The following is a 72,089-nucleotide window of genomic DNA, read 5'->3' as shown; positions in this document are numbered from 1 at the left end:
GTTGAGAATAATAATTAATACCAACGATATTAAAATCTCTAATAAACAAATACTGATAAGCGGTGGTCCAAGAAGAGATCAAAAATCAGATCTCTTACAATTTTACTTTTTTTAATAAGTAGGTATTCCTTTTTCAACTCATCCAAGGTAACCTCTAAAACGATTGAATCATGGGTAGGTAATATTAACTATTATTATATTTTGACTTATAAAGACATAACATATAGGCACAGTATTACAATATTATGTAATACTGTGATATAGGAATAGGAGAGAATTGTTTAGATCTCTTGCAATCAAAAACCAATTAACAAATACAAATTTAAATATGTAATTAAGTATAGTAGGTACACAAAGAATTTACAAATATTAAACTGTAAGCAATTTAATTACCTATGTATCTATTTAAATTACTTCGATATCCCTTATCCCGATATTCCCACATTTTTATTTTCAAATAGGCTTAGATTACTAATTAAGTACTAAATAAAAGGCAAATAGGTATTTCCCATACAGTGAACAAAAACAAAGAAGTTACAATAATTATTATTATCAGCTAACCCCTGTCTGAATCATAATAAAATGTGAGAATCAAGAATGTTCGTTATTTCCTATCCGTTTGAGGCCATTCATTCGAGGTCGTTTTGCAACGTTCACAAAACACGCCAAGCTGCGCAGCTGTCGATGGCCGTTCGCAGGGTTGAGGGGACGGAAGGGTGACGTCATACAATGGCGTCAGCCGCCATATTGTTATTATTGACGCATTGAAGAATGAAGCGCACGTTTACTCAAATTTGAACCTTATTCTTACTAACCTTGTGGATAATAAAAATAAATACCACAAGCGATGGAAATATCTTGATTCAAAGATGCGTCATGTTATACTTGGAATTTTTCTGTAGTAGCATTAGCTACTTAATAGTAGCTAATGCTACTCTGTGGTAGTAGGTACATTTTACTAATGAGTATTATTAATATAGAATAGACATTACCAACAAACTGATAAATGTTCTAGTTAGGTAGGTAGGTAGTTGTTTGATTAATTAAGGTCCGCTTTGTTAATCATCAGGTGTAATTAGGGATTTCATTAAACTGATTAAACAATGAATGTTAGGATACGAACGAATTGTTATTATAACAATAATGTAAGTTCAATTTACATATCTAGTTTCATTAAGTACCTAGTAGGTACCTACCTAATGAACTAGATAGTAGATACCATGTAGATACCTACTTAGTTAAAGATCATTCACTATATATCAGCTATAGTTAGATACGAATTACATTTTATTATTATTATTTATTGAAATTATTCTTACAAATTATTACAATAACTAAATCCCATAATCCCATAAACTTAGGGGATGTTGGTGAAAACGGGCATAAGTCCCACAAAACATGATTGCTTACTTACCTACCTACTATCATCTTATCTATCAATAATAATTATTAAGTGTTGTCTCATTACCTACTTATATATCTAGTAATTAACTAATTAGGTACCTTCAGTGATTTAAGAATACCTAAGATATGTGTAGATTTCTAAGCTGAGATACGTATGAGTATTGAGTAGGTATTTACCTGTTTACCTACTAGGAACTGATTTTATTTGTAGGTACTACCATTCTATTAGTCCATGGTACTACCTAGCTAGGTACGTTGCTAAATATTTTTATGGAAAGGTATGATTTTTGCATTTCAGCAAATGAAATTTTGATGAAGTAGGTAGGAAGTATCTAAAGTGTCATTTCTTTTTATTTTTATCAACAGCGTGTAAAATGTAGTTCTCATCTACACTAAAATCTCTGCAATCAATACCTAAACTTATCTGTTTTGTTATTTTATTGCGCATGTCTGATCATCTATTAGAGGTCACCTCATACGTTGCAGGCCTCCCCTTCCCGCCCCCTCCCCATCGATTCTTTCCAAAACCTTCACCACTATTGATAATAAGTAATAATAATTGTAAACCTATATTTAATGCAAATTTATAATTAAAAAAAAACATTTTATATCAATAATTCAAGCTGAAATTTTGCGTTTTTGGTGTTAAAATAAAAAAAAGTTGTTCAACGTAATTTTTCTGGGTTGCCAGGTTAGGGGCTTTGCACAAATTTAAGCAATTTTATATTGTTGTTATTTTAATTGAACCATCTGTTGAAAACACATTGGGGTTTATACCAATTTAGGGAAAGTAAACCATAAATATTTTGGTATCAGTTTAGCTTTATATAATACTAGCGGTCCGCCCCGGCTTCGCCCGTGTTACATGTTTACGTTTTCTCTACATAAGAACCATCCTCGTACTTCAAGGAATATAATAAAAAAAGAATTATCGAAATCGGTTCAGCCGTTCTCGAGTTATGCGCTTACCAACACATTTTGCGATTCATTTTTATATATAAGAAGATAATTGTAAAACTCGTAATTGGCATATTGTACAGTGCGACACAAAAGAGATGAAAATAAATGAGGGCGCCACCGTCGCTCATATAGCAACACTGATACTGCGACGCAAGCGATCTTGATACTATAGAATAAAAATCCAAAAATCTATATAATATAATCTAAAATAAATACCGCGATTTAAACCGTTATAATTGTTTCATTGTAGCAATAGTGTAATTTAAGACAAAAATACATTAGTATTTTAATTGACCTACCTAGGTCAAATTTTACTTAAATGTATTTGGAATTAGTTATTTTATAAAAATCGGTCAAGTGTTTAGACTGCAGAGGCGCACATAGAATCAAACATACAAACAAACAAGCATACATGCAGCTCAAACACATTACCCTCTTTCTGGGTCCGTCGGGTAGAAAAAAACAAGGCGATTTGAAAACCACATATTTTTATTTTTTTTTTGTACATAAATTTTGTACATTAATATAATTCATCAAAATCTAAATATTCTACTCCTTCAAAGGACTGATCATCACTCTGTTTCGAAGTACTGGCAAGAGGGTACGGGGCATCTTCAGTATCTGTAAATATGATACAGTAAATATGATTTTTTTTCTTATGGTTTGATTGATTAATAGATAGATAGCTGTATGAAAACAGTTATCACTATACTATGTAGTAAAATCTAAACTAGGTACTTTATTTGAGGCTGGTTGGATTGGATATAACTTCTTGACTCAAATTGTGCTAGTCGCACTATAAAAACTAGTTTTTGTTTACATACAAATAACCTCAAATTAAATTGCGAAAACGTAATAATCGCCATACATACATACATTAAACACTCGTTACTAATGGAATATTCTATTTTACGTAGTACTGAGCAAAAATAAATGGAATCTCACCGGTATATTCTGCTGTACGTTTGTAAACGTTTTCCAAATCAGTCAATAAATTTCCAGCTTGAAATTCGGACAAACACCGAATAAAAACTTTATACACCACATCACGGACACCGCTACGTTTAACCTTTTTCATGATGTCTCCTTTTTTATTTAAATTTCTTGTTCTAAATAACAATTTTATCTCAATAATTCTCCACTTCACGAAAAAAACAACAAATTTTTATTCAACTTGACAGCTACATTGCCAATTCAGGGCTGCCAGGTAATGAAAAACGAATTAGTTCCAAAATAATTAATTTCATCTCTTTTATGTTGTACTATAAACATAATTAGATTATGTCAATCATATTGTAAGCTGTGAAGTTTTCATAAATAAATTGATTAATTAAACAGGGTGATAAATATGGACAAAATTAAGCATCAACACATATCTACAATTATTTTTAACGAAAATTTCCATGAAAACTGATGACGGCGGAAATTAATTTTAATAGTGAATCAATTTGAATTACAACTGACTTTATAGTCCATTGAATGAGTCCCTCCAAGGGGGGTCTAGAGTGCGTGAGTTAGTAACGTAAGATGTTTCTTCAGAAACATGTCAAGAGTCCCTAGGTAATAAACATACTAAAACCCCGGGACACTAGGAGGAGCCCCGGAGTGGGGGGAGGGGGGAAATGGGTCCATTTTTTCATTTTTCGCTTAAATCTCAAAAACGGTACATGTTAGAGAAAAACTTTCAAGGAAAAGTTGAAAGGCCATAAAATTATCTACAAGTTGTACCTGAATCATTTTTTCCTATATCCTACCGTTTCGCAGTAAAAAATGATTTTGGCTCAAACAATTTCCCCATACTACACATCAATCGATCAAAAAATATTTCTTTCTCCCAAAAAACTCAAATGTGCAACTTGTGACCGGTACTGATAGATTGCTCTTAATTAGGTCTATAATTGGTAAAATAAACACATTCCTCCATGGAAGCCTTTAGGAGGAATCGATTGTCAAAATATTATATTAGGGTAGTTTGAGTTACTGAACTTGATCTTTTTATTTTTTTCTTCCAAAAAACTCAAAAGTGCAACTTGTGACCGGTACAGATAGATTGCTCATAATTAGGTCTATCATTGATAAAAATACCAGATTCCACGACGGAGGCGTTTACGGGGAATTTAATTTTGATTAGGGTAGTTACTGAACTTGATCTTTTTATTTTTTTCTTCCAAAAAACTCAAAAGTGCAACTTGTGATCGATACTGATAGATTACTCTTAATTAGGTCTATAATTGGTAAAATAAACACATTCCTCCATGGAAGCCTTTAGGAGGAATCGATTGTTAAAATATTATATTAGGGTAGTTTGAGTTACTGAACTTGATCTTTTTATTTTTTTCTTCCAAAAAACTCAAAAGTGCAACTTGTGACCGGTACTGATAGATTGCTCCTAATTAGGTCTATAATTGGTAAAATAAACACATTCCTCCATGGAAGCCTTTAGGAGGAATCGATTGTCAAAATATTATATTAGGGCAGTTTGAGTTACTGAACTTGATCTTTTTATTTTTTTCTCCCAAAAAACTCAAAAGTGCAACTTGTAACCGTTACAGATAGATTGCTCATAATTAGGTCTATCAATGATAAAAATACTAGATTCCACCACGGAGGCGTTTACGGGGAATTGAATTTTATTAGGGTAGTTACGATACTTGAACTTTTTATTTTTTTTCTTCGAAAAAACTCAAAAGTGCAACTTGTGACCGACACCGATAGATTGCTCATAATGAGGTCTATCATTGATAAAAAAACTAGATTCCACCATGGAGGCGTTTAGGAGGTATTGAATTTTATTAGGGTAGTTACGATACTTGAACTTTTTAACTAACTACACTAATAAAATTCAATTCCCCGTAAACGCCTCCATGGTGGAATCTGGTTTTTTTATCAATGATAGACCTAATTATGAGCAATCTATCGGTACTGGTCACAAGTTGCACTTTTGAGTTTTTTGGAAGAAAAAAAATAAAAAGTTCAAGTATCGTAACTACCCTAATAAAATTCAATTCCCCGTAAACGCCTCCGTGGTGGAATCTAGTATTTTTATCAAGATGAGCAATCTATCTGTAACGGTTACAAGTTGCACTTTTGAGTTTTTTGGAAGAAAAAAATAAAAAGATCAAGTTCAGTAACTCAAACTGCCCTAATATAATATTTTGACAATCGATTCCTCCTAAAGGCTTCCATGGAGGAATGTGTTTATTTTACCAATTATAGACCTAATTAAGAGCAATCTATCAGTACCGGTCACAAGTTGCACTTTTGAGTTTTTTGGAAGAAAAAAATAAAAAGATCAAGTTCAGTAACGCAAACTACCCTAATATAATATTTTAACAATCGATTCCTCCTAAAGGCTTCCATGGAGGAATGTGTTTATTTTACCAATTATAGACCTAATTAAGAGTAATCTATCAGTATCGATCACAAGTTGCACTTTTGAGTTTTTTGGAAGAAAAAAATAAAAAGATCAAGTTCAGTAACTACCCTAATCAAAATTAAATTCCCCGTAAACGCCTCCGTCGTGGAATCTGGTATTTTTATCAATGATAGACCTAATTATGAGCAATCTATCTGTACCGGTCACAAGTTGCACTTTTGAGTTTTTTGGAAGAAAAAAATAAAAAGATCAAGTTCAGTAACTCAAACTACCCTAATATAATATTTTGACAATCGATTCCTCCTAAAGGCTTCCATGGAGGAATGTGTTTATTTTACCAATTATAGACCTAATTAAGAGCAATCTATCAGTATCGGTCACAAGTTGCACATTTGAGTTTTTTGGGAGAAAGAAATATTTTTTGATCGATTGATGTGTAGTATGGGGAAATTGTTTGAGCCAAAATCATTTTTTACTGCGAAACGGTAGGATATAGGAAAAAATGATTCAGGTACAACTTGTAGATAATTTTATGGCCTTTCAACTTTTCCTTGAAAGTTTTTCTCTAACATGTACCGTTTTTGAGATTTAAGCGAAAAATGAAAAAATGGACCCATTTCCCCCCTCCCCCCACTCCGGGGCTCCTCCTAGTGTCCCGGGGTTTTAGTATGTTTATTACCTAGGGACTCTTGACATGTTTCCGAAAAAACATCTTACGTTACTAACTCACGCACTCTAGAACTTTTTATTCAATGGACTATTAACTCATAATTTTGAACATATTAATAATTAAAGTAAATGCCAATAAAGGCCCTTCTTAAAAGTTTATAATTTTACTTATTATAAAATATGTATATATAAATAAACAAAACGGGGAGTTTTAACAATAATACAGGCAGCCCTGCAAACTGGTATGAATGCGTTGATCACAGAGCAAGTAATATAGGTAAGAGACGGCACTCAGTACTTCGATTTCGAGCTCACGCACACATATGCATGTATTCGCTATGGGAAATCTTTTATACCAACCTATGAGAAGTTCACGTCAAAAATGACCCACATTGCTGCCAACATTTAAAAGTTGATGTTGCTAGTGATGCCTATTTATGAGTGCTAATATCGATAAAACTTTTTATCGATATCGATAAAATTTTTGATGCTCGGTACAACCCTACTAATTCTCATACCTAATCAAATTTAGAGGAAATTAAAAATAAAACATCAACAATGTAGATCAATAAGTTTATTATAATATAATATTAATTATATAACATTTTTATATAATACCTATTAAAACACTATTACTTAACAGCAAAAATGGATAATTCCATTTGAATTTTACTGAATATCTTTATTTAGGCATTTAGTACTTAATTCGACTTGATTAGTATGTGAATACAACTAGATTCACATTTTATACTTTTCCTTGAAATATTTTGCGGGATTTCTGTTTTAAAATCTCGTTATAAATTTCGATACCAATATTGAAGCCGTTGTTTTCTTTGTTATAACAATATCTCCTCTCCAATTGATTCTACAGCTAGAACATGTGTTAGAGAATACATTGTTATGTAATTATTATGTTTTATCTTCCATATAGAACAGTCATTGGGTACAAATTGCAAATATTTAGTCACAAATTACAATTATTATTTACACACAAGATTACATTGTTTACACATAACACTTTCTTCTTTTTTCACTTTTGGCATAAATATTACAAATTTGAAGAGCAGGCTTAGTTCAATGTATTTGGGATAATTCAATGTACTGTACATTAAGTATTAACTGAGTAAATAACATTATCTACGATGAAGAACAAATTTTAACTCTATCCACCAAAACAAACAATAAAATAAAACGCCATTTTGAATTCAAATCATCAAGACGTTGTCTATGCTTAAGTCTTAACCATTGACAAGAAATCGAAGAAAGAAAGAAATAATTTATTAATGTACTAGCTTAAAATTAAAATGTACAAAAATAAGGTTTTAAAAAAAAGAAGAAATAATAATAAATAACTAAAACTAAAATACCTATTAAATCTAATATTATACGATTACATCGGAGAGGCCAACATAAGAAATATTTTTATTTTTTCTAAATGTTGGCAAGCTAAACTTAACATAGGCTCTTGAAAAAGTACAAATTAATTTAAACTCTATGTCAATGGAATGAAGTTTAAAATTGCTTGCAAATGTAAGCCTAACCAAAACGATGTTCTAAGTGTCGACCCACTGGCGTTGATCGCCGCCATTTTGTCCTCAACTGCGCAGTTCCGTTGCTTCAATGGCGTCAGGTATATAAAGCGATCATGACGTCATCCGCGCACAATTGTTTCTCGGCGTGGCGTAGTGCGGACGTTTGTGTAGTGCGGTGCAACCAAGTTCTACAAAATTCCATTGGGCGTTGTGCCTAATCGGATACAGGTGTGTAATATTCTCACACGCAATAATTCAACCTAAAATTTTAATATGGGATACAGTGCACAAGAAAAACGTATCGTTGACTTTTGTGAAAGTAAAACTGAATCCCTGTCTAACTGGGTGCGTAAATTTAAATCTAAATCATTAAACGCTAAAACAAAGAGAAAGCGTGACTTGCGAGTAATCGCCATTTTGAGTAACTCTTTAGTACGTGCTGAAAATGAGTTGCTTACGAAACAAAGAGAACGTGCTAGAAAGTGGGCTCAAATGCAAGCAGATCTCGGAATCACTAACAAAGAAGAGGAAGTCGCCAAGGAGCAACGGGAGAAAATAGATAATATATGGAAGAATGATCTCAGTGGCCTAGATAGTTTTTTTAAAGAATTAGACAATGTAAAACCTTTATCAAATCAAGTAGGGTGAAAATAGGTAATGTAGACTGTTTCTGTATCTGTGATATATGCAAGATGTTTTCTAAATTTACAGTCCCATTGCGTTTCGCGTGGGCCTGCATCCGATGGCCGCCATCTTGGTTGCCGCGGGGGCGTGCTCGGAGCTAACTACGATGTGGGTTTGTAAAAACGGTATCATGCATTTTAATTAGTTTTATTATGAATAGTATAATTTATTGTTGAATTGTTAGTAAATTATTTCAGTTTGCTATTTTAAATGGTCGATTGGAATTAAAAATTTTATTCATATTGAATAAGAAAATTGTAACTTATGTTTAAGTATGAAATAAATGATTTTAAAAAATATGCTCAGAATTTAATTTCAATCTCTCTTCTCTTTGTGTTTATGAAATTTCACCCAACATGTATTATTCCATGAGTCATCGCCGACCGCGCGGACAACATGGCGGTCGAGATCCTGGCGACTAGCTGCGTAGATTATAGAATGCCGAGTTGGAGTTGTGCATCTCTGCCTTTGCTGCCTTACGAGGCTGCGCAGAACAACCCTGCTTCACACGCTAATCGATCTGGTCCGGTACACAGCCCATATAGGTAAACGTTAGGTTGCGCAATAATATCCTAACTTGCATACCCTAATGTCCCGCAAAGGGCATTTTGTTTTGTTGTATTTGGAGCGCAGATACGAGTCTGTATGCTGGCGAAATCCGAGCTCGCAGTCGCAGCCAGCAACCGGTGATGCGTATAGCTTGGAACGCTGACTATGAAATGAAACTAAGTTACGCTGTATTTGTAAGATTTGAAAAATAGGGTGAGTTCCGATATTTCTGACAGAATACTAGTGCAAGCCTGAATTTAACTTATCTTTTTGATTGGGCGTTTTGTGTTTCTTTGACCTTTAAATCCAAACAGGCATTTAGCATCTGCACATAACTTCGAACTAAAACAACAGCAAGAAACTCCAAGGCATATCAAATAAATGTTTGCTAGCAGACGATATACCTACACGCCATGTAATCAAAACAATCTGACACAAAGGACCAAGTTATCTTAGCAAGCAAAAATGGGCTGATGTATCTTTTCACATGCAATCAAATAAATACAAACCTATCATGAAACGAGACCACCTTTATAACTAAATAAGTATTAAACTTCGAAGTAAACACATCGAAACCAAGTAAATTAAGTAAAGGGACGCCGAGAGACACTTTATCATTGGTAAGTTGAATTTATAAAGAAAATAGAAAACATTTGCGATCTTAACATTAATTTCAAAAGCATCTGTATCTAATGTGACAAAATAATAAAAAATAAAGCAACCATGAAATGATTTGAACCGAATAGTATCTGATTTTGTTTGTGTACAATTCACAGCTTGTCTTCTGGGCGTCGTGGTGATGCAAGATCATTGCAAAACACGTTATTATGAGCGCAATGTGGACCTTCAGGAAGAAGGAAACACTGCAGCTAAAATCGATGTCACCACGTCCCACTAAGCAGATGAGTTGATCTCTCGCGAACGTAGGCACTTTCATGGACACTAATATAGTGAGATTTATTTAGAGATCAGAGATAAATGAAAACTTTGTACATAGTAGGATAGATGTAGGTAAGTGAAATAATTCCGACCTCGGAATCGTTTATACACTTCTTAAAAATAACACTGAATCGATTTATTTTTGATAAATATTTAGTTATATTTAGTTGAGTACCTTGCATATTTCAAACTTACTCTTTTCAATACCTATTTAAGTACTTTGTATGTATGCCGTAGACACGGCGGGTAGGGTTTAACAGTATGCCAAAGTTTTATTTCAGGTTCACATGCATAACTACTATTATAATAATTATGATGAATCATCACACTTCATTTATAAATAAATAAATTCATCAATCACCATCTTCAATCTAATGGAAATTGACAATATTACATAGGTACTTAGACCTTATAAGATAAAATATAAGTCGACCAAATTGAGATCTCAAAAATTATATAAGTAATAAAGGAAAATTTACATAATCATTATCTACCTATTACGACATAACGAAACCTATGCAAGCAGTCGCCAGAGGAAATTTTATTTCACGTTACTGTAAGTTGCTGTTTTAAGAAATTAAAACTGCAATTGTAAAGTAAATTTACCTAATTGAATGAGGACACATTGGATGAGTTGTGCAACTATACGCTGCGAGAGCTTGGTTGAAAGTGTATACGTTATGAACGATTGCACAAGTATGTATGACGTAATAATCGAAGCCAAGGTATGATAGTATTAAAATAATTTCATAAGGTTGAATGTTTATACGTGCCAGCTGTAGTATATTTTGTTAGCTGAAAAATATGTACAAAATATGTTTTGGTTATAAACAGTTAATGCATGAACACATAATTTTGGCACAAATTAGGCACATAATTTTTTACTTACTATTAGACAATTCTTTGAATTTTCTTTTGTAATAGCTACATAAATTGTTTTAATTAAGCAATGATAATGACAGTTAACTGTCGATAACTTTAACGGCGAGAAATCGCCTTGTATGCACTGCCATTGTTTAGACTGCTGATAATCCTGAGCGTCTGGCATCCTTTGGTGCTTTGCTGGTTGAAGGTGGCAGGCTTGTGGAAAAGTTCTGAAAGCACAGTAACGTAATAGCAAGTGGAATGTTCTATTATACTCGAAGAACAAGTGGAACGGTGTGCGCTGAGTATGCACGTATGCTCGACGATTAGATCATCCCTTGCAGATGACAATGGAGTGTAAACTAAGCTGTGCTTCATTTTTTTGATCATGGTTTGTACTCGCTAAGATTAGCTGTGCATTTTGAGTCATAACATGTGCGTGATTTCGACTAACATATTGATTCGTCTTGTAGGTATGTAGTTGCAACATTATTTTTAATCAAGTATCTATGTAAACCTTGATGTACCTAAGCAATCAACATTTTTACATTTAATAGATATATTATGTACTCATAATTTAATAGTGAGTGAAGAAAGTATCATTTTTCTGGTTATTCTTAACATATTAGCTAGGAAGGTTAGGATAATTGCAGTTTCTTACAGGCTTTTTAACCTGCAAGTAAAACTTACGACATCGTCAGAAATCGTCCCACACATCAATTTTTCGAAATTGCACTTCTGGTATGTACAAATAAAAATGTACAATGTTTGCCAACATGGTGGTAAACAGGGTGCACTAATTTAATAAAAAGCTATGAGAGGAGATATTTAGGTAAACTAAGAAAAATAAATTAAACATAAAAGGAAAATACAATCACACACAGCCTATCGTTATCAACATTTAAGATGTCGAATTGGGGAAGGACTTCTCTCTATAACATAGGTATCACGTAAGTAGAAACTAAACAAAACAATCGTCAAAATTGATTTTAATTTCTCAGAAAATTTAAGTAAGTACTTACTACTTATAATGAAAATTCAAATTCCTAATGTAAACTCCTGCGTATCAAAACAAAATATATTGTTTAAATTTGAATTTTATTGTATTTTACATCATCGAGAATACAAGGAAATTTCTTTGTGCGAGTTAACTCGCACTTAACTATTTTTTTTTATACTAATCTAGGCAAAGTCTTGAATTAATTCCATCTGCTGGACGTATTTGTTATTTGTGAACAAAATAAATCCTACAAAAGCGCACCAACCTACCGAGAATGCACCACAAATTTTAAAGCAATTACGCTAAATAGTTCCTGGTACAAACATATCTGAAGGACATACAGAATACATGCAAGTAAAAATTATGTACCTAATGAGATCTTTCTAAATGGGATCGACGAATTAATTGTTGCTCGTGTCCAAGTAAGTGCTAGTATACTTCCAACCGCTAGTTTCTTTATAAGAGCTTTATCTTTATTCAGAATTTAAAATTTCTGAGATTTTATGGGATACTTTATGATACAGGGGTCTTATTTTCAGGATTGGCTCTTAAAACAAGTACCTACAAGTCTTATTCAGGCATGATATTGATAGCTTATGATGATCGAGAAAACGATAAACAACACACGAAATAAATAGGTACCTAGTAAAAAAAAAACTTAATTCTAGGAATGAAATCATGATATTTTATATTAATGTATAATTACGTTTTTGGGAGGAGTCTTGTAAGTTGTAACTCTTGTTTGTACATATATGGTGGAAGGTAAAACTAAATGAACTAGGTACCTACCTACTTAATCCATTTATGCCTTTTAAATACTTTTTAAATTGGTATACAATTTAACTACAGATTTTATATTGTCAATATCTTAAGAACATTATTTTTTTCGTGCGATGCGTTTCTTTAGGCTTATTCACAGAAAAGGTGCAGCAGTTAGCGTCGACATATATAAACATTGATCTAATTCGAGGCTTCTAAAACACAACATGCACATGCACATCGGCTTACGGTCAGCGAGATGACGTCCATTTTTTTCACCCGGAAGCTTTCAAAACCAAGTGTGAAGCGGCGTCGTCATTTTGATGTTTTAAATTACAAGTATGCGCTTATTATACTCATCATTTTTATAAATACCTACATGCATATTATCTACATGAATAATTGAATAAATACAATTTATTCAATTATTCCTAGTCCTTCCTATTTCAGAATTTTATACTTATTATGAGGAAGTAATATATAAACTTCGTGATGAAATAAGGAGTCACGGTCTCGTCTAATATGGTTTTGGCTAGGTAGATAAATCTTGTATAATTCGTTATCCATATCAGTAGGTACATGATGTAATACTGCCATCTAAGACTGATTCCTGCTCCCTTGTTCACTAGTCTGCAGGTGGTGCGACATACCGTGCACTACGCCTTTGCCTATTCAACTCTCCGCCGGTGGTGCGAGACAGCACCGCGCTCCACGCCGGTAGCTCCTGCGCTATCGCCCACTTCGCTCTACGCCGGTGGTGCGAGACAGCTCCACGCCGGTAGCTCCTGCGCTATCGCCCACTGCGCTCTTCGCCGGTGGTGCCAGACAGCACCGCGCTCCACGCCGGTAGCTCCTGCGCTATCGCCCACTCCGCTCTTCGCCGGTGGTGCCAGATAGCACCGCGCTCCACGCCGGTAGCTCCTGCGCTATCGCCCACTCCGCTCTTCGCCGGAGGTGTCTGCTCCCTCACCCGCTCTGCTCTCGGCTGGTGCTGCCATTCAACAGCGCTCGCTACCGGTAGCATGTAAAGTCGAGTGCTACGTTCTGCACTAAAGCACTTGATACTGTCTTAAACACAACTCAGGTGACCGTAACATAGCTGTTCGATATTTCTTTGTTGAATTCTACAAAATTTTTATTATCACATTAATTGTTTAAACTAAGTAAATAATACTAATGTGTATAATGAAATAAATGATTATTGATTGCCTTGTAACCAAATAGAGATTAGACATACATGTTTGCAAAGTCCGGTGCTCTTAAATCGTCCTGAATGTAGGAACCAGTCATAATAGTACCGCGCTCCACGCCGGTAGCTCCTGCGCTATCGCCCACTCCGCTCTCCTCGGGTGGCGCGAGACAGCACCGCGCTCCACGCCGGTAGCTCCTGCGCTATCGCCCACTCCGCTCTTCGCCGGTAGTGTCAGACAGCACCGCGCTCCACGCCGGTAGCTCCTGCGCTATCGCCCACTCCGCTCTTCGCCCACTCCGCTCTTCGCCGGTGGTGCCAGACAGCACCGCGCTCCACGCCGGTAGCTTCTGCGCTATCGCCCACTCCGCTCTTCGCCGGTGGTGTCAGACAGCACCGCGCTCCACGCCGGTAGCTCCTGCGCTATCGCCCACTGCGCTCTTCGCCGGTGGTGCCAGACAGCACCGCGCTCCACGCCGGTAGCTCCTGCGCTATCGCCCACTGCGCTCTTCGCCGGTGGTGCCAGACAGCACCGCGCTCCACGCCGGTAGCTCCTGCGCTATCGCCCACTGCGCTCTTCGCCGGTGGTGCCAGACAGCACCGCGCTCCACGCCGGTAGCTCCTGCGCTATCGCCCACTCCGCTCTTCGCCGGTAGTGCCAGACAGCACCGCGCTCCACGCCGGTAGCGTCAGCTTTCTTACCAGCATCGGTTAATGTAAGAAGTTTCAATTAGAATAGCATATCCTAAATATTTTATAAATATCAATTTGATACAGAATACATCTATAATGACGTAACGTCATCAATTTAAAAAATAAAAACCTTTTTATAATATTTCATTTACAGAAATCAGTAAGTATTCTTCCAAAGTTGAGAAGTGTTGATCCAATTGTGCCTGTTAATAGATATTTGTTGCTGAAATTCTACATTTTGAATGGTTAACTTAAAATTAAACATTTTATATTAAATTTAACTATATGTTTTAAAACAATTTTAATGTTGATAAATAACAAATCGAAAACTTACTTGGATAGAACAATAGTGTTTTTTTTTCTCCATTGGGTTTTGGGGACTTTTCAGTCCTATTTACTGAAATCGCACAGCATCAAGGATACTGTTGTGTGAAACAGATTGCATATCTGCCAGTAGCTATGTGGAGTCGCCCGAAACTGCATCGTGCTCCTAAGCGACCGCACTGCCGCACGAATCTTCACCGCGCTGAAAGGTGCTGCTGCCAGAAACTGCATCGTGCTCCTGGGCGACTGCGCTGCAAGGCGCTGCTGCCAGAAACTGCATCGCACTCCTGGGTGATTGCGCTGCAAGGCGCTGCTGCCAGTAGCTGCATCGCACTCCTGGGTGATTGCGCTGCAAGGCGCTGCTGCCAGTAGCTGCATCGCGCTCCTGGGCGACCGCGCTGCAAGGCGCTGCTGCCAGAAACTGCATCGCACTTCTGGGTGATTGCGCTGCAAGGCGCTGCTGCCAGTAGCTGCATCGCGCTCCTGGGCGACCGCGCTGCTGCCAGAAACTGCATCGTGCTCCTTGGCGACTGCGCTGCAAGGCGCTGCTGCCAGAAACTGCATCGCACTCCTGGGTGATTGCGCTGCAAGGCGCTGCTGCCAGTAGCTGCATCGCACTCCTGGGTGATTGCGCTGCAAGGCGCTGCTGCCAGTAGCTGCATCGCGCTCCTGGGTGACCGCGCTGCAAGGCGCTGCTGCCAGAAACTGCATCGCACTCCTGGGTGATTGCGCTGCAAGGCGCTGCTGCCAGTAGCTGCATCGCACTCCTGGGTGATTGCGCTGCAAGGCGCTGCTGCCAGTAGCTGCATCGCGCTCCTGGGCGATTGCGCTGCTGCTAGAAACTGCATCGCGCTCCTGGGCGACCGCGCTGCTGCCAGTTACTGCATCGCGCTCCTGGGTGATTGCGCTGCAAGGCGCTGCTGCCAGAAACTGTATCGCGCTCCTGGGCGACCGCGCTGCTGCTAGAAACTGCATCGCGCTCCTGGGCGACCGCGCTGCTGCCAGAAACTGCATCGCGCTCCTAGGCGACCGCGCTGCTGCCAGTTACTGCATCGCGCTCCTGGGTGATTGCGCTGCAAGGCGCTGCTGCCAGTTACTGCATCGCGCTCCTGGGTGATTGCGCTGCAAGGCGCTGCTGCCAGAAACTGCATCGCGCTCCTGGGCGACCGCGCTGCTGCCAGTTACTGCATCGCGCTCCTGGGTGATTGCGCTGCAAGGCGCTGCTGCCAGTTACTGCATCGCGCTCCTGGGTGATTGCGCTGCAAGGCGCTGCTGGCAGAAACTGCATCGCGCTCCTGGGCGACCGCGCTGCTGCCAGAAACTACATCGCGCTCCTGGGCGATTGCGCTGCTGCTAGAAACTGCATCGCGCTCCTGGGCGACCGCGCTGCTGCCAGTTACTGCATCGCGCTCCTGGGTGATTGCGCTGCAAGGCGCTGCTGGCAGAAACTGCATCGCGCTCCTGGGCGACTGCGCTGCTGCCAGAAACTGCATCGTGCTCCTGGGTGACTGCGCTGATGCCAGAAACTGTATCGCGCTCCTGGGCGATTGCGCTGCAAGGCGCTGCTGCCAGAAACTGCATCGCGCTCCTGGGCGACTGCGCTGCTGCCAGAAACTGCATCGCGCTCCTGGGCGATTGCGCTGCAAGGCGCTGCTGCCAGAAACTGCATCGCGCTCCTGGGCGACTGCGCTGCTGCCAGAAACTGCATCGCGCTTCTGGGCGATCGCGCTGCTGCCAGAAACTGCTTCGCGCTTCTGGGTGTTGTCGTCGTCTGAAACTGCATCCTGCTGCAAGGGGCTGCTAACTACATCTCGCTGGGGGTGGTGTCATCTGAAGATACATTGCGCTTCTGGATTCAAAAGTGAGTTGAACATACGCTGTAACAAATTCTTGTCCGCAGATAGGCGTAAAGAATTGGGCACTGCAACGATTTGCATCATAGCGAAGTTTAATGACAATTGACCTGTAATAATATACATTGAATATTATTTGCGACTAAGTACATACATACAAAAGCAATAATCAATATGAACACAAGCTGAAATGGAAATGGAAGTAAGCAGAATAGAGTTACCTAACGAAATTTTTCTTACAGACTTAATTAAATTTGAAAATACATATAAAATGGATATCGGAATAAAATTGTAATATAAAAATAAACCTTAACTAAAATGGAGAAAATGATTTTTCTGGTTTTATAACAATGTGGAATATTAACATGATAAAATGAATAAATCAATGGTAAGTCGGATAGTTAGAGAGGTGAGCCCTAAAATTTTTGTTTTCAGGACACGATAATTTTTAATTATAAAAATAATATCTGAAACTAGAAACACTCTTGACAAGTTATACTGATATTAATATATTTATTTATCGAGGCGATGTAAAGCACACGATTAACGAAGGGAGCTAAAATAAAAATAAAAGATCGATTAAAATAATAGTAGTACACCAATACATAAATAAGATGAATAGCGATAATAAATATGTAATAGATGAAATGAGATTGATGACAACGAGAAGGAAAAAGAAACATAAAATATGTAATAAAAACGTGGAGGGAGAATATGGATTATGCGTGTAGTAAATAAGAAGTTGAAATCATTAAGACAGTCATAATTATAAACAAAGATCACTCTTGAGAATTGAAGAACGCAACGAGAGAAAATATGAAAATGTGGGAAAAATACTAAAATAAATAAGAAATAGGACTTGAAATGGACAATTAAGGAAACTAAAAGTTGAGGAAAAAATAAACCAACGCGAGTGAAGAAAGAAGATTATTTACGTGAAGGAAGAAAGATGACTGATGACGAGCGTGAACAAAGAAGTCCGAAGACGTCGTTGAAGAAAGAAGACTGAAGACATGGATAAAGGAAAAATATTGAAAATGTGAAGAAACTTGAACGAAAATGTAAAAAATGATGTAGACGAAGAAAAACCCTTGTAAGAAGATACACTGATGAAGAAGGAATACCTATTGATGATGTGGGTAAAAAAGAAGACCGAAGATTGATGAAGAAAGAATATTGAAAATGTAAATAAATGAAGATAAAGAACCTGAAAAAATGAAATTGAACACAGACAAATAAAAATTAAACCTCGGTTGAAGAAAGAAGATAATACATAGATGAAGAAATTAAAATTGATGACTTGGGTGGAAAAAGAAGACCTTGGATGAAGAAAGAAGATTGAAGACGTGGGTTAAGAAAGATAACTGATGACATGCGTGAAAAAAGAAGACTGAAGACGTGGGTGAAGAAAGAAGACCGAAGACGTGGGTGAAGAAAGAAGACCGAAGTCGTGGGTGAAGAAAGAAGACCGAAGTCGTGGGTGAAGAAAGAAGACCGAAGTCGTGGGTGAAGAAAGAAGACCGAAGTCGTGGGTGAAGAAAGAAGACCGAAGTCGTGGGTGAAGAAAGAAGACCGAAGTCGTGGGTGAAGAAAGAAGACCGAAGTCGTGGGTGAAGAAAGAAGACCGAAGTCGTGGGTGAAGAAAGAAGACCGAAGTCGTGGGTGAAGAAAGAAGACCGAAGTCGTGGGTGAAGAAAGAAGACCGAAGTCGTGGGTGAAGAAAGAAGACCGAAGTCGTGGGTGAAGAAAGAAGACCGAAGTCGTGGGTGAAGAAAGAAGACCGAAGTCGTGGGTGAAGAAAGAAGACTGAAGACGTGGGTGAAGAAAGAAGACCGAAGACATGGATGAAGGAAGAAGACTGATGACAAAATACTAATGACGTGGGTGAAGAAACAAAAATGAAGACGTGGGTGAAGAAAGAAGACCGAAGTCGTGGGTGAAGAAAGAAGACCGAAGTCGTGGGTGAAGAAAGAAGACCGAAGTCGTGGGTGAAGAAAGAAGACCGAAGACATGGGTGAAGAAAGAAGACTGATGACAAAATACTAATGACGTGGGTGAAGAAAGAAGACCGAAGTCGTGGGTGAAGAAAGAAGACCGAAGACATAAAAAGACCTAAGACATGAGTGAAGAAACGAAAATGAAGACGTTGGTGAAGAAACAAGAATGAAGACGTGGGTGAAGAAACGAAAATGAGGACGTTGGTGAAGAAACGAAAATGAGGACGTTGGTGAAGAAACAAGAATGAAGACGTGGGTGAAGAAAGAAGACCGAAGTCGTGGGTGAAGAAAGAAGACCGAAGTCGTGGGTGAAGAAAGAAGACCGAAGTCGTGGGTGAAGAAAGAAGACCGAAGTCGTGGGTGAAGAAAGAAGACCGAAGTCGTGGGTGAAGAAGTAACATTTGGAACCCGTACTTAGATAATTGAAGATGTAGACGAAGAAAATTTTTCAAATTTGAATGGAAAATAAAAAAAACATGAGTGAGGTAAGATGACCAAAGACGTGGGCGAAGAAAAAAGACTCATGACATGAAAGAAAGTTAAACACGTGGGGTGCAAGGACATGCAGTATGAAAATTAAGAACTAAGATCAACATGTTTGATAATGTGAACCAGACTCGAACGAAGGCATCGACGACTGTATGAAACTAACAAACAAGGTAAAATTATTGAACACGGAGTGAAGAAAGAAGACCAAGACGTAGGTGAACAAAACCTTAGTGAAGAAAGAAGACTAAAGACGTGGGTGAAGAAAGAATACTGAAGACGTGGTTGAAGAAAGATGACTGAAGTCGTGGGTGAAGAAAGAAGACCGAAGTCGTGGGTGAAGAAAGAAGACCGAAGACATGGATGAAGGAAGAAGACTGATGACAAAATACTAATGACGTGGGTGAAGAAACAAAAATGAAGACGTGGGTGAAAAAAGAAGACCGAAGACGTGGGTTAAGAAAGCAGACTGAAGACGTGGGTGAAGAAAGAAGACTGAAGACGTGGGTGAAGAAAGAAGACTGAAGATGTGGGTGAAGAAAGAAGACTGAAGACGTGGGTGAAGAAAGAAGACTGAAGACGTGGGTGAAGAAAGAAGACTGAAGACGTGGGTGAAGAAAGAAGACTGAAGACGTGGGTGAAGAAAGAAGACTGAAGACGTGGGTGAAGAAAGAAGACTGAAGACGTGGGTGAAGAAAGAAGACTGAAGACGTGGGTGAAGAAAGAAGACTGAAGACGTGGGTGAAGAAAGAAGACTGAAGACGTGGGTGAAGAAAGAAGACCGCAGACGTGGGTGATAAAAGAAGACCGAAGACATGGGAGAAGATTAAATAAAACAAGCGTGAGCGATGATAAGAAACACTAAGTAATGAAATAGATGACGAAAGAAAATCACAAAATCGGAATAAATTTCAATAAATGTCTTAATAATATCTGTGTACCTTTTTATTTATTTCCTCTTGAAAAACTCACAGTCAAAAGTAGTTTAGAGGTGTTTAAATTATACACAAAAAATGAAATTACATATTTCCAGTACCTAAGTAATTTTTAATTTGTCCATTATTTTATGTGGAAAAGCTTATGTCATAAAATAGCTCCTTTTTGAAACCTTTTTTTAAACAAAATACTGCAATAAACTCTACTATGACAATGTGGGGGCCCCGATACAATATAGTGAATAAGGAACGGGCCCTCGTCCCCTCTGCGTAGCTTGACCTTCAAAATTATTATGGATAGAAAAAGCATAGAACACCGAGTTGAACTTATTTCTAGTAGGTACCTAGGAAGAACTTAGAATCTGCATGGCGCTAATTATTAGGTACCTACGAGATTTACCATAGTTACACATTCGTAACTGAGAAGGGACAACCGTCCGTCTGGCAAAGAAAACAAAACTGTTACCGAATTCCCCATATAATTGACCATCTCATTCACAATCTCTGACAACGATAAAAAACACCTTTCAGCAAACTAGTAAGAAATCTAGCTAGAAGTGACATCACTACCTTTTATTAGGTATTTTATTCATTAAAAAATTATACCTGATAATTTTGTATTGGATTAACTTAGTCGAGTTTTTTTAGGTATGAACATTTCACCCTAGAAAGAATTAGTGTCAATATTGGGAACGAGAAAAAAACATCTCTAAATTTGGTATGCCTTGTATTTCCCGCTAGAAAAAGAAAAATTTAAAAAAGACTGCCAGAGTAAAATTTGATAAGTTTTGTCATTTATTAGCTTCGCACAAGAATTTTTTCTTAATTGACTCTTAGCCTCGATTTTGACCCCAAGCACTGAATTTCATCATTTGAGCCTGCGATTATAATCAAGGAGTATAAAATGTGTGCGTTACCCAGGCAAAATGTTTTGCTTTAGAGAGATGAGACTTAAACAAATAATTAGTGTATCATGAGGAGCAATTTGTTTACTAATAGCAAAATTTGTTTGAATTGTAGTTTTTAAGTTATTTAAGAAAAACAAATTTTGCTGGAGTAACGTTTGAAACGTTACCCAGGCAAAATCGTCTTTCAAAAATTAGTTTCAGCACGGAACCAAATACATGAATAGATAGCTTTTGTTGAGTAGTAAATGTTTATAAATAGCAAAATTTGTGTGTGGTATAGTTCTTTAGTTATTTAAGATTTTGCTGCGGTAACGTTTTGGGATTTCCCAGATCTCGAAAACGGCTCAACGCAGAAGTTTGAAAAAAATACCAATAAAAGACCTTAATTTGTTTAAATTTGTTTAATCATTAGTTTTTGATTTGGTTGACGTAAACCAATGTAATTAAATGGTTTCAAAAATCAGAAGAAGCGGGTTTACATGTAAACCAATACACTTATAACCAAATAAACAGCTGTAAAAAATACCCGTGGTTCGACGCTTGTTTACAGCAGACATTTTAGATTTCATACTTTACACGTTAAGAAGATAAAAACAAATTTGATTTATTTTAGACTGGTCGTACTTTAGCGATCGAATACGCAGTTCCCATAACATTAAGAAACATGGCATACTTTAAACAAATTAAAATGATTCATGAAAATTCTTTCCTGTTAATTTCAGCCTTGAATTACGGCTCTAATGAAAGTTATCTCAAAAACAAGAATATGTCAGCAATTCTCTAATAAGCCGACCAAATTGAAAAGGTCACGTAAAAGCGACTGCACCGTACGTACGGGTAATCTTCGCAAATTAGCAGCTTGGTAACCGATGTTTTGTACAGTTAAGCAGAAAAACGTTATTCGTGAAGCCGATTTTTTAATATTTTTTAAGTGCAGTACCATATTACACAATTTTTACTAGTTAATAAAAGTGTAATATCATAGTGTATAATTTATTGTATTATATTGTTGTTTTCTCATTTAAAAGTTTTGTGATTATATACATTTTTTATAGAATATGCTCGAAACCGTCCCTCATAAGGGCAAGAAATATAGGCAAGCCGATAATACATATTTTGTAAAAAAAAAACATTAAATGTGCTTTGCACATTACACACACAACGCCGACTCAATTCCAACTCAAGTCACACTGTGGTATTGAAATATGAGCTTTATGTCGTGTTACTTAGAGTGGATATTTCAACATTAAGTTAAAAGAAGGTTACGACGCTTTGACAATGATTGGTTCACGGGTTATCCACCTGTGGCAGTCACATGTAATGTTAAAATATTCACTCTAAGTAACACGTAACAAAACTCAAAAATGTTGATGCTAAGGCAAAGCAATACATATAATTTGTATGAGACTGATTTTTTAAATAAAAATAATGAATCTTAACCATTTTATTATTTTAACTAACCTGACCAGAAAACTTTTGTATTCAACTGTACTAACAAAACATCTATATTATCCTGTTCATTTCAGATGGTTGCGCTTATGTATGGTGCGGTCGCTTTTATGTGACCTTTTCAATTTGGTCGGCTCATTAGAGAATTGCTGACATAATCTTGTTTTTGAGATAACTTTCATTAGAGCCGTAATTCAAAGCTGCAATTAACAGGAAGGAATTTTCAGGAATCATTTTAATTTGTTTAAAGTATGCCATGTTTCTTAATGTTATGGGAACTGCGTATTTGATCGCTAAAGTACGACCAGTCTAAAATAAATCAAATTTGTTTTTATCTTCTTAATGTGTAAAGTATGAAATATAATATTTCTGATGTAAACAAGCGTCGAACCACGGGTATTTTTTACAGCTGTTTATTTGGTTATAAGTGTATTGGTTTACTTGCAAACCCGTTTCTTCTGATTTTTGAAACCATTTAATTACATTGGTTTACGTCAACCAAATCAAAAACTAATGATTAAACAAATTTAAACAAATTGAGGTCTTTTATTGGTATTTTTTTCAAACTTCTGCGTTGAGCCGTTTTCGAGATCTGGGAAATCCCAAAACGTTACCGCAGCAAAATCTTAAATAACTAAAGAACTATACCACACACAAATTTTGCTATTTATAAACATTTACTACGCAACAAAAGCTATCTATTCATGTATTTGGTTCCGTGCTGAAACTAATTTTTGAAAGACGATTTTGCCTGGGTAACGTTTCAAACGTTACTCCAGCAAAATTTGTTTTTCTTAAATAACTTAAAAACTACAATTCAAACAAATTTTGCTATTAGTAAACAAATTGCTCCTCATGATACACTAATTATTTGTTTAAGTCTCATCTCTCTAAAGCAAAACATTTTGCCTGGGTAACGCACACGTATAAAATGAGATTACGAGTAGTTTTTTGTTATGACAATAGGCATGACTTAAGATTTTGAAATCCTCTTCCATAATGTGTGTATACGTTTACTATACAAGAAAAACCCTATCTTTCGGTAATATACTTAAATTCAACGAAGATAAAAGCCATTTTTCAAAAAATATTTACATATTAACCCCGTTTTCCAATTACAGCACTAGAGCGCATTATGCGGCATAATGCTTAACGTTGAATGTTCCAACTACAGCAACACTTCGCACAATCGAGCACTAGAAAGAGTAATGCGCGTGAATTGATGCGTGCAATCGATTTATCGTTAGTAATTATTAATTGTTGGAAAAAAATTTAAAGCTTTCGTTTCATTGTAGTTTTTTCGAAATAATCAAAGTTATTTATTTATTTATTACTCTTCAATAAAACTATACATATAAAACTTATTGCTAATATAAGTATACAAAACAAAAAAAACAGTATAGTTTATTAGGCGGCCTTATCACTTAGAAGTGATCTAAGTTAATTCTTTTAATTCTCTAAGTTAATTCAAATTGTGTTAAAAAAATAAATATAAGACGTATGGATGAAGGTACAAACATTGAAAAAAATGTTAATGAAATAATCAAAATCCAAATTACTTAAAATACTAAACCGTAAATATTTTTCAACCAATTACAGTAGAACCTCTATAAGTCGAACATCAAGGGAGACGCCAAAAAATTCGAGTAATAGAGTTTTCAACTTATGGAGGATTTCGACCACAGAACAGTAAAAACCACAGAACAGTAAAGTAGATAGAAGTGTGATGTGGGCGTGGCCCACGTGTCAATGATGAGTTTAGATCACCTAACTTGCTCTCAGTTGTGCGCAGAAAAATATTCGAGTCGGTTGTCAGCTGTCAAACCTTTTTTCCATATTTATTCATTAATTAGGACGTGTTGTTCGGTATAAAGAGTGCAAAAATGATAGCAGACGAAATAATATCAGCAATGAAGGCATTTCATACCGTCGGTAAGTCTTATTTTAATTTATTTTAATTATATTTTATGTTATAACTTCGCTTGTCGTAATTTGTCAAAATTGTATACAAATATCTAGTCAAAATGAACCTTAATCCATAAGAAATTAGTACTATTATAGATTGAACAGCAAACAAGACTTTCTGGAATATTATTGCAATAAACAAACGAATGTCGCTTTAGTGATACTGTATTATGTATACCACTTTATTTACACACTAGGTTTCCGCCCGCGTAGTCAAAGAAAAACCCGCATAGTTCCCGTTCCCGTGGGTTTTTCGGGATTGCGTCATTTTCCCGGGATAAAAAGTAGCCTATGTCCTTTCTCGGGTATCAAAATATCTCCATTCCAAATTTCATGAAAATTGGTTCAGTAGTTTAGGCGTGATTGAGTAACAGACAGACAGACAGAGTTACTTTCGCATTTATAATATTAATAGTTGTATACGTAGTATATTATTATTAGTCTGTGTTAATAGTATGGATTAATAAGGTTATTGCTAACTATATGAATATTTTTTTTTCAACACTGAACTTAGCGCAACCTGCTGGTGCGTTTCACGTTCCAATTAAGCATCAGCATAATTCGGCATTGTGCGGCACTGAGTCGCATTATGCTCTGTAATTGGAAAACGGGGTAACTGTGCCAAAACAGCTCGCAGGTGTCATGGCGTAGGCGTGACGTCACTCTTTAGTAAATACGTAATTATTTAAATTAGACCCATTAAAACTTACCTACTTGTTTAATAGGCATGACGACAGTATCCATAAATGATCGTATTAGTGTTTTTAAGGGAAAATAAATAAATTAAAATTAAATATAGTGACTTAGAAATCTTAAAAAAATTAAGATTAATGAGATTATCAAAAAAAATGAAACATTTAAATTCTGCAGTTGGCCATTTTGACTAAAACACGCGTGACGTCACGCTTATGTAAACTACGTCAGATGTGTTTTGTTGTTATGAATATGTTGAGAATACGCATTTTTATTTATTTTCTATTGTTTCACGTATGTTTTATCGACTCAGATCAGAAATATAATTGCGAATTCACGAATACATGGTTCGGGGTTCTCCGCGCCAACTTTATACAATCATTTCTTATTATTTTCTCGCTTGAAATAATTACTAACACATTTTTGAGCATTACTTTTATATGGATTCACACTGCAATACTGCACACCCCTTATAAACTTTGAAATTCGTTTCTTTAACACATATTAAATAAATATTTTTTTAATTTTCTTCGCAATTGCGTACTAATAACCCTGTAGAACCGCCATCCTGTTACAAATGACTCGAAATTTTGTGTCAGTATCTCCCGGTCTATAAGCATTAATCATTATGCAGCATAATGCGCTCTAGTGCTGTAATTGGAAGACGGTCTATGACGTAGACAGAGAAACCAATAGACAAATTGACACATTGATATCATATGTCGCATTCACACAAGAAAAAGAGCAACTTATGCCGGTGTTGTGTAAAGAAATGAGAGAGAACGATAAAATTTTTTGTTTCACGCAGCGTGCCACTTTTTTCAAGAATAGCAACCTTCTTTGATAAACTTGACAGCTAGCTATCGTCTTCCATAAAAATATAGTTTTTATAGGTCTACCAGAATCTGATGGCATATTTATATTTAAGAAATAAAAGATTTTCATGTGGCAACTTATTTGACAACTATCAAATTGGTTGTCAAATTATTTGTATTTTTTGCAGTTGATAAATAATTTTCAGGATTTTGTCTAAAAAATCTTCGAAAATGTCGAAAAAGCCGCTGTGATCACAAGCAAGAGGTGTTGTTTATAATGTGTATAGAAAAATATTTGATGAAGAAGGGTCAAACACATCACAATTTTCAATTTAAAAGATTTTATTGGTAAATTGGACTTACCCGCTTTGATACTTTCAATTAAAAAATATTATATGTAGATAACTATAATATTGTTTGTTGATTGGAATATAATTTTATGAAAACTTATTACAGAAGTTTCCAATACGGCTATTCGTCAAGTCCAAGCTGTCCAAGGCAATTTTATAATGTGTGTATCTGTTAATACTTACGAAAATAAACATAGTTTTATTTTATTTTATTTTATTTTATAAAAAATTATAAGCAGTCTAGTTTTCTATCGACATAACATCGATATTTTCACATGGCATAATGATAATGAACATACAAACATAGGTATGTGTAAATAATAATATGTATTACCTGTATAAAAGTAATATGTATATTATACATGTAAGTATGTACATACCTACATAATATTAAGTGGATTTCACATTATTAAGTACAGTATTGTCCACTTATGTAATGTGACTAATGATATTGAGAACAAACTAAAAAATAAGCAGTATCAAGATCGTTCAGTCCATTTTCCCTAGGGTTGCACACTCAAAATTTTGATTTCCCTAATTGCCATCAGATTCTGGTTTACCTATACAATATGTTCTAAGTTACGTAATTCATGATATGTTTGGTTTTGAATGATTAAGACTTACTGTTAATACCTTATAAAATAATACCATGGTGCGGTGTAGCGTTAAAGGGTGTAAAAGTGATAGTGGAACGAAAATGCCTGGACTGTCTTAGGTCTTTTCACTGTTGACTTGAATAAGTAGGTACATTGTTTAAAAACCACAAAAAAAATTATAAATTTTAACCCTCAGAGCAATAAACCTAGGTTTATTGCTCTGAGTTTTAACCTAAAAAAATTTGTGATGCCAACTTTTCTACAAATTGTTACCCACTATTATGGGAAATAATAATATAATTATATTCTGCAGTGTGTATTTAATTAAATATAGAATCTGAAATATTCAATGGCTTGTTCCAGTTTTCCTGAACCGGATAATTTACGACAAATTTGGATTGTAGCTACAGGATGAACAGATTGGAAACCAAAACCGAAGGTTAGAAAGTATTACAATCACCACCACCGCGACGCTGCCCCGCCGCGCCGAAGACAATTGACACTCTTGGTTCCAACATTGAACCGGAGGGATGTAGTTAATTAAGTTAGAGATAATTTAAATGTAATTTTTTTATTACAATAAATTATTATTAAGTTAATTTCGTTTTTTTTGCGCCTTCGCGGGTTGGTCAATAATCAATATAATTAACGTGTGTATCTGTTAATACTTACGAAAATAAACATTCTTTTATTTTTTTATTTTATTTTATAAAAAATAATAAACAATCGAGTTTTCATCTACATTATCATTACATACACATTTTCATATGGGATTATGATAATGATATATATATATATGCATATTATATAATATATAGGTATGTGTTTAAACATAATATGTATTACCCATCTAAAAGTAATATGTATGTTTATTATATACTAGCTGCGCTCCGCGGTTTCACCCGCGTCGCTCCACTCCTGTTGGTCTAAGTATTATGATACAATATAGCCTACTATAATAGCCTTCCTCGATCAATGGGCTATCTAAAAGGCTTATTACACTACCCGATATGAAGGGCCCTGCATCTAGGGTGGGCGTGTTCCCTAGTTAGTGTGGCGCTTATTACACTTCTCTGCGAATTGGGCTCTAACTCAGTTTATACGCGAATGTCTAGAGAGATAAACGTATTGTTGCATTTTACATTATGCCGCCGTCAGTATCGAAACTTCAAAAAGTTGCTGTAGCAGTGGCAACCGTTGACGCAATAACAAATATTAAACTAACACTGAAAGAATTTTTCAAATCGGAATCAAAGTAGTTCCTGCGAATATCCCTTCCCTCCTCACTTTCACCCCGTCCCGCACTACGCCTCCTAATTGTATTAAACAGTATAGTGTATACCTACTATTTTCTGTAAATTGACACTTTTTAAAATTCCTTATATCTTTTTAATTGGATTAACGCGGACTTTCTTGTGGATATTGGTCCATTCTATAATACCGTAGACCATTTATTTGTTCTATTTTCAATAGATTCCGCAGCGCATGCAATGACAGAATTTTTATTAAGGATACATTATTGCATTTTTGGTAAGGATCTCTAATTTTTTTGAAAATGCAATATAGCCTATGTTGCTCAGTGAAGATGCAGCTTTCTAATGGTGAAAGAATTTTTGAAATCGGTCCAGTAGTTTATGCGTGAAAACCATATATACATACATAATTACAAACATTTCCTCTTTATAATATTAGTATAAATAAACATGTAAGTATGTAATGTGGATATCTCATTATTATCCACTTATCTTATGTGAATAATATTGAGAGATTTGTATCTTACAAATTGCGGGGTAAATTTTCCCAAGGTAACCCTAAATATTGTGACGTATTCTTTTTTAACGCTTTTTTATCTCTTTCTGCGACACCACGGCGACACCCTGCGACACGCATTGCCGCCTGCCGGTGTCTATTGTATTCTCTGTCTACGGTCTATGATCACTTCTGAGTTCTGATTATCTGACACGAGCTGACAAGTGACAGCTGAGCGAACGACTGACAGAACGTTAGGTACCTACTCAAAAGTCAAAAAAACGCAAATAACGATCAAACGATAGCAATTTGCAGTTTGCACAATCGATTTGTAAATTATTCAGAAGTGTACATTTTATACATCATTTTAGTTTTAATTCGTCTATAGTAATTAGTAAATAATTATATTTTAGTTATGTCATATCAGCTGTATAGAAATACTACTATTGGGAACACATTACAGGAAAGCCTTGACGAGTTGATACAAGTAAATAATTAGTAAACTTTAGGCATAAAATTATAAAAAAAGTGTTTTGTTTCATTTGTAACTCTGTTTTATATTTTCAGTATGGACAGATAACGCCTACATTAGCTGTAAAAGTGTTATTACAATTTGATAAATCTATAAATCAAGCTTTGTCTAACAAAGTGAAATCTAGGCTGACCTTCAAAGCTGGTAAACTCAATACATATAGGTGTGTATGTATTTAATATATAATGAGTTGTTATGGTCAATGTATGTTATATTCACACAAATAGTGTATGAGTTGTTTTAATGTTGTGTGTGTTTAAATGTTGTTATATTTTCACAGGTTTTGTGACAATGTTTGGACATTTATGTTAAATGATGTAGAATTTAGAGAAGTTCAGGAAGTTGCTAAGGTCGATAAAGTTAAAATTGTAGCCTGCGATGGAAAAAGTGAGTATAATATTAAGAAGAATACTAATTAATAATGCAGCCATTACAGACATAAATGTCATCCAAATAATATATTAATTGATGAAAATAAGCAAACTATTGGTAGATAATTCCTCTACATATTTTGTTCTGTTTCAAACATAAAGAAATGCATTAATTATTAATTTAAACTGAACTTGCACAAATAAACATTTGATTTGATCTTCTCTGCATAGGTAAATATACTTAAAACCTTTGTTTCAGATGTGGAAGATAGAAGATAATGTATTGTTTCCAGAGATTAACAAAGAAGTAAAAAACAGACTTTCTAAAGCCTTATGGAGAAGATATGTTTGGTATTGTTCAACACTTGTATAATGGGGAAATCTCTTTCCAAATAAATTAATTAAGTGTACAATTTTTGTTTTTTATTTATGAACTCACTAGCTGCTCCGCGCGGTTTCACCCCCGTAGCTCCACTCCTGTTGGCCGTAGCGTGATGATATATAGCCTATAACCTTCCTGGATAAATGGGCTATCTAACACCGAAAGAATTTTTCAAATCGGACCAGTAGATCCTGAGATTAGCGCGTTCAAACAAACAAACAAACTCTTCAGCTTTATAATATTAGTATAGATGAGACATCTACAGTGTTGTTATAAATTGATGCAGGGATATAAATGATGAAATAAAAAACACATTTCCATAGCCATTAATATTTATTATGCTTCCAAAACTTGGTTTATAAGCCAATATTGTTTTACATTGGACAGATCTGTTTATTTACTACAGTTTTGACAGTTCAAACATTTTCGTATTGTGAAATTCATTTGTAAGCAAAAACTTAGTTGAAAATTTCCAACTTTTTGATAGTATGATCTCATATCTGCCATAAAAGACTTGGTAACTTATTGTTCTGTGCTAAGCAAAGAAAATTAAAGAAAACTTCTAATAGATATACAATAATTATGTGAACAAAATATACAAAGTGATTTATATACAGTACAAAGTAAAATTATCCAAATGTCTACCACCCTTATACAGTTAGTGAATAATGGGTAAACTGTCTAATATGTAGTTTCACCTTAAAATAAAAATTTGCATGAATTTACATTGAATTGTTTGATCTTAATAAATCACTTAAAATTATAATTTCCAAATAAGACAGTTTGCCCTTGTAACAAAAATAAAACATCTTTATATAAAGCGAATGCCAGTATTCTGCTAAAAGCGTTAAATCACGAGGTAACTCCATTTTTCTATTTTATATTCTTATTTCTTAGCATGAAATTTTACGACTGTTTTTATATTGTACACTATTATAAAAAAATTGTAATTAGGATGAAATAGATGTAATTAACACAAACAAGATATATTCACATCATATCATTTTTATTAACACTAGAAATGCATTGAAAAAAAAACAAAAATAGGCACATTTACTTATTTTATAACATTCCCATAAAAATACATATATATTTTAACTATTACATCACGCCATCACCAAGGAAATTTAAAAAAATAACCTTCACCACAATATCCGGCAAACGAAATTGCCAAATACTTTGTAGTTTAAAATGAACCAAATACAATTTCAATATTACCAAGGCTATTAACACGAATTTTAAAAAACTTCTGGATAAAACTTGCAAAAATAATGCTGTGTAGTATGTACAAATTATTCCTTATGAATTAACTATTTAAGCACAGTAAGAGGGTGGTGAAGTGAGGTCGGCCAGTAGATCCAATTCTTCTTCAGTGAGTTGTTCCCTGTGTTTGGGCCAATCGTCTTGGTGTGTTCGTCTGAAGTCAGCGAGTGCTGTGCGTATAGTGGCCGGTATGGGGTCTGGGGCGTTTGTGTGTCTCGCTAGCTCTGTGAGCACATCACCCAGTTTGGGACCCAGGCTGTATGGCCTTGATGACAGATAGGCACATAGCCCGAGGACCCCACAGTGCCGTTCCCTTAGTTCCTTTGACCGACAGCTTTTGATTAGAGAGCGAAGGGTTTTGTCCTCGTCGGGCAGAGCGCGACAGTGCATCAGACCCGTTAATAGTTTTGCAGCTGATTGTCGTACCTTAGACATAAATTTTAAAATTAATTCTCATATTTAAAGTAACAGAGATGTTTTAGAAAAGTTTTATGAAAATGCGAATTTTTTAAAACATCTCTGTAAGTTTAAATCGGATACTGTGCAATTTGTAATTAATGGACATTTTATATAATTTTTGAACAAAAAAAAAATTGGTTGTTTGTAAAGTAGGTTTACGATCGAGATGTTTACGTGATAACGTCTTATTGGTGGCAGCGCTCGAGATGAGACGGGAGATCGGTCCGTCTCTCTCTCGTTATACCTGCGATCGTGCTCGTGAGGTTTTGGTGTGACACACGTTTCTGAACATGTCACCCGACTAAAACGATTTTAAAAACGTTATCACGTTTAAAATAATTTTGACCTTTCATAGCATATTTACTTGCTAAGTTACAGATCCCTGAATGGAATTAAAAGCTTTTAACATCCTGTAATAAAAAAAAAAAAAAATTTAATACAAAAAAACAAATACCTCAACGCGACTGTCTCTCATAAGGCCAAGTGCGAAGTTCTCAGCGCGAACCGCACTTTCCTGCTTGTCGCACAGCATCGGCAATCCGTAGAACAGTAGCGGGACTGCTAGTTCTAAGCACGCTAGACGGGCTGACCATGATCTAGAAATAAAAATAAATATGTATATTGCATTGAGATATACATATGGAGACGACACCGCCTACATCACTTATGTTCCGCTCAACATAAGCCATGTGGCTTAACTGCACGCTCATTTTTTATTTGTTTAAAAGTGAAACGCATCAAATATGCCTTCGTGTGTGTTACGATATTGCACAAATAATACAAATAATACGGAAAAGTGACTAACATAACTTTTCATCGGTAAGTATCTAACTAGATAATAATTTTTAAAACTTAGTTAGAGCAAAAAAATGGCGCACAGATTTTGTTCGTGGTGTCTCCTCCATACGTAGTAATATTATCTCAATGGTATATTGCAGTTTCAACTTTTTAAAAGGTATAGCAATATTGTTGTTTTAACTTCTTAAAAAGCATACGTAAGCAAGTGCTGAAGTTAATATTTTAAAATTATATTGATTGCTTTCTGCGATTGCAAAGTATTGATATTGCTGCTGCTCGATTATGTGCTCTGTCACCGTTCTTCAGTTTAAGTGCGTCTACCCTTGCACCCTGAGTGCACAGAACCATACAAGTACTATTAGACACCTGCTGCGATATCCTGCAGCGCCTTGAGCGCTGTGCCCAATACAAGAACCACGCTCACATGCCTTTAGTGATAGCGCATCTGCTGTCATATTTGGATATGACAGCAGATGCGCTGCAGGATATCGCTCACTTCGGATATACAAGAACAACGCTCACTTCCCTATACTACAGTACGTCCACCGTCGCATCGAATACAAGAACCACGCTCACCTATATTAAGCGATATCCTGCAGCGTATCTACCGCCGAATCTATTACGAGAACCACGCTCACGTCACTCACCTGCCCTGCGCCATGCGCTCGAGCGCGTCGAGCGCAGTGTCGAACGCGTCTCGCGGGTGCGGCGCGAGTGCGAGCGCGGCGAGGAACGCGGCGGCGGCGCGCGGCAGCTCGTCCAGCGGGCGCGCCGGCCCGCGCGACGCCAGCGCGCAAGCCGCGCCCGCGAGAGCGTGCAGCCGCCGCGCCGCGCCGCACCCGCGCACCACTAGCGTCATGCACCCGCGGAGCACTGCACATAGGTACATAATACAGATTAAAAAATTAAAAAAAAGTACAGTGCTACAAACATAACTGACCCGGTGGCAAGAAACTGGAACTACGTGCCGCCTTTTTGAAATGTCACATTTTCACAGACTTTTCATACGGAATATTTTGTATAAATAAAAATTTACTTATTAATGTTAATTTACACCATGCATTGCCAATAACATTATTTTTACCCTTGCATCCGGGGAAATACTATTTAGCGGCACTAAATCGACATCAGTGACACCGTCACCGGGTCAATTAAGTTTGTGGCACTGTATACAGGTTAATTTGTGCAACCGCCGCGCGAATCCCGACCCGCGCACCACTAGCGTCATGCACCCGCGGAGCACTGACACATACAAAACATAATAAATGAATAATAAATATTCAGGGCAATTTTCACACACGGCACGATCTGGATCCCATACTAAGCTTTCGCTTGTGTTATGAAAACCAGATGGCTGATAAACATCTTAATATTGTATATAAATCTCGTGTCACAATGTTTGTCCTCAATGGACTCTTAAACCACTTAACCGATTATAATAAAATTCGCACACCATGTGCACTGTCCAGTTCGATCCAACTTAAGAGATAGGATAGTTTAAACATGTAGGTACCACGGGCGAAGCCGGGGCGGACCGCTAGTACATATATAATTTTAAATAAATAATCCTATTAATATTATAAATGTGAAAGTTTGTATGGATGTATGGATGTTTGTTACTCTTTCACGCAAAAACTACTGAACCGATTACAATGAATTTTAGCACACATATATAGGGTAACTTGGATTAACACATAGGATAGGTTTTATCCCGGAAATCCCACGGGAACGGGAACTATGCGGGTTTATCTTTGAAAATGCGGGCGAAGCCGCGGGCGGAAAGCTAGTATTAAATAAATAATAATTTTAAATAAACATCTATGTTCATCACACAAATATTTGCCCCGGGTGGGAATCGAACCCACGACTACGCTTGGAAGGCAGGGCCACTTGCAACCAAACAAGCCAACCGGTCAGTAATATACTACATAGTATAAAACAAGTCGCTTTCTCTGTCCCTATATCCTATATGCTTAAATCTTGAAAACTACGCAACAGATTCTGATGAAGTTATATAACTTATTACGCGCAAGACAAAACGGGCGAAGCCGCGGGCAGAAAGCTAGTAGAGTAATCAATTTAAAAAAAATATAGTATACAAGTGAATTTTATTAACTGGACATGGTAAGCGTAAAAACCCAAAACTGGGGAGTAACAAAAAATGCGGAAAGAAATCAAGAGCGAGGAAAACATGCTCCCGCAACGCAAAACTTAATTCCTGTTTAAAATATTCATATGAATTCACGGTATAAATTCAAAGATAGGTAAAAAAAAGTTTTAATTTTAACAACAACGCAAAAAAGTGCATACAAAAATTCAGCTCACAATTTTTTCCACAAATTGGAAAAAAAGAGACCAAATAATAAAATAACATACCCGTAGTGAGCAAATTGACAGCGTTCTCGTGATCAGCTTGAGTTGAACTGTTTCCATCACCAGACAACCGCAAGGCACCTTCAAATCTCGCAGATAGTTGAACATCTACAGGAGATTCACCCGCTAAAACATCTTTTAACACTGCGCTTGCGTCCGATGTCTAAATAACAATAAAAAAATCATTATATAATATTGAAAAAAAAAAAGTACTTTGACTTTAGGTTAAGAGCAAACAAAACTTTTTCCATACAAACGTTTCCTCCCTGGATTGTGCCACTAGAGCAATATATTTTTTACTATTAATCTATGGTAACTTGGCTCCATGTTCCTACGTATTCCTTTTTGTCATATCTTAATTATTAAAAAAGATTTGAATCTTTTAAAACGTAAGAAATAGGACAGAAATTCCGTTGTGTTCCGTCTTCCATAAAACTAATTTTTGAATATTACATAAAAAAAGCAAAACGTAGGAACATAGCCTATAATTTTCTCTACTAAATTATGAAAAAAGTAATTAAATCGGTCCAGTATTGGAGGAGGAAACAGGGGACTATGGAACGTCGAATTTACGTAATTTTCCTAGGTATTTTCGGCCCGAGCTGCAGTTGTCCCTGTCGCGCTCTACGGGGGAGGCTTGAGGCATAGCGCGACAGCAATAGATAACAGGAAAACCGAATTTTGAATTCTCTCACTCGTTTTGTTGGCTCTTAACCCATTGAGCCCGAACGGCCCGATCGGGCCACGACACAATAGATTTTCTATTATGTCTGTGATTCCGGGGCCTGAGTTATTAATATTTTATACGATTTAGTAAACAAATTATATTGCCCAATGAACACATATACAATTTCCGAATAAATTCATCAAGTTACGGTTTAGATAGGAGCAATTAATAAAATTTACGACTTGGCATGCGCACTTTAACGCGATTAGACAGCACTTTAAAAAGATTTACAAGGACAAGAAAAAATTATGATTCATCACGAATTCAATTATTTTTAACAATTAATTGACACATTGGGGGCGTGGCTTAATTACAGTTTATTGGCACCCGCAAAAATGCTACATACTATTTTCCATTAATGCATACTTGCATACTAATATTATAAATGCGAAAGTAACTCTGTCTGTCTGTCTGTTACTCAATCACGCCTAAACTACTGAACCAATTTGCATGAAATTTGGTATATAGATATTTTGATAGAGATAAACTACGATAACATGGCGCGCCCCTCCAAATTACTGTTTCAATGTGTGTAGTGAAATACAAATATTTAAATTATTATTATTTATAATAATATAATAATTAAATTATTAATTTTTATTATTATATTATATTATTTATTATGAATTTCACAAATACTTTCAAACGTTTTGAATTTTGGAGGGGCGCGCCATGTTATCGTAGTTTATCTCTACCCGAGAAAGGACATAGGCTACTTTTTATCCCGGGAAAATGAAACCCCGGAAATCCCACGGGAACGGGAATTATGCGGGTTTTTCTTTGACTGCGCGGGCGAAGCCGCGGGCGGAAACCTAGTAATAAATAATTCCAGAAACCTGCGGCCGATCGTCATGGGGTCCCCTATGCGCCTCCACGAGCCCTTGCAACTGTTGCACTAATGTTGTATCCCGCGGTCCGTCGCTCGCTTGCGGCGTGCACGCACTACTGCACTGTTCTGTCATTGCCGCTGATTTTATTACTGGAAATCAATTTTATGGAAATAGTACTGTAAGCAGACAAGACCTTAAAATATTGATTTAACCCCTTGACCACCGAGCGGCCCGATCGGGTCACGACACAATAGATTTTCTATTGTGTCTGTGATTCCGGGGGCTGAGGGATGTTTTACTAGCAACAGACAACATAAAGAACATAAATAGACAAGATCTGACACATTTACAGTCATAATAACTTTATAATTACATTTTATACAGTTAAAAATGTAAAGTAAAGTAAAATCAGGCCAGAATTTAATTTACTTTTTTTTTTAATTTTGTGTTTATGTGGTGTAATTAATAAATTTGTCGACATCAAAGTGACTTGCTAACAATTTATCAGGTTATTTGACATGGCTTGTTCTATGTTTTAGAGGGAATCTATTATCGACACGCAACAAAATTACAAAGTTTACATATTAATATCACACAAGGAAAAAATATGTTATTCAACATACCTATATCTCCATGTTCGTCGTACAAAGCAGCAAGCTTGGGTTTTATAGAATCGAGGAAATCTCCCAATTTCGGTGAATATTTATTTTCGCCACCGGGAAACTCTACGTCCGTGTTGAAAATAGCCAGGAAAGCACTGGAAAATATTCACAAAACTACATTTAAAATTTAAAAACATAAAAGTTAAATGACAGTGAAGTTTTGAATAAACCATAAGAAACTTCAATATCAACGTTGAACCATATTAAGAAAACTTACACTCCCACATTTTCTCGAACATTCTGGTAAGGATGTTGCATGAAATTGGCCGCTTCTAATCTTTTCAACAATTCCGCGGAGTAAGCCGGTACTCGCCAAGCGAACGCGTTGATTGCATCCTAAAAAATATTTTATGAAACACTGTTGTAGCCAATTGTATGATAATACGAATTTTTTGGCTTTTAATAAGCCAACAAAGCGCTTAAACTACTTTAATAACTCAATAATCAAATTAACTAATCCAGCTCTGTTCATATCTCTTACACATGCAATTCGTACAAGTACATACAATTATATACGCACATGACACATAAAGTCCCCGTTAATTATCATTTTTTATTTCCATAATACTCGGGTACCACCAGAAGGTCGGTACCCGGATCTTTGGAAGGCTTACGTGGGGACACGGATCCAACACGCAGAGGTCCTTTCGAGAATTTTACTGTGTTGTGGGACACCAGCCGCAGCCTGCCCATGACTGCACTATAGAGATACAGCCCTAGGCAGTCCGCGGCCAATGTAGGACTATTGCAGGGTATGGAAATTTAATAATTGGGCTATGGATTGGGATGCTAAATGGACTGGTACTGGGGACTATGGGAAACTATGGCACCTGCCTTTCTACTAAAAGAAAGTAAAAATATGTTGGCAGGTGGTGACTCGCCCTCTCACTGTATGGGCCCCTTTATTATTATTATAAAGTATCCGTTCAGCGGTGTTATTCAGTGATGAGAGTGTATTTTCAAGCTTTCAACACTTCTATATTGCCAAGAATACCCACTGTTATATAATTAAAAATAGTTATTATCATGTTACGAACCTGCAGTGCATACAATCTCGCACACGCCACAAAAGACGTCTCCTGGTCGGTACTATCGCCCAACGAAGGCGCACAGAGCTGTAGCAATGACTTCAGCACTTCAGTATTACGCGTGGGATCCATCTTTTCCACTGCGTTTACCAGGCACGTGTTCCAGTCTTCTGTTGAATCTGGTATTACTGCTGTTAGACCTGTAAATTATTATTATTTTAGTTTGTCGCTATTGACAGTAGATAAAAATGTTAAGGTTGATGTTCCGACCGTCCCTCCATACATTTTTGATTACCTCTAAACACTTAACACAGACACTATTTCTTTAAAACTAATCATTTTATCACTTCTCTATAATGAAATGTGTGCGCGTTCGACCTTTTTAATCAATAATTTACAATATTTACTTAGAAAAACAACAGTAAAATACCGGAAAAATTTGACACTTCTACAGTAGTGTGCGTGACTTTTGCCAAGCGAAACACGACATAAAGCACGACATCTAGCGCATAGACTATATACTTATTACAGATCTAGCGCGTCAATGTCTAAACGAAAGGCGATGTTTAGACATTGACGCGCTAGATGTCGTGCATTCGCGTTCGTTATCTTATGCATAATGAGCATAATTCTAATAAATCAAAGTTCTGTGTAAAAATTGAGTAATTTCATTTCCAATCGTTCAAAGAAAATAACAATAAAATAAAATAAAACTAATGACCTTAGAAACTATGTTTTTTTTTATTTATTACTCATTATTGTTCGTCCGTCGTAGGTCTGTAAACTGTATTGTACACTGAAGGTAAATGGTACTGTAGGTACTTTAGTTCGGCGTCGTCGCTCGTCGGCTTGATATAAAATTACATTCTTGATTTCATTGACACGCGCTATGATTTGCGCGCGGAATTTCTTGTGTTGTGAATTTATTTTTGTATGCTATGCATTTTAATTGATTCAAATTGCAATGTTTCTCTAGTATGCATTTGAGACTATATTGTAAATTGTAATAATTGATCGTGGGTATAGTAATTAATTATTCTAATAACGCAATTAGTAATATATGTATTTTCGGTGGGATTCAAAACAAAAAATTGGCCCGTGATTTTTATGAAATTTCACCACATTGCAAATCACATCAATCATAGTTCATACACATGTATGACGAAAGTGATTAGTATTGTGGCTAACATTGACTCATCAGTTCATCACTGAAACCAGTGATAAATCAGTACCTATATCATATTGTGTTTGAATATTTTTAAACAATGATATAAGTATACAATTATTATAAATCGGTAAACTATCAAAGTAATCACAAACTTGCAAACATTGGTAAAATGTCCAGTAGTTTATGAGCCTATTCATTACAATTTACAATCAAACAAACAAACAAAGTTTTCCTCTTTATAATATTAGTGTAGACAAACACTATGAATACGATCACTAATGCAAATTCGGGGATTTTCTAATTATTGCTAAATAATAATTGAATTCGTTTTGAAATACTCTATAATTTTTAGTGTATAAATAGACATTTATAATGTGGTGCTCATTTTTTTTGTACTGCTAACGCTATTGTAGGTACCTATTTTCGTTGTTTTATTTCAAGTGAACACGGCCATACAATTTTGTCACGAGCCGCCTATGATTGTAGGTACTTTTGTTAGGCTCCTTCGTCGTCCGCGTCGGCTCGAAAGTTCTTGATTTCATTGTCACGCGCTATGATTTGCGCGCGGATTTTCTTGTGTTGTGAATTTATTTTTGTATTATTATTATTTTTTATTTATTTTTTTATTTTATTGATTCAAATAAAATATTTCACTAGTATGCATTTGAGACTATATTGTATTATGTATAATTTATCGTAGGTATAGTTATTCTTATAACGCAGTTATATTTTCGGTGGGACAATTTGACCCGTGATTTTTCTGAAATATCACCACGTTGCAAATCACATCAATCATACACACGTATGACGAAAGTATAGTGGCTATAATTGACTCATCAGTTCATCACTGAAACCAGTGATAAATCAGTACATATATCATATTTTATTGTGTTTGAATATTTTTTAAACAACGATATAGGTATACAATATTATTATAAATCGGTAAACTACCAAAGTACTTCCGAATTTTCAGACAGACAAACAAGTAGTTTGAACACGCAGTTTTCTTATACTAGTAGCAAAAATCAAAACCATAATATTATGTTTCCCTACTATATTTTACTAAAAGTCGAGTGCGTCGAAATCGTAAATAATAATATGTTTTTCACCTTCCTGGTTATTTTCCCATAGTAAATAGTGTTTTAGGTTTGTTGTTGTAGGTAGGAATAATAATAATTATTCTTACATGTTGGTTATGAAATGTATATTGAAATAATTTACTTTTACAAATCATTAGTGATATAAGTTTTGAGTGAAAATGCTTGGATCAGCATAATATTATATGGTACTTCAAATACATGTTTTGATAAAAAAAACAATAGTGTAATAAAATAAAACTGCGTTTTATTGTAATCAATGTTGACAATTTTAAATTCCAAAATTATTGATCAATAAAATAGTTTACACCAACAAATATAACTTTTATTTTTATAACAATCGTTCATAATATAAACCGTAGCAGGTGGCGTTTTGAAGTTCTGTCTACTCATACAGAAAAATGGAAAACTTGTTTTTTTTGTAAACAATTTATTACTCATGAGTCATGTTGTTTGGCAACTCGAAGCGTGGTCGTCCGTCGTAGGTACTTTTGTTCGGCGTCGCGTCGTCGTCCGCGTCGGCTTGATATAAAACATTCTTGATTTCATTGACACGCGCTATGATTTGCGCGCGGAATTTCTTGTGTTGTGAATTTATTTTTGTATGCTATGCATTTTAATTGAATCAAATTGCAATATTTCTCTAGTATGCATTTGAGACTATATTGTAATAATTGATCGTGGGTAGGTATAGTAATTAATTATTCTAATAACGCAATTATATTTTCGGTGGGATTCAAAACAAAAAATTGGCCCGTGATTTTTATGAAATTTCACCACATTGCAAATTATATATTATACAATTACAATTACAATTATTATAAATCGGTAAACTATCAAAGTAATTACAAACTTGCAAAATATGCTTTTCCGAATTTTCAGACAGACACACAATTTTATTAGTTTGTTTTAGCAAAGTAGGTACCTATACCTATACGCTTACGTCGCGCGTCGCGTCGTCGAAAACGGTGCGCCCAGAAACAAACATACCTAATTCAGTTACAATCCTTTTTTTGTTCCGTAATTTATTGTATTTATTCTAATACGATTTTTTTTATTCGTCGGCCAGTTCTACTAGGTATAAAAAGATAAAATTGAAATATAATTATTGTAGCGACAGCCATATTATGTTACTATGTTTTCGTAAATATGTTTTTCACCTTCCTGGTTATTTTCACATAATCTTATCTTATATATAAAAATGAATCGCAAAATGTGTTGGTAAGCGCATAACTCGAGAACGGCTGAACCGATTTCGATCATTCTTTTTTTATTATATTCCTTGAAGTACGAGGATGGTTTTTATGTAGAGAAAACGTAAATATTATGTACCACGGGCGAAGCCGGGGCGGACCGCTAGTCTTCTTATATATAAAAATGAATCGCAAAATGTGTTGGTAAGCGCATAACTCGAGAACGGCTGAACCGATTTCGATCATTCTTTTTTTATTATATTCCTTGAAGTACGAGGATGGTTTTTATGTAGAGAAAACGTAAATATTATGTACCACGGGCGAAGCCGGGGCGGACCGCTAGTATATATATATATAAATGAATCGCAAAATGTGTTGGTAAGCGCATAACTCGAGAACGGCTGAACCGATTTCGATAATTCTTTTTTTATTATATTCCTTGAAGTACGAGGATGGTTCTTATGTAGAGAAAACGTAAACATGTACCACGGGCGAAGCCGGGGCGGACCGCTAGTCTTCTTATATATAAAAATGAATCGCAAAATGTGTTGGTAAGCGCATAACTCGAGAACGGCTGAACCGATTTCGATAATTCTTTTTTTATTATATCCCTTGAAGTACGAGGATGGTTCTTATAGCTAGAGAGCTAGTTAGTTTAGTTTTAGTGCAGTGGCAGTGTAAATGTTGTTGTTGAGGTTATGTAAATTTAACACTTTAGTTAACTACCAAGATATAAAGAAATGAGGATAGGACACAATAACTATTGGTTGAGGTATTTATAAACTCATAATATACTTTTAAAAAAATCACGTTTTAATAAATTTCTAGAATTAAATTAGAACAGCTGATTCAAAATAGCCTAAAAAATCTTAATAATAATAATTACGCTTCACAGCAAGAAGAAATGTACCATATGTACCCGCACAAAGTCGATATTGTGTTGCCTACCGTTCGACTCAATGGCTAGGGTTGTAACTACCTTTAATAATTATTACCAAACTAATAAACCGAGTGATGCGAAATAACCATAATTCTTTTAGAGTTTGATAAAATGATCAGGCAGGTATTTTCTTTAATCCTCTGAATTCTCGGTTACTAAATTGTATCGTTGAAATTATTCTTAATCGCGTAAATTTAATAAATAATCATATGGAAAACACTTTTCATTTGTTTTTTTACTTTCACGCCCAACTACTATACAATAATTACGTTGTTTCGGTATTTTGACGAGAAAACGCAGGAAACATCCGTTGTATCATTTTAGATAGATTGTATATTTTGTATCTGTAGAATTGAAATCAAAGCTATGTATATGTTGTCTCCATTCTTTTCTTATCGGATTGTTGATCCCAATGCGAATGCGTCACTTAAATTTTATAAAAGACAATTAAGAACATCAAAAATAAAGTGATACGTAAATATTTCACAGTGCAATATATTATATAATTAATAATAATTATATATTTATGAAAAAATAATTACATCAGATTTAATAATAGCAATTGTTTTGAATGTACATAATATGAATAAATGATTACATCATAATAGTAATAATTACAATTGTTTTATTTCCCATTTGTTGCAACCCTAGCATATCTTCATGTAGCAGCAGAAGTACCTACACTGGCGGCGCGGCGGCATCGTGCGACATCAAAGGCATTGCCTTACTAGGTAAGTTTATAATGACTCATTTCTTTTATTATATAATTTACGTTTTACTTTTACAGAATCCGATTCAATGGATTATGAAGACGAGTCACACAACGCCATACGATAGTGATGATGAATGAACATTTCAATAAATGCATGCGTGTTTTTTTATGTTGTTTTGTAATTGTTAATTGTTTCTTAAATAAAGAAATAAACTAAATATTTAAATGATGATTTGTTATTTGCAACACAACTTTATATTTGAGATTCTTTACAAATGTATATTTAGTTTTGTATCATCAAATTTATAAATTTTATTCCATAGTTTTCAAAATTAAATGTAAATGACCATAAAAACATTAATAAAGTAAATCATTGATGTAAGGTCAGGGAACGTAATACATATATACATCTGACCATGTAGAAGCTAAGTCTTGTTGACTGCTGAAGTCTGTAAAGTTTTGTTGTCTGCTGAAGTCTGTACGCAATGAAAATGTCTGCCGTTTCGAAAATAAGTTTTTAAGACCCTAATAAATAAAATATATGTATATATGTATAATGGCAGATCTGGTCAAATACTTTCAAAATTGTATTTTTTTCAGCACTTTCATAAGTGTCTGCCAGAATGTTATCCGCGTGATAATGGTCTGCCATTGTTATTTTCCGATAGTAATAATAATCTATTTTCAAATATCAAAATGGCAGACGTGGTCAAATGGTTTCAAAGTTCGCCAAAAATTTCCACCTGTCTTACCTAAGCGCGCGCCCCGTCCACCACTCTGGGCTTAGTGACTCCTCATCTCATGTATAGTAGGTATAGGGGAATCAACACACAAAAATCCAGGTCTGGTCAAATACATACAGGTAGCTTTGCGCTAGCTCTCTAGCTATTACTTCTTATGGAGAGAAAACGTAAACATGTACCACGGGCGAAGCCGGGGCGGACCGCTAGTAAATAATAAAATAATAAATAGTGTATTAGATTTGTTATTGTATCTTGTATACCTACGAATAATTATTCTTACGTCTTGTTGGGAAATGTTCAAATACCTACCTATTGAAATAATTTACTGTTACAAATCATTAGTGTTATTAGTTTTGAGTGAATAGGCATGGATCAGAAATTCAGAATATAATATGCTACTAACTACTCAAATACATACATGTTTACACAACAAACACCACTGACCTCTATAACTATAAGTTATAGAGGTCAGTGACCGTCAGTGACAAACACTATGGATACCTACGCTCGCGAATGCAAATTCGGTGATTTACTAATTATTGATACCTAGTCATTGAATTCGTTTTGAAATAGCCTGTACTTTGTAATTTTTAGTGTTATAGACATTTATAAAATGTGGTGCTCATTTTTTTGTAATAAATCATCCCGAACGCTATTGTATTTTCGTTGTTTTATTTCAAGTGAACACCTAGGTATACAATTTTGTCACGAGCCGCCTCTGGCCTCTGGGTGAAATAAACAAGTCAAATGATTTTTGTTCTAATTGTATTTTGGTAGTAGTTTGTTTAGAATTTACATTACCATTGTTTAATTTTTATTTTGTATTTGCAGTAAAATAAAAAGATGAAAAACTTCATTAGGTATATTGTACGACACCTCACTCTGAATCGCGCTAGCGAAATTTTTTCGTTACAGAGCACATATACAACTTTCGGACAATCTTCATTGAGGCCGGCCGGCAAATCGAGTATGTCGAGAAACTTCACTTATTCGATGGAGGTATTCTACCTTCCTTCCTCCACAGTTGTGGGACCCCGACGTGCATTGAACACGCAGCTTTCTGATACTAGTAGCTAAAATCAAAACCACAGATATGTCTGTGATCAAAACCATAATAATATTTTTACCTATTATTTTACTAAAAGTCGAGTGCATCGAAATCGTAAATATGTTTTTCACCTTCCTGGTTTTTTTTCCATAGTAAATAGTGTTTTTGATTTGTTGTTGTATGAATAATTATTCTTACTTGTTGGTTATGAAATGTATTTTGAAATAATTTACTTTTACAAATCATTACTGATATTAGTTTTGAGTGAAAATGCTTGGATCAGCATAATATCATATTTGCTACTTCAAATACATGTTTTGATTAAAAAAAAACAATAGTGTAATGTAGGTAATAAAATAAAACTGCGTTTTATTGTAGGTAATCAATTTTGACATTATTTATTTCCCAAAATTACAATAAAATAGTTTACGCCAACAAATATAACTTTTATTTTTATAACAATCCTACTTCCTACTAATGCGAAAGTTCATACATGTTTCAAAAGAAAAACTTTTACTTTTACTATTATTTCAATTTATCCGGTTTAATTAAGACTTAATATTGATACATATGATCATTATAAATACAAATAGGAATTAACAATATAACGAATACGTGGCACAACTAAAATTTTACCGATACCACCCGTGGTCATTCTCCTTTGTGGGTCATTTGTAACAGGATGGCGGTTCTACAGCGAAAAAAGAAAAATGATGGTCAGAACGCTGATACCGGATACCTTAAGATACTGTAATATAAAATATTACTAGATTAGATAAAATATTATAGGTAGTATCTTCACCGTGTGTGACGCGCTTTACATTCACGCCATCTAGAGTTAAATCTTTATCATTTTTGTATACGTCTGTGTGTGTAAACGACCCTGTATGCAATGACAGATGTTATAATGCATTTTTTTACCGAATTGGGTGGACTTTAAGGCAATGATATGACATATTTCAATAAAATATAATATTCAGTAACCGCCATGACTATTCCTACGACCTTAATCTTTTCCAATTACGCAAAAACTCAAATAAACTAGAAATGTAGAATTCAGCGCCATCTAGCGGGACATTGGCTGGGAACAGATCGTAGGAATCACCTTAACATTAATTCACTATGAATATGACTCGCTCGCTGTTTAAGCCTGTCCAATGCGTTCTTTTCTCGACTTTTTTGTAACTTAAAAAACTGAAGCTGAGCCGCGAACCGCTGCATCGTCTCGTCCGGTTTGTGCACACACATACTGACCCACAACAACAATGTTCATGGCGTCCCTCTGCAGGCGCAGAGCCCTCTCCCGGGGCCAGTCGCGGGGCGCCCGCAGCGCGGCCGACGCGACCTCGGCCGCGAACCGCTGCATCGTCTCGTCCGGTTTGTGCACACACATACTGACCCACAACAACAATGTTCATGGCGTCCCTCTGCAGGCGCAGAGCCCTCTCCCGGGGCCAGTCGCGGGGCGCCCGCAGCGCGGCCGACGCGACCTCGGCCGCGAACCGCTGCATCGTCTCGTCCGGTTTGTGCACACACATACTGACCCACAACAACAATGTTCATGGCGTCCCTCTGCAGGCGCAGAGCCCTCTCCCGGGGCCAGTCGCGGGGCGCCCGCAGCGCGGCCGACGCGACCTCGGCCGCGAACCGCTGCATCGTCTCGTCCGGTTTGTGCACACACATACTGACCCACAACAACAATGTTCATGGCGTCCCTCTGCAGGCGCAGAGCCCTCTCCCGGGGCCAGTCGCGGGGCGCCCGCAGCGCGGCCGACGCGACCTCGGCCGCGAACCGCTGCATCGTCTCGTCCGGTTTGTGCACACACATACTGACCCACAACAACAATGTTCATGGCGTCCCTCTGCAGGCGCAGAGCCCTCTCCCGGGGCCAGTCGCGGGGCGCCCGCAGCGCGGCCGACGCGACCTCGGCCGCGAACCGCTGCATCGTCTCGTCCGGTTTGTGCACACACATACTGACCCACAACAACAATGTTCATGGCGTCCCTCTGCAGGCGCAGAGCCCTCTCCCGGGGCCAGTCGCGGGGCGCCCGCAGCGCGGCCGACGCGACCTCGGCCGCGAACCGCTGCATCGTCTCGTCCGGTTTGTGCACACACATACTGACCCACAACAACAATGTTCATGGCGTCCCTCTGCAGGCGCAGAGCCCTCTCCCGGGGCCAGTCGCGGGGCGCCCGCAGCGCGGCCGACGCGACCTCGGCCGCGAACCGCTGCATCGTCTCGTCCGGTTTGCCCGCACACGCTACGGCGTGCTCCATCAGCTTTGTGCATACGCGCTCGCCGAAGTTTGCGAATATCATCTGTTTTTATGGAAAAATTATAAATTAGTAAAGGCAGAATAAAGTGTCTTTTAATCCATCAGGCCCCGGAATCACAGACACAATAGAAAATCTATTGTGTCGCGGCCGGATCTGGCCGTTCGGGGCTCAATGGGTTAATTGGCCAAACTTAAAGAAAAAAAAGGGCATATCCGTGAAAATTCTTCGGCAAGATTCAAAGATACCGAAATCGTCGCCTTACTACATGACATGACGGTATTGCCATCACGCGACCTTGAAATTTTACACTCAACGAACTAAAGAAGTTTCACTTCAATAAGCTGTATTTTTTTTGTCAAAATTGAAAAAAAAGATAGGTATACAACGTTTAGTATTGTAATAAATCAACAAAAGTAAAAAAAAAAATTTTGACATCCACATTAATTTTAACAAAAAAGTTAACAACTACTTTATAACAAACTAACCCTGAACACAGTAGAACGCGTCACATTGAATTTATCTTTTCCTTTCTTTTCCTCCACTGTCAGGAAGTTGACCAATTTGTTAATGTTCTGTTCATCAGTAAAGAACTCAAATAGATATCGTTCACCTTCCTCCATGTCTTCGGGATTTGTATCCAATGCAAAGTTCTGCTCTTTTTGAGGTGCTGCTACCTACAATATTGTTTAGACAATATTGATTATTGTTTAGATTGACACAAAATATACGAAGATTACGATTAACTGAATAAATATTTATTGGTAATTGAAGAAATAATTAAATTCGCGTTTCTAAAAGATGAATAAACAAACATTGATTGTTATTTTTCGATATTTTTACAGCTATGTATGTGCCAAGGAAATGACTAAAGATTTGTGGTGAATTCAAGTAATTAGGAACCTAAAATATGTAATCATATTATGTTGAAAAAAAAAAAGGAATAATGTCTACCTTGATATATTTCGGCCAAGTATAAAATCCACAGGAGAAATTTCTTAGCCAAGGCTTATCCCACTCTTCGTCGGTTTTTAATTCTCTGTCCGGTGACCAAAGTGCCCATTCAAGATCTTTTCTATATCCTGAAAAATATTTAATACTTTACATAAAATTATTCATGCAAGTAAAAGATAGGAATAAACTGTATTTAGATATTGCAAAATACACACATGAAAAAGGAAAGGAAATTCAGATATGTATTATAGAATGTATGAGGAAAGATTTTTTTAATATTTCCAAAAGTCAGTTTTGAAGAAATAAAATTTGGCCATTTATTATTTTTTTTCCATACCTGGTATATGATTTTCTGGTTTGGGAACACCAGCAACTTCATACGGATCCACATTGATTTTCTTCACTTTCCTCTTGCGTTGTTTAATAGCGTACAGAGTTAATCTGCCGGCAATTCTTCTGACGGTAATGTTTTCATGTACCAGAGACTTCACGAAGAGTTTTACAGCTCTAGGCGGATACGGTGTTTGGAGAGACGGACAGAATGTTAGCATTTGCATTACTAACTCTAGGCGACGCCATTGGCTGAAAACGAATCTCATATTTTAATAAGCAACAAACATTTTTTTAAAATTTTTTTCAGTCATTATAACTTTGCATTGAAATGATTACTAGTTTTATATTTGAAAAAAATTTGTAAATAACCAATTTACAAATGGCTTGGAAGCGTCTATTACAATTATTTTACGCACTTCCTATAGTTGATAATTTATTCAACTTACCCATTAGAAGACTCAGCAATATCCACCATTTCATTAATAAGTTCTAGATACAACTTTTCAGCGCGGTCCGAAAGTGCTTCTTCAATTTCCTTGGCTCTACTGAAGAGAGATTGAAACTCTGGATCATTGAACTGTTCCTTTGTCATCAGACGTTTTGCTGTATCAATGCAAGCGTCTGTTATCGTGAGTCTTGTGTTTGTGGCCGGGAAGTGGCGGTGCAAAGAGTCGCTGAATCCTTGCTCGAGTCTAGGGAAATAAAAGAAATATTTATTTATTAAATTGTTATAAATATTTATAAAAAACTTGTATATCGATAAATCCGAAAATTTCCCATGGGTTTTGCTTCCAATATATTTATTTCTGTGAAAGTTAGAAACCAATATTAATTTATAACTTTAATTACAAATAAAAAATGTATTTTTTATGATGAATTAAGTTTGGTGGAAAAAGTTAAAATATTTATGTTTAAATTGAATTCCTCACCTATGTATACTTTGTTTTTCACTGACTGGCGCTTTCAACATCGCCGGCCACAGGGCCCTAACGACCTCCCAATCTTGCTTGGCGAGAATTGGCCCTGCTTTGGGCCCTAACAGGATGCAAAGAGCCCCTTTATGTTTCTCGTGCCATTCATCCCCCTCCCCTATTGTGTTGAAAAGCTCGACTATTTTAGGCACAAGTACCCGGTATGAATATGCATAGTGACTGAGCATCCAATATAGACGTAGTTGCGCTGCGATGCGCACCTGTAACGAATAGCAAGATTATTTATCACGATAGATCTATTTGCAATTGCCAATTGAAATATTTGCTTATAATAATTCGAAATATTATACTGGAGGATTTATTACAAATCCTTATTGCTTGTAATTGAGTGATGAGGTGTTTGTATCACTTTTATTTTACCGAAAATTTAACGAACTTTAAATAAGCATATTCGCGTAACTAACTTGTATAAATCGGCAAATAAGAAAAGGAGATCAAAAACTCACAGAACTATATGTATTGATGGACAGTTCATACAAGGCGTTCAGGCCAAGTAGAGCCGAGGGTGTCATCCCGGAGTCACACACCAGATCTAGTCTTGCATCATCTTGGAGTCTTGCAGCATCTGCCAATAGCATCCTCAGACGAGCACCACCAGATTTCACTGGTCCCCCACCCAACCCCCCTCTGCCTTCTAAAGCACGTTCTAAAGCACCGTATGAACGCATTCGGGTTTCTAAACTAGGCCCGTTACGGAGGTTTTTCATTACTATCACTCTCTCCCAGACCTGGAATGAAATAGTTTATTAGCTTCATAGGAAAATGTGGAAAACGTTGTTAGTTGGTATAAAAACAAACCACTTTAAATAATAAAGAAACTCTGTTAACATATTAAACACAGAATCAGTGGCATTGGCTAAAATAATAACATAAACCATGAACAAAAAAGTGCAAAAGTGTAAATGCTGCTAGGAAAATTAATTATGCTTACGATGACGTAATGTTTTGTATGAACAAAATGCTACAAATTATATTTGATAAGCGACACATAGATAGTTGTACCTGTAGCAACATATCCAAACCACGTGTATCATCTGTCTTCTCAGTCAACATACGAGCCTGAACATCGAGGAGTAGACGTGTCAAGGTAGCCCTTAAGTTCATACCATCCAAGGTAACTGAGTACTTAACACCATTGGAGTAAGGCATATTTGTTGCTGGTACGTGGGATTCTAAACTGAAATTTACAAGTAAGTGTATTGTTATTGTTAATTAAATAAGACAAATTAAAAAAAAAATTCATATCGTAGAATGCCTTTAATTAATATACTTAAACATAAATACACTCACAGTGGAACAGGCTCCTCATTGGGTGGCGGTAAAAGTGTGCTACATGACAGCACAGAATTTATTATATTTAAACTACGTAATCTTCTCTCGCGGCACATTGGTCGCTCATTATTTAGCCACTGCTTAAGTCTAGTTATTTCTGGCTTCATATATCGTTCTACCAACATCTGGGCACATTCCGCTTCTTCTTTACACGGCACATGCCATTTAAAGTTCGCATCCTGCATTAAACACCCACTGCCCCACTCTCGGATAGGTAACCATTTTTCTGGAGCACTTCCATAATCTTTTGGCGAACATCTACCTTCCTTTAAATCGATATAAGCCAAAGAATTAAATATGTTAGCCAAACAATCAGAGGCACGAGTTAATGCGTAAGTGGAATGCAATTTGAGCGCTTTGTCAAGTACTGGCAAAATTTGAGGAATATATTTCAGTAGAACTGTCCCATCGCAACATACAACTTGCATAAATAGAACGAGTCTGTACACAAGGTCACGTGGTGGATTTTCCTCGCGTAGAGCTTCTTCTGTGGATAGAAGTTCGAGTAGTTCTTCACTAAGCTGTGGTATAAACGCCGCAAGTGTTGCTTCTGCATCTATACGCGCGAAAGATTTCAACAAAACACCAATCATGCTTCCAGAAACATTAGTTTCGTATGTTGATTCAGTCGCAAACGCCTTAAACTTTCGAAGAGCTTCCTTAAATATTTTTGGCGAACATTGCATTAAAACTGACAGCACTGCGGACGAAATAGCAGTTTCCATCACGGCATCTGTCTTACTGCGAATCCAATCGGAGTCTTTAGTGTCCAATCGGGCAACTTCCATAGTACTAGATTCGATAATTGTGAGCAATTTATCCAGAAACACGAGAACAAAATCTTCTAATTGTGCAGTCGATTCGCACGTTAAGAGTTCTTCTTCTGTCAAATCCGTCCAGTGCTCGTGAGCAGAGCTGCAATCTACATAGGATATCATGCTGCTGAACATTAATATCAAATGCAAGGTGACTATTGTTTTTTTAATGTCATTTGGGTCGAGGCCGGGTAGGACGGCCATTAAAATGGGGACAACGTGAGTTTGTCCCTCTGGATACCCGGCATCGGCGCCCCTGAGCATGGGCCTGGCTATCGCTGCGACAGCGGACATAGCGGCTGTAACTCGGTGAGGCTCCGTAAGTGAGGTCAGAGCAGTTTTTAGTTTCTCCAGCAAAGGAGGAATAACTATGGCAGGTCTCAATGTAGCAAGATTTTGTAAAGCGACGGATACATCTAGTAATCCACTTCGCGTATATACAGCTTGGTATGTCGGTTCAAGGACGAGTTGAACGAATTCCGTAATATCTTCTTCTCGGAGTTTGTAAGCGTCGGGCGTTTTATTTTCCCAGGATTCCAAATATTTTTTTTCACTTTCTCGCCGAACTCTGAAAGTTGTTTTCAGTTTAGTATAATGCAACAATACGCACAGTTATTATTAGACTGTGAAGTAATTCTTTAAAAGGAATACAGTTTCATAAATAAAATGACAATAATATTTTTGTGAGTAGTTCAAAGATATAAAATTACCGTAATACCTGTTTAAAAACTCTCTGGCTAATTTTTTAAGCAAATCCCTCAACTTGTACGACCATCGACCCGCATTTGCACTGTGTAAGTAACTTTCTACACCCGCTAAGAACGATCGTAAATGCTTCATAACCACACCATCAGGGTTAATTGACCATACAATCCATGATGCCACGTACTTCATATCTACGAAAGGAAATATAATAAAGGTAATATTGTTTCATTAATTGTCAATAATTTTACTGTGAGTATATTTTTAAGCAAATTATACTAGATAACTGGATAGACATTGATCTGTCCATTTAACTCATATTAATAAGAAATCTTGTCAATAGTGTTCATTGTAGCAATGCATTAAATTACCCAAATTGTTATGTTTATTGTGGTGCATATCCTTGTAAGATACGGGTAGATTTAGAGCATGAAGGAATCTCATAAACATTTTCGGTGCGTGTGGACTCCAGTCTACTGCTCCAGGATTCCTCTTAGCTAAATTGGCGAAAAGTATCATTATGTCCTAAAAAGCGAAACAACAAATTATATTCGTGATTTCGGTGGCACGATAATCTTATATATAAAAATGAATCGCAAAATGTGTTGGTAAGCGCATAACTCGAGAACGGCTGAACCGATTTCAATAATTATTTTTTTATTATATTCCTTGAAGTACGAGGATGGTTTTTATGTAGAGAAAACGTAAATATGTACCACGGGCGAAGCCGGGGCGGACCGCTAGTATTATATAAGGAGAAATAATATATTTTGCTCACCGTAACACCACAATGCGAATTTGCGCTGGTATCCCATAGTGTATTAAGTTTATCAAACCACAGTTCATGTCCTTGAGAGGCGTAACGTGGATTCAATCCAACCGGTAGAAATACCAGTGGTCCATTCATATGACTACTTGAAGACCAGGGATTCATGTAAGGCAAAAATTCTTCAAGCATTTCCTTTGTCGCCCCAACATCGAAATATCTAAAAGAAATGTAATGATGAACCAAAATGTAATGTGAAACCATAATGAAAAGGTTAAATTCTTAAAATTGTTTCATTATTAATATTACACACGAGACTGAAATTTCAGGCATATGTGGTACTTGATTATTTCTCTTAGAGCAATATTTTATAGGAAAGTTTACTTACGGTCTAGCACACTTCACCATAGACAAATAAGACCCCTCGAGGGACCTAAAAGGAAATTGATTATATTAGATTTCAGTTCGTTTTATCAAAACAACGCCATGCATAAACTGCCACCATACATGATGGATGGTTTGATCTTATGATAAAAATAGTTTATTGTACATTGAAATCACGAACAACTTATTAATCTAAAAAAAAGGAAGAAAGGAATCAAAGTAAGGATTTAGGAAAGTTTTTATTTACATTCAGAAGAATTTACAGTGGAGGTGTTACCAAATTAAAAATATAATTAAGACCCAGTAATGCTTTGTTTTGCGAGTAATAATCTTATTTAATCAGGAAAATAAATGTATACTGAAGTAAGAATTTTTTTATAAAAGGTGGGTCTATAGTATCATGATGATGAATTAGATGACGGAACCCGAACCACCTGCCACCGTAAAAGCACCCATGATTTAACCATCATTACATTGGTTCGTCCTCTGTTGGTGACGCCAGGCCGAATAATTCGAGTGCGTCATCTAGCCCATACCCTGATAAGAACTTTCGTACCATATCGATCACTGAAGCCCCTTGCTTCCCAGATCTTTTGGGCCTGAACAAAACAATTGTTAGAATAGTCTTAATATAGCAATGCTATAAAATTCTGTGTTAAAAATGTTTGTCCGCGAAATGGACACGCATTGAATGCAGTAAAATACGAAGTAAATGGAAGATCAATGAAGTGATTATTATACTTGAATTCCTACTACTCTTGAAATATTAAAATAATTCCAAACCCTGTCATTCTTGCTAAGTATAATATAATATAACATTTTCTAAGCTGTTTCTATTTAATATTATTACTTATATATATATTTAACTATGATGCAATTGCATTGAGTAATGCACAGTCATATTTTCATAATTAACATGCAAATATATGCATTGTAAAATAAATAAAAAAACGAATAATACTAGTAGCGCGATATACTTACGTGAGGTAGTGATACATTCCAATCTGTGTTGAATTCTTATCAAATAATGTTTTTCCAAGTTCATACAGTGGTCTCCATGGCAATGTTAGCTCCTCCGGTTTAATTAAATGTCTTTTCCTATTAAATTCAAATAGAATTTAAGAATCGATAACACTCATAGAATTTTAATAATTGTCTTTTTAAAGTAAGTATCTTTTTAAAGATAAAATTGAAATTTTTATACCTATGAAAAAAAAATCTGACCAATTTGCTTATGTTACTTAGAAAAAATGAATATACTATTAATTAAATCAACCCAATTACATTGGTTACTAGTTAACAAAAACTTACTTGATAAGCATGATAAACAATGTGGTAAATTTGTGAATTTTACATGGCTCCAAATCAGGAATGAGGATCAGTTCATATGCAAGCTTTATGAAGTTTAAGTGATCTTCTTTGCTGAATTTCAGTCCATATATTCTGATATATCTGTGAAAATATTAAATAAATATTATTTATAACATAGAATTACTTTAATTTAATCAACTTCCTGCCATAGATATACATATTATGACTCATAAGCCGTTGAATTAATTGAAGCAAATATGCAGGATCAATTTTAAACAGGGTGTGGTAGGCAAAATCCGAAACTATGATAAATATTGAAAAACACTGAATGGAGTGATGAGGCCAATCTAATTTAAATACTCCTGGGAGGACTATCTGTAAAATATTCGAATCCAGTAATCTAAATTAATAGGTGAATATTAATTATTCAAAAACCTATTGGTGCAGTTGTAGTCTTCATTAAAATCTACCTTGTAATTTATTTCAGTGTATTTCAATATTCCTACTATTATTGGATTTCACCAACCACGCGCCATTGATGTTCAAAAATCCACCCTGTATATCCAAACATGGAACATATTTTAATCCAAGCAGATTTTGTACACAAAGTTCAAAACTTATAGCTTATGCATATGGCTCAGCTGAATCAATGATTCATTTGAAATGAAAAATTAAACAAATTCCTTTCTTTATAAAATTTTTTATTCATATATATTATTTTTTGCTTCTGTTCTCAGTTTATAGACAACCAAGCATTTTTGTTCTTTTTTTTTTTAAGTAATTGTAAATACCGTATTAATATAGTAATTGTAATAGTTGGTGTAATAAATAGATTTTTTGCCTATTAGACTATATAAGCTTCTTGAATAGACAAACAATCGAACTTTTGGCATCTTATAACATTGATGAGGCTATAAAAATACAGAGAATTATAATATTCACTTAAAATTTAATCAATTTCATGGTCATTGCTCCCCAATGCCTTAACTCAATGAGATTTGGCTTTTACATGAAAAGAAAATCATCTATGGGCAACCTTGATTTATTTAAAGACTGATAAGACAACCATTTGGCAAACATCTTCAGTCATAGAAACAGGCATATATTATGTAGTATTATTCAATCATATAGGATTATTATATACACTAACATAGTCTGACTTATTATAAATAATATTCTAACATTTAAATGTCTAAAACTTAAAAAAAATGATTTTATTAAATTAAAACTACTTTATTCCTGTTTACAGATTACTCATTACCTATCTTCCGTATTGGAGATAAAAATTGATATATCATAGGTAATTAATGATGACATTCTTATTAAAGCATAAAGAAACTCATTATTTGTGCTATAGTAAAATCTACTTAATCCATCAGTCCTCGGAATCACAGACACAATAGAAAATCTATTGTGTCGCGCCCCGATCGGGGCTTACGGTGGTCAATGGGTTAAATGAATTCTTGGAATGTACAAAGCATTGACCTCTGTGTGTAATGCATGTGCAAGTTCTGGGTTGGGGGCAGCTATTTTAAACTAGGATAGTTTGCCAAAGGTTAGCGTTTAAGACAGCTGTAATAAATTTTCGATATGGCTTTTAAGCAGGCATTAAATATTTTAACAGAAATTGATATGATACTCTGCATTCATTTTGGTCTTCATAACTATTATGGATAGTAGAAAATAAAAAAAAAAACAATTACTTCATCAGCCTGGAGGTCCATACGCCGCAGGCTGGTTTCATTTCCCGCAGCATTACCGCCTTCGCCAGGTTGGTCTTCACCTGTACGAGAAACCTGTTGGACTCCTCATCGAGCACATCAGCATATGGCAACAGATGGTTGGTCAAAATTTCCTTCTGAGGACGAAATCCCAACTTTTTCACCCTCTCTTCCGTCGTCACCATAAGCTCAAATTCGTCGTCTAGCAGCATTTTCACAGATTTTTATGAATTATTCGTAAATCACACCATTTACGTACATTTATTCTTGAGGATACATTAATATAATAACACAAATAACAAATTTATTACAACCGCACTATCAATTACTGTTATAGACACCGACAGAGAAATATCAAAACAACATTGAATTTATACAAGTCATTGATTTTTATTCCGCAAGAAATGAATTCTGAATGATCACTACGAATTTACGTTCCATTTTACGAAATTCTATGGTCAACTTGACATTTTAGTTGTTTTATTCTTTGAAAACTATTCCAACGATGAATCGTCAATCGGGAAATTGGAAAATGTCTGTTGAAATATGACGTAAACATGACATAGACATTTGGATTTGTCGAATCACTAATGTCAGTGTCATCGTAAATTATGCACAGACTATTAATATTAAATAAATAAATAATAAATATTCCCGGACAATTTTCACACACGGCACGATCTGGTCCCATACTAAGCCGTCGCTTGTGTTATGGAAACCAGATGGCTGATAAACATACATATATAATTTTAAATAAAAACTTATATAGATAATTAACATCATCACACAAATATTTGCCCCGGGTGGGAATCGATCATTCGAACAATTCTGGCTTGTAAGGCAGGGTCACTACCAACCAAGCCAACCGGCCAGTAGATTATTAAAGTTATAGAACTGCAATAAAAAATAATGTAAGCTGTAATATTGATTTTTGTATGTTCTTGTGGTTCTTCCATATTATCTAGATAAGGGCAGATTCTTACATAATATTATAAATCCAAGCTGCTTGCTCTCTGCATGTCTGATCGCGACTAACTCAAAAACTACTGCACCGATTTTCATTCTGTTTTCAGTTTTCACCAATGGATAGCGGGATTCTCAAGGAAGGTTGAAATATGTAGGTACAAGATCACTGGTAAGATAAGAATACATAATTTGAAGTTTCATAATCACTTCTCCCATCGACACAATGAAATAATTGAACACTGATTAATTTTAAATATTTATTACATTTCGATAACAAGTATAAAACCAGTCAACTTCATCAATAAGCATGATTTGTAAATGTGATTCAGTTTTATTATTTATTTTATTTTTTTATGAAATGACAGTTTCTCGCTGTGTTGTGTATAAACTGGCGGCAAACACAATATCTCTTTTGATGGCCGTTGAAGCTTCCATCATCTTCGCCTGTAGTTTCGGATCACCGATAGCCACTGCTGCATCTTTTACATCAACCAGAAGCTGAAAAGATTTAAAATAGTATTCACACAAATATCCATAATACTCCAAAGTTAAAATGGACAATAGATAAACTCCCATAGATAAATACACGCGACAGGGGTAGGTTTATTAGATAGGGCAGAAAATATAAGAAAATAAAAAAAAAAATAAAAAAATATACCGGCCCAATTGATAACCTCCTTTTTTGAAGTCGGTTAAAAATTAGCATAGCTTAACAATTCTGTATCGACATACAATACCTATTGTAGGTATGTCTTTTAGAAATGTGTACAGCCAGCATAATTGATTTGAATTCTCATGACAAAATCGTTAAAAAATCTATTTACAAAATTAAGATATTGTTAAAATAAATATTTCAAAACAATTACCTCATGCAACTGCTGAATGCATCTAACAATAATTCCCTCTTGTACATCAGTGAGATCCATGATTTCCGCGAAAGGCTTTTCCAACGCCCATTCGTATACAACACGCACAAGGCCAAAGTTCAATCGCTCTTGCTGACCCTCAAATTGGGATACCTGAGAAGAAAGTGGCAAATTTATATTATTAAATTTCCTCATAATAAATGATGGTTAATTCATAATGATTAGAGTTCTGCAGAAAGTAATGGATGTATTGTTGATGCTTTCATTTAACATTACAATTCTTTTACATTAACATAATAATATCTTTGGGTTCGTATTTAGCTTTATTGTAGTAATGACTTTTTTTGCACCGTCAATAATCAACTGAACAAGTTTTGTGTTGTGGTAATCTTACATTACGCAATATTTTCTAAATAAACAAATTACAAATACATATAATAACTATGTAAGTAGTTGTTTTGATAATCCACATACACGTAAAATTACTTTAATCTATCTGTAAAGTAAAATTTTAAACACAATATCACAGACATGTATCAAGATAGACTAAGCGAGTGTATGTACTTCCCGTGTCCAAACTAAGTTTATGAACCTTACTTGACGCTGGCCTACACTCAGTCCGCGCTTGCAGTTCGCCAAGGAAAGACGTGAAGCTGAATAAAGTAAAATGCCGAATTGCGCCGTTATAAACTGTAGAAACTCCACAGCTGTGAGTGGCCGAGTTAGCATAGATGTTTCATTCCACCGGTAAGTAATTTTCTAATCAGAATATGCACTATTTATTTTAAAATCAAATAAAGAATATCTGTGGAAAACGATCGTGACAAACACGGATACCAAATCATACGAAATGATTCGACATACATTGCGGCTTTTACTTGGCACGGTAAAGATCGAGTCGTATGATAACAAGCAATGAATAGCGTCTTCTCATTTTTCTGTTCTCATTTTTCTGTCCAATTTTGTGGTTAGTGATGTTCATTTGATGCAACAGTTCTCGATTCTAATCGATTTTATAATCGAACAGAAAAATGATAATTTGAAGGAGCAATTTTTCAGAAAAAAAGGCATAGATTTTTTTTGTTATTTAATACGATTGACCTAGAACTTTTAAGTATTTTAATACAAAGGTACTCAAAATAAATATTATGACATGGACGCCATTAGTTAAAGTGTCATCTTGGGAGGTTTTAAGAAAACTCCTTATTGCTTAGACTATGTTTGTTTTTTCAGTTTTCCAAGTAACCCGAACATAAAAGAAAAATGGATTGATGCAACGGGACATAAAGATTGATTGATTGACAGTTTCATTACTTTCTTTCGATGGCCTCTCTAGTACGTAGTACACGGTAACTCAATGGGCATATGTAAGAAAAAGCTAAAACACATTAGTTTACTTGTTAGAATATTAAAAGGTTTATACATTTATTTTATCATTCCTCTGTCTATGGTAATTATCATTTTTCTGTCTTGAATCGATTTAGTAATCGATTACGATTCATTTATTTAATTACCTCTTAGACATAGATCTAGTTTGATCTGATTTCTTTCGATTTACTTCGATGGGATAGGACGATACTAGAATCGCCGCGCGAGTGGCGTCCTAATCGATTTAGCGTAAAATGAAATTACCATCACTAAAAAGCGCTCGTGACGTCATAACGCGTCAAGGTCAGTACAAAAAATATGACACGCTTGGTTTTCATACAGATCGCGGTACTTGCGTAGTCTATCTATGTCTGTGCTGTGCACAATATATATACAGTGGTGGACGTTTAATTAGAAACATGTAACAGGATGAAGTAGTCATCAAATTTATTTACTTTTGTATATTAACGTATTAGAGATTAAGCATTTTTTCATATTTAATAGAACACCCGTTTATCTAGTTTTATAATAAATTGCTTAATTTTAATCAAACGTTAGCTTAAATTAATAAAATTAAACAACTTTAAGTGAAGTCTGATTTCCAAGCATTTTCAGTCTGGACAACAAATTAGAAACAGCATGCTTCGAGTGTTCCAAAGTCAAAACCTGTTGAAATGCCGCCAATATTTTTTTCTTCTACAAATATTTGCACCGTTTTTTAAACATTCCGTTGAAAAGTTTCTGAAAATTAATTTGCTTTACAGTATAAATGGTTAAAAGTAAGATCTGTGACCCATCAACAAGAAAAATAATTTTAAGTTTACATTTTGACAAAAACTGGAGTTACAGGAAAAAATAAAATCATTTAGAGTGTTCGATAAAAATATATTCAATGCTACAGTTCATTTAAAAGAGCATGGTACTTCTGATTAAGTGCCTAAAAAAGCTCGACCATGAAAAACCACTGCTCGCGAGCATAGGCAAATAATTCTTTTCGCAAAGATGGATCCATTTAAAGGTGTCAATTCTATTAGAAAATATGTTTTTTCAAACGTGTTAAAATCTCATACAATCTAAGGCACGACGTTGTAAAGCCGATGTTGTCTATAAAGATTATAACAGTCTAAAAACAACCCCATACGTGCCCATAGTATAATGTTTCCTCCGCCATGCTGAACTGTTTATTTATTATCTAAGGCCTGGTTAACTGAACGACGCGCGTATCCTTTGCCATCAAAATTGATTAAATGAATCTTAGTTTCATCCCAAAATAAAACTTTTTCACTGGCGGAATTTCCACTAGCAATTTCTTAGTAAATGAAAATCGTCGTTCTACTGTACTGCCTAGTAAGAAGCTGTACTTTCCTGGCGTCTCTCCCAAAAAATTTTGCCTCGATTTACTGCCTGCGAACCGATCTCATCGACGCATTGTGAGGTTCATCTTCGGAAAAAACTAATTTTATAATAGAATTTGAACTTTTAAATGGATCCATCTTTGCCAAAAGAATCATTTGCCTATCCTTGCGTGCAGCGGTTTTTCATGGTTGAGCTTTTCTAGGCACTTGATCGGAAGTACCATGCTCTTTTAAATAAACTATACCATTGAATATATTTTTATCGAACACTCTAAATGATTTGCAATTTTCCTGTAACTCTAGTTTTTGTCAAAATGTAAACTTAAAATTATTTTTCTTGTTGATGGGTCACAAATCTTACTTTTAACCATTTATACTGTAAAGCAAATTAATTTTCAGAAACTTTTAGATTAGAATGTTTAAAGAACGTTGAAAATATTTGTAGAAGAAAGAATATTGGCGGCATTTCAACAGGTTTTGATTTTGGATCACTCGAAGCATCCTGTTTCTAATTTGTTGTCCAGACTGAAAATACTCAGAAATCATATTTCACTTAAAGTTGTTTATTTTTATTAATTTAAGCTAATGTTTGATTAAAATAAAGCATTTTCTTATAAAACTAGATAAACGGGTGTTCTATTACATACGAAATAATACTTAATCTCTATTACGTTAATATGTAAATGTTAAATGAATTTGATGACTACTTCATCGTGTTACGTGTTTCTAATTAAACGTCCACCACTGTATATAAATAAACATAAAAAAATTAACTCACCCCATGTTTAGCTTCAATAGAGCACAACTCCTCTTCAATCGCTTCAATGGCTTTAACACCCTCCGTCAATTTGTCAGTTAGCACTTGATCCACATGCGTTTTCGCTTGGAAAACAAAACAACTCAGTAATGCAGCGATTTCTGCTGGATTCTTATCCGTAAACACATTTCTAAAGACCAATTCTGATATAATTAGCTCATTTGTACCCATACAACATGCGACTCTGCCTTTAAGAATGACACTGTCATGTTCGTCTATATAATTTAGTTCTCGTAAAACTAAGAGTCTTCCTTGATAGTCCGGGTAGAGAGCTAGAGATTCAAAAGACAATAGGCGTTTGTATTTATCCCGTTTGCGCTCAGCCTGTTTCCTTTCGTATACTATTGCGAACTCGTTTTTGAAATTCGCGATGCCCGTGCTTTTCTTTTGCGTGTCTAGTTCAGCCTAGAATGAGAAATCAGATATGAATAATGAATATAACGTATTTTTAATGCTTATATTTAGATTAAAAAAAAACTTTTACTTGATTAGCTTCAAAGCGTATTACTTTTAAGTACTATGGCCGTTAAAATGGGAGTGAATAATATACAAAAAACCTAGCATTGCATTTATTGATTTATTAAAAAATAAGGATTTAAACTTCAATTGAACTGATTTTTTTGTACATGAAAAAATCAGTGCGCCTAACAGATTTACCTTCAATTTATTCATTTTATCGAGCGAGTGCAGTAACTCTCCTGTAGAAATATTAAGTGACTGCGTAAGACTGATCATTTCGAGCGCACTAGCGCCAGTCCGCACCGCGTGGCTCAAACGGGACAACTCTTGTACTGCGTTCGCGCAACTCGTGCCTACGGGCGCGTCTTTGAACCTGGAATATTTATTGTTTATTTTCATGAGCATTATTATTTATTATATTTTAATGCTTTAGTATACATTATAGGAAGTTTAAGCGGAGTAATAACTCAGGCCCCGGAATCACAGACACAATAGAAAATCTATTGTGTCGTGGACCGATCGGGCCGTTCGGGGCTCAATGGGATAACAAAAAATGGCACATTGGTTATTATGAGCGCGCTATCGTAGAGCGTAGATAGTATTGAAGAAAAAATAATGCCAACTGCAGGGTAGTTGTAAAACCAACAAAATATTATCAAAACACTTTTGAATAAAAATTGATTTTAATTTTATTCAAATTTTTATGTGAATTTCTTTTATATTATGGTGTGTAAGAAACTGTTGTGTAATATCCATTATTAATAGATATTATCACTCCTGAATTACCTTGGCATTTGCCGTTTTTCCCAATCTTGTACAATAATACTTGCATCAATCTTCAAACTCGTCTTGGTGACCGCAATGATGTTCTTTGCCGCTATTGTTAATATAGTGTGCTCTAAAGTGCTTTCCTCAGTGCCTATATAAAAAAACGGTGAATTTTTCATATGCATTTAATAAAATATTTTAGTGGCGATATCAAGAGAATAAATAAAAATTTAGAAACTGGTGCAGTACAACTGTACTAAAATTTGTAAGAATTAAGTGGTAAAATAAATATCACAACATAAAATAAGCATATAAAATTATATGATTTATTTAACTCACCAATATGATCATACATAGCTGAAAAGCTCAGCATTCGGTACCACGCGTCATCGAGATCGAAGTTATACCTATTTGTGTCTTGTTCTACTGTGTTAAGGACTAACACTTTGTATGGAGTTTGACGAGGACCTAAAATTGAAGAAATAATAAAAAGATTGAAGTAGGTATTTCAAAAAACGACATTAATCGCTTAATTTATTACGCTTAAGTTATTTACGGTGTACAAAGTTTGGTTTGTTAAAAAATAATATATGATTTTACAAGAGATGTGTGGTAACTATTATTCGAGACTGATTTACCTACGTATGATATAGATACGCACAATATTTTTACGTCTGCATACAATTAAATACTTAGGTTCTATAACTCACCACTACTATTCAAATATATGCCCAACTGGTTGATATAAGGCCCCGCTGACAACAGCAATATTCTGCCAGCCACAAATTCCTTACAAACTTTAGGCTGGCTTAACAAAAGTGGCATCATTTCATTAAGAACATCAATATATCCCACTGCTGTATCATAGAAAGTGGCCAATGGGGTAAGATGGGATGCGAGGGGCGTTCCACATTTCTCTGAGTATTCCTTTTCGGCAATTTGGAGTAATTTCTTATTATTATCCTGTTGAAGAACTTGGTGCAGTTCTCGGAAGGAACGTTGCATCATACCCTCTACGGACACTGTGGCTACTCTGAAAATGTATAGGAAAAGTAAATGTTAGTGTTTATCAGTAGTACTTTTATTACATTTTTCTAATTATTTAATTATTTAATTGTACCTTTCTTTGATTTCGAAAGATAAAAATTCTACTGAATTTTTCAATTATCAAATGCAACATTCTTATCTGTAAGATTATAAAGGGTGTCCGCCGGCAGATTTTACACTTTAAAAAATAAAATAAAATGAACCATGAATACTATCAAAGTCATTTATTAATTATCTTACAGAAGAATAATGCGGATTTTATTTTTTAAAAAGCACTCCACTCAAATGGCGTCCTTCTAGCTGCAAACATTCTTGTAACCTTTCCTTCATGTTGGCGAAAACTCGCTTACAAAGTTCCGGATTGATCGCCGCAACCTCGCGTCGTATATTTTCTTGGAGGGCCGGTATTGTTGATGGTGAATTGCTGTATACGCGAGACTTTAAATATCCCCATAGGAAAAAGTCGCAAGGTGTCAGATCTGGTGATCTAGGGGGCCAGGCTATGTCGCCAAAGCGACTTATTAATTTTCCGGGAAAAAGTTCTCTCACTTTTGCTATTGAGTCCCTAGCAGTGTGTGCCGTGGCCCCAACCTGCTGAAAATTGGTCCTATTATTGTCACTAACATGACGATGCAGCTCCGGTATAAAAAAGTTGTCTAGCATTGCGCAGTAACGTTCAGCAATCTTCCGAATAGACTTACGCGGATTACGTAAAATTTCTCTTCTCACGTGTTCTACGTTTTCAGGCGTAGTAACAGACGTTGAAGGTCCAGGCCGAGGCTCATTTTTAAGTGAGCCAGAACCTCTGAACTTCTGTACCCACGACCATATTAATTGTTTTGATGGCCCATCGTTTAGTCGTCGGATTTCATAGCGTGAACAAAAAGGACGCCTCGCCACATTGGTCGAATTATTGTTCGCGAAATACGCCTCAACCGCAAAAGCGCGGTGTGCTCCTGTCCACTGACTCATGGCTACTAAATAATCTGCAACTCTGGCGCGTCGAATGATACCCCTATCCCCACCCTTCCGCATTATTAGTCGCCGTAAACACAATTCAAAGTGTAAAATCTGCCGGCGGACACCCTGTATAATAAAAACAGCATAAGTGTACAATGAATTCTGAGATATTTATAAGAAGCAAGGAAGATTGTCGTATGAAAAATAAATATGATTTACCGTAATAAACTCAAAATCATAGCATAAGTAAGCCTAAATTGAGAGGATAACTTCTGTGGAGTTCCCAACATCATTTCCTTTAGTGTCATTTGGTCTGGGACGCCATCTTTACATAAAATTATGACTGTACCCGTATCATCCAAACCTGGAAATATATTTTCATATTATGTAATTTAATCTTTGTGTTAGTTGCAGCCTTGCCTCATAAAAACTAGAAGTAAAATATATTATGATTGAAAAAGGGATGGTTTCAAGAAGCCAAAAAGATAATAATAAGGAAAGTATGTTTCCTTTCTAACATATAGGTTAGGTCCAAATTTTAAAATATTACTTAATAAAGTACATGAAACATTCCTTCCGACAGAAAGTGGAAATTTATATCCAGATAACATTACATACTTTGAAACCATTTCTCAATCAAAATACAAGCATTATTTATTCCTCTTCCATTACCTCTCCTTCCAGCTCTTCCAGCCATTTGTATGTACTCAGCAGGCACCAAACTGCGCGACTGAAGTCCGTCAAACTTTGTGATATCGTCGAATATAACCGTCCTAGCCGGCATGTTCACTCCCATCGCAAATGTTTCCGTTGCGAACAGGATTTTTACCTAAATTATTTGTATTTAAACCTTTGAAAATTTATTATTTAAATAAATGGTTTAGAGTCGAGCAAATTAAACTCTTACCAATTGTTCCTTAGGTTGCGCGTTTCACTAAACGAACTATAATTACATAGTGGGTTCAACAAAAAAAAAAACTTTAATTGTCTAAAGTTTAATAATAGATAAATAGTAAGTCTTAATAAAAGTGGTAATATATTATGTCACAAAAACTCAGAATAGGCAGGACTGAGACTAAGTAAAGCCGTAAATTTAAGGTTTATAAGCGGCTTTTGTATGTATACGAAAAGAGAAACATACTCACATAACCAGATTGGAACAACATTTCAACTATTTCTTTTAGAAGAGGCAATATGCCACTGTGATGGACACCAATACCATTTTCCAGAACTCTTTGTAGTCTTATAACCTGGGAAAAATATGCACTGATAGTTTTTTATTTGCCCAAATTAAATTATATTTTGACACTATGAAAATTCATGAATAGCATGGAAAATACATTGATTTTTAAAAAACAATTTGTAGGTTTTGTATAAAATTTAATGTTTTTGGCTATCTCTAAATACAATCTTATAGAACTAAACCTTAAAATTTTAACCCATTGAGCCCCGAACGGCCCGATCGGTCCACGACACAATAGATTTTCTATTGTGTCTGTGATTCCGGGGCCTGAGTCATTACGGAATATTACACAAAAGTATCTTCACGAAAATTAACAATTTTGTGCAATAAATACAATGTATTGTACCTGTGGTAACTTTCGATCAGGTTCCTTGAGCCTCTGAAGACATCTTTGGAAGAACAATCGGATGTGACCCTTTTCTTTAGCCGTAGTCAGATCAACGGACATCAAATTTTCCGCATTGTGATCGCATCTGTTTTTTTTTGTTAGTTTTTAAATGATTATTTTAGTATTTTTAGAAAGTTACAAATATCATAATATCCCAAATGACGACGGATTTATCGAAATCCGAAATCTAGTTTTTTTTTGTGTATGTGTATAACCTTACGTGTAATGTAACCAAATGATAATGTAATGAATCTTATGTATTTCAATAAAAATATATATTTATTTAAAATCATGTTAATAAACTTGAAAATTCTTACCTATTTCGAGACAATGTGAAAGCGACAACGGGCAATTTGTCATTTGAACGCAAATGGTCAATCAGAGCAACCCACATTGTTTGCTCTGCTTTTGGATTTCCGAATTGTTTTCCACCTAAAATTATTAACAATATTTGAAATTTAATATTAAAAACATATTCGGATTGAATAACTCAAAAAAACATATTTTAATTAGTACCTTTCGGTCCAAAACTTTTCTTATACTCGTTTTCTCTAGCTTTTTTAGCCGCAACGGCTTCATTATAACCTCTAAGTTGGAATTTTCCCTCTTGATCCACAACTAAGAAGCGTTCATGTTTGGACTTTCCACCCGAGCCTGAAAAACATTATTTAGAAAATAAATAAACATTACAATAAAAGCGAAAAACTTATCGACTCTAATATCTAATAGGTCTATAATCTCATAATTCTATAAAGATTGATAGAGAAGTAGACAAGTATTTCAGTCAAATTATTTGGTGGTATGAGATGTGTGTGACAATATTTATCTGATACGTATTTTTAAAAACTCAAAGGGCTTGTGTGCCGAGCACACCTGTCAGAAGTGAAACTTCTTTGTCAAAATTCAAAGAATTAAGATACCATAATAGTCGCCTTAATCCATGACGTGACGGTATTGCCATGACGCGACCTTGAAATTTTAAATTCCTGCAAATTTCACACAAGACCATCGTAAGATGAACAACCTATTTCCCTATGGGGAGTAATAAATGATTATTTATTAAACAAAACAAATACTCTATTAAAATTACCTGTATACAAATAATGGCACAAAGGTACGGGTCGTTTAGGAGTGGACACGACAAACACTTTCCGTTTCTTCGTCCGACCTACCCAATCCGCAAACTGCAGCGTATTCGGTACAGTCGCACTTAACATCACTATACTGACGTGAGCTGGTAGCAAAATAAGTACTTCTTCCCATACATAACCTCGCTGAAAAGAAAATGTTATTTATCATTTTTAAACTGGGTCTATTATTATATTAAGTATACTGTTAGAAACAAATCCCCAACTGGCAACCCGAACCGAGGGGGTGGTTATAAAAATGAGTTGAACAGCGGATTTGCCACACTTTGTGTTGGGCTCTCGGACGTAACGGTCGTTATTGGTTGTGTTTAGTTGTGTTATTTATTATTTTGAGTCGATTATTATTTTATTGTTGAAGGTACACATATAAAGTAATTTTGTAAGGAATAAAACCTTTCTCGGTTGAATTTAAAATCCCTAAGAATACTATTATATCTACAAAACAAAATTTGATGCGTTTGATTTAAATTTTAAATCATATTCTTTAGTGTCAACACATAATATTCAAAATAGTAAGGCAAAGTGGCTATAAGAACTAATATACTACCTAACAAGGACGAAAATCGGCTATTTTGGGATCATCCCAAATTCCAAAGAATAAAGTTTAACAGGTAAAAATGAGCGTGTCTCTTGAGCATACGTGTCAGAAGTAAAACTTTCTTTGGCAAGATTCAAAGATACCAAATTCATCGCCTTACTCCATGACGTGACGGAACCTTGAAATCTTACTCTCAACGCGCCTAACGAAAAACAATAAGTAGAAAATATTTTAGTAAATAATTACCTCTGCATTATTGATATAGTGAACCTCGTCAAAGATAACAAATTCTAGATCTCTAGTAACATCAGATCCACAATACAGCATGGATCTTAGAATCTCAGTCGTCATCACAAGACAGGAAGCTGTAGAGTTAATTTGTAGATCGCCAGTTAAGAGACCAACTTCTCCAAATGTTTTGTTGAAATCATTGTATTTCTGGTTTGATAGCGCTTTTATAGGTGACGTGTAGATGGCTCTGTTAACAATAATAATTTTATGCTGTTGATTGAACACATTTCATATTTATTTATGTGTTTTTTTTTTATAAAATAATATATGCAATACTACAGCTTATATATAGCAAAAAAATAAGAGAGAAATTAAACTTTGACATGCCTGGAGAAAAAGAAACAAAAGAATAGAGACACTGTATTCTTTGTCACCATGGGTTTAGTATGGCGACATTTAACCTCTTTAAAGTTTTATTTCCAGTCCTTTTTTTCCAAGTTGTAAGAAAGTATTCAGTATTTGAACCATGTGCTCAGGAATATGTTAGCAGTTGCAATTTTTTTCCTAATGTGAAAATTATAATATCACTATAATTTAAAAGTTTTAATTTTGTTTATAACCTTGTGCAATTTCTCCTAGACATAGCAATAGCATACTCTGCAACTACAGTTTTTCCAGCAGATGTATGAGCTGCTACAAACACGTGATGTCCTTCTTCCAACTTAAGTATAGCCTGAAAGTAATAAATAAAAACTGTAGTCATTTTAGGCATTTCAATTTTCATTGTTGAAATTATTTGTAATATTTTGTAATTAGGTGTCCATTTATACCAGAATTGGTCCATCAGACATTCAGTCAGGGTCTCATAGGCATTGTAAGGTTCAATTGTGATTTATTTTGTACAATAACTAGTAAAAATTCTTCATGCATTACACGTTATTATTTACCTATTACCAGAATTATTCAATCACGAGACTCTATTAAACATACATGCTTATTGATCATAATACAAACCTGTTTCTGAAAATTATCCAACTCAAATGGATAAGCATGTGCCAAATCCTTAATTCTCTCCTTAAACTCAGGCACAGGTTGGGACACGTCAATCATTTCCGCCCATTCTGTTGAAGTGACTCCAGTCCTAGCTGTGGGGTTTGTTATATTCAATACTGGTATTTCTGGCAACTCAACTGGTGGTTTTATAATTGTGCTTTCGAGGAAATTGTCATTTGCTTCATCAGATTCAATGTCGAGTTCTATTTTTTTTATTGGTTTTGGTTTCTCTTGCTGTATTTCGTCGTCATCTTGCCATAGACCTGAATATGTAAGAAATAAATTAATTAAATACTGCAAGAATTGGGTTTATTTTACTATATTCAAATGATTTTGGACTAAATTACATAAGAGTAATTGCAAATGCATATAAGGTAATTAAAATTTTCTTTCTGCAGATGCTTTTTGTTTCATACCAACTAAATGTGTGTTGTTGTCCACCACTTCTTCCAAATTGATATCAATTTGGATATCTTCTTGTTTTTCCATACTCTGATTGTTCTCATTTGTTGAATCCAGTAGTGTCACACCATCATTGGCAAATACAACATTTTCTTGACATCCAGGCGGTTGTGTTAAAATATCTAAAACAAATTTATTAATAAACAACCGTTATTGCTATTTAATAAAAGCATGTAGAATGGAAAACAGAGCTTTTTTTTACTATGTACTTTTCATGATTTTACTAATGATAACTGGACAAAAAAAGTGAATATTTTTTTATTTTATTTAAGTTCTTTAATCTAAGATTTCTTTTGAATATTGAAATTTCTCGAATTATTAATATAATTTTGTTGTTAAATGTAAATGCAAAGATCTTGACCTTCCCCCAAAAATTTTCCAGGCTCCTCATTTTCTAAATTCACAATAACTTCTCCAGTTTTTGCAGCTTCTTCCAGCATTTTTTCCAATTCCTCTTCAAAGCCAGCTGGCAAGAACGGGTTCTGCGTGATTGTTCCCCTTGTAGCCATGTTTGGAGGTAGAGGGGTTCGGGACATGGATAAACTGACTTCATCATCCTCTACTGGTATACTTACTTCTTCCACACCTATGATCTCACCTGTGATTGGATCTCGGACTACCTAAAATTTTGAAAAAGATACTATAAAAACAAACTACTATTTTATAAATTCTAATATTACAAAGGAGGGATTAAACAATGTATCATACTTTCGTACTTTTCTTTTGCGGTGTAAAATCGCCAATTGATATTGTAATAGGCAATATATTTAGGTAGGTAGCAGCAGTAATAAATTGTTATAATTAATAGGATATATCTGGGTCATACCTTTATAAAGATTTATCGGTTTTCATACATACCTCTAGTGTTGTATCGAGACCGATATCATCTTCGTCTATTTTAAAAAGAGAATCAATATCTGGTGTTCTGTGCCAGTGGTTTTGGGATCTCTCCCATTGGTGAATGGATAGTCTTTCCGGTTTTAGTAAATATTCCTTCACCCGTTCATTTAAATCGTCAAAAATAGGTGGTGGCTGCAATTTAAATAAATAAATACAATATGTTTACATTTTATAAAATAAAAAATTGGTATAATAATTACCTTTATAAAAGAATACTCCTCTTCTGTATCTACTGGCATTGTTATCGGTGAGCGTTTTATATTTCTTTTTAGTTATATTGATTCATACTTCACCTTCACATAAGAATAGTACAAAATATTTGCTTTTCAAAACCATATATATATACCGCACGCACTCGTCTCGATACATGCAATTTTTGATTTTTCACAGCTGTTCATGACAGTTTAGTCTGTCAACATGACACGCCGGTTGTATTCAAGATTCCGTAGACGCTCTGAGCCACTCTGAGCCGTAGACGTAGACAGAAAAACCAATTTTAAAAACGTTTCGTTATAGGCATGTTATAGGTACAATAATTTTTATTTAAAACACAATTAATTAAAATATGTAACGGTCTACTGGTCCCTAAGACTGGTCCCATATAATTATTTAATATACTAGCGGTCCGCCCCGGCTTCGCCCGTGGTACATATTTACGTATTCTCTACATAAAAACCATCCTCGTAGGTACTTCAAGGAATATAATAAGAAAAGAATTATCGAAATCGGTTCAGCCGTTCTCGAGTTATGCGCTTACCTTTTGCATTTTGCGATTCATTTTTATATATAAGAAGATTAATTTAGTTATTCGTGATATAATTTTAATGATAGCGATAAATTTTGCTCGCAAGTCACTCATAAAGGTTTTTCA

The 72,089-nt window shown here is 35.4% G+C and overlaps 3 protein-coding genes and 1 long non-coding RNA gene across 6 annotated transcripts; 1 reads left to right on the top strand and 3 right to left on the bottom strand.

Annotated features, from left to right (window-relative positions):
- Positions 1-15,218: 15,218 nt before the first annotated feature.
- Positions 15,219-15,815, bottom strand: LOC149480438 (uncharacterized). Of its 3 annotated transcripts, none has more exons than XR_016317089.1 (4): positions 15,659-15,815; positions 15,512-15,608; positions 15,375-15,461; positions 15,219-15,324 (listed from the first exon to the last, which is right to left on the bottom strand). It is a non-coding gene; the product is annotated as an uncharacterized LOC149480438 (long non-coding RNA). The 3 variants fall into 3 exon arrangements; XR_016317090.1 differs by having other exon boundaries at positions 15,512-15,657; positions 15,708-15,815; XR_016317091.1 differs by having other exon boundaries at positions 15,708-15,815.
- A 13,187-nt stretch (positions 15,816-29,002) lies between these two features.
- On the top strand, positions 29,003-30,054 carry TfIIA-S (general transcription factor IIA subunit 2). Its single transcript, XM_089706926.1, has 4 exons — positions 29,003-29,225; positions 29,306-29,433; positions 29,551-29,657; positions 29,901-30,054. The coding sequence occupies exons 1-4, from the start codon at positions 29,154-29,156 to the stop codon at positions 29,918-29,920; spliced, it is 327 nt and encodes a 108-aa protein (XP_089563052.1). The 5' UTR covers positions 29,003-29,153; the 3' UTR covers positions 29,921-30,054.
- A 268-nt stretch (positions 30,055-30,322) lies between these two features.
- LOC149480436 (proteasome activator complex subunit 4-like) lies at positions 30,323-57,173 on the bottom strand. The gene is made up of 25 exons (XM_089706928.1): positions 56,632-57,173; positions 54,929-55,069; positions 54,599-54,715; positions 54,091-54,216; positions 53,622-53,666; positions 53,246-53,453; positions 52,839-52,992; positions 52,484-52,661; positions 50,909-52,333; positions 50,621-50,795; positions 50,065-50,346; positions 49,556-49,818; positions 49,073-49,318; positions 48,631-48,875; positions 48,294-48,421; positions 47,828-48,016; positions 47,189-47,384; positions 38,173-38,363; positions 37,353-37,471; positions 37,097-37,230; positions 36,480-36,622; positions 34,920-35,079; positions 33,191-33,416; positions 32,200-32,341; positions 30,323-31,712 (listed from the first exon to the last, which is right to left on the bottom strand). Exons 1-25 carry the CDS (start codon positions 56,859-56,861, stop codon positions 31,338-31,340), a joined length of 5,838 nt encoding a protein of 1,945 aa, XP_089563054.1. The 5' UTR covers positions 56,862-57,173; the 3' UTR covers positions 30,323-31,337.
- Positions 57,174-57,858: 685 nt separating this feature from the next.
- Positions 57,859-71,634, bottom strand: tst (superkiller complex helicase subunit twister). Its single transcript, XM_089706912.1, has 21 exons — positions 71,419-71,634; positions 71,177-71,350; positions 70,680-70,938; positions 70,273-70,440; positions 69,818-70,119; positions 69,424-69,536; positions 68,819-69,050; positions 67,977-68,160; positions 67,403-67,540; positions 67,204-67,318; positions 66,845-66,971; positions 66,401-66,505; positions 65,928-66,084; positions 65,475-65,619; positions 63,959-64,281; positions 63,588-63,716; positions 63,267-63,399; positions 62,679-62,853; positions 61,983-62,426; positions 58,482-58,634; positions 57,859-58,113 (listed from the first exon to the last, which is right to left on the bottom strand). The coding sequence occupies exons 1-21, from the start codon at positions 71,455-71,457 to the stop codon at positions 57,967-57,969; spliced, it is 3,762 nt and encodes a 1,253-aa protein (XP_089563038.1). The 5' UTR covers positions 71,458-71,634; the 3' UTR covers positions 57,859-57,966.
- Positions 71,635-72,089: the final 455 nt, after the last annotated feature.

This window comes from Colias philodice, chromosome 18, assembly GCF_061535455.1.
Source record: "Colias philodice isolate Cphi_HAF_F1 chromosome 18, ilColPhil1 Martin Lab GWU primary, whole genome shotgun sequence".
NCBI classification, from domain to species: Eukaryota; Metazoa; Arthropoda; class Insecta; order Lepidoptera; family Pieridae; genus Colias; species Colias philodice.
Note: the sequence above shows the minus strand (reverse complement) of the source record. Positions and strands in the feature narration are given on the sequence as shown.

Coding starts and splice junctions, on each gene's coding strand:
- TfIIA-S (XM_089706926.1), top strand. CDS start 29,154: ATGTCATATCAGCTGTATAGAAATACTACTATTGGGAACACATTACAG. Junction 29,226..29,305: donor GCCTTGACGAGTTGATACAA/GTAAATAATTAG, acceptor TTATATTTTCAG/TATGGACAGATAACGCCTAC. Junction 29,658..29,900: donor TGTAGCCTGCGATGGAAAAA/GTGAGTATAATA, acceptor CCTTTGTTTCAG/ATGTGGAAGATAGAAGATAA.
- LOC149480436 (XM_089706928.1), bottom strand. CDS start 56,861: ATGCTGCTAGACGACGAATTTGAGCTTATGGTGACGACGGAAGAGAGG. Junction 53,454..53,621: donor ATGGTGAAGTGTGCTAGACC/GTAAGTAAACTT, acceptor CATTTCTTTTAG/ATATTTCGATGTTGGGGCGA. Junction 48,017..48,293: donor CTTGGCCGAAATATATCAAG/GTAGACATTATT, acceptor ACAATATTGTAG/GTAGCAGCACCTCAAAAAGA.
- tst (XM_089706912.1), bottom strand. CDS start 71,457: ATGCCAGTAGATACAGAAGAGGAGTATTCTTTTATAAAG. Junction 69,051..69,423: donor TCTAGGAGAAATTGCACAAG/GTTATAAACAAA, acceptor TATTGTTAACAG/AGCCATCTACACGTCACCTA. Junction 66,085..66,400: donor TGTTGTTCCAATCTGGTTAT/GTGAGTATGTTT, acceptor CAAATAATTTAG/GTAAAAATCCTGTTCGCAAC.